This window comes from Arachis ipaensis, chromosome B7, assembly GCF_059453495.1.
Source record: "Arachis ipaensis isolate K30076 ecotype BB chromosome B7, ASM5945349v1, whole genome shotgun sequence".
Taxonomy (NCBI): Eukaryota; Viridiplantae; Streptophyta; class Magnoliopsida; order Fabales; family Fabaceae; genus Arachis; species Arachis ipaensis.
The window spans coordinates 28584925-28657013 of record NC_142442.1 but is presented as its reverse complement, the minus strand read 5'-3'; the positions used below and the strand labels follow the sequence as shown (position 1 = coordinate 28657013).

General features: G+C 34.9%; 5 protein-coding genes and 1 pseudogene across 9 annotated transcripts; 4 read left to right on the top strand and 2 right to left on the bottom strand.

Annotated features, from left to right (window-relative positions):
- The first annotated feature begins 25541 nt into the window (after positions 1 to 25541).
- On the top strand, positions 25542 to 29210 carry LOC107608760 (UDP-glycosyltransferase 71K1). Of its 5 annotated transcripts, none has more exons than XR_015892158.1 (3): positions 25542 to 27052; positions 27659 to 27756; positions 27831 to 29210. XR_015892158.1 is itself a non-coding variant. In XM_016310486.3 (2 exons), exon 1 carries the CDS (start codon positions 25621 to 25623, stop codon positions 27061 to 27063), a length of 1443 nt encoding a protein of 480 aa, XP_016165972.1. In that variant the 5' UTR covers positions 25542 to 25620; the 3' UTR covers positions 27064 to 27085; positions 27659 to 29210. The 5 variants fall into 5 exon arrangements, 1 of the variants encoding a protein (XP_016165972.1); XR_015892161.1 differs by having other exon boundaries at positions 25542 to 27085; positions 28248 to 29210; XR_015892160.1 differs by having other exon boundaries at positions 25542 to 27085.
- Positions 27702 to 29210, top strand: LOC148550681 (UDP-glycosyltransferase 71K1 pseudogene; annotated as a pseudogene).
- Positions 29211 to 30066: 856 nt separating this feature from the next.
- LOC107608761 (UDP-glycosyltransferase 71K2) lies at positions 30067 to 31726 on the top strand. The gene has a single exon (XM_016310488.3). It carries the CDS (start codon positions 30234 to 30236, stop codon positions 31635 to 31637), a length of 1404 nt encoding a protein of 467 aa, XP_016165974.1. The 5' UTR covers positions 30067 to 30233; the 3' UTR covers positions 31638 to 31726.
- Positions 31727 to 38786: 7060 nt separating this feature from the next.
- LOC107608927 (UDP-glycosyltransferase 71K1) lies at positions 38787 to 40603 on the top strand. The gene has a single exon (XM_016310714.3). It carries the CDS (start codon positions 38961 to 38963, stop codon positions 40422 to 40424), a length of 1464 nt encoding a protein of 487 aa, XP_016166200.1. The 5' UTR covers positions 38787 to 38960; the 3' UTR covers positions 40425 to 40603.
- Positions 40604 to 40886: 283 nt separating this feature from the next.
- On the bottom strand, positions 40887 to 44323 carry LOC107608928 (RNA recognition motif (RRM)-containing protein). The gene is made up of 4 exons (XM_088493627.1): positions 43829 to 44323; positions 43630 to 43739; positions 43253 to 43440; positions 40887 to 41957 (listed from the first exon to the last, which is right to left on the bottom strand). The coding sequence occupies exons 1-4, from the start codon at positions 43999 to 44001 to the stop codon at positions 41154 to 41156; spliced, it is 1275 nt and encodes a 424-aa protein (XP_088349753.1). The 5' UTR covers positions 44002 to 44323; the 3' UTR covers positions 40887 to 41153.
- Positions 44324 to 49063: 4740 nt separating this feature from the next.
- Positions 49064 to 56240, bottom strand: LOC107608512 (uncharacterized). The gene is made up of 7 exons (XM_088494582.1): positions 55855 to 56240; positions 55177 to 55303; positions 54752 to 55036; positions 54557 to 54664; positions 49625 to 49639; positions 49262 to 49289; positions 49064 to 49158 (listed from the first exon to the last, which is right to left on the bottom strand). The coding sequence occupies exons 1-7, from the start codon at positions 56238 to 56240 to the stop codon at positions 49064 to 49066; spliced, it is 1044 nt and encodes a 347-aa protein (XP_088350708.1).
- Between the last annotated feature and the right edge of the window lie 15849 nt (positions 56241 to 72089).

Here is a 72089-nt window from a genome sequence, read left to right as displayed (position 1 = left end):
TGTCAAGCAGAGAATAGCCCTTGATCCTACTGTCCCATGGGTCATGGGAAAGAACAGAGTGATGCCTAAGGGAATCAAGCTGATATATTTGAATGATGAGGCTCGGCTCTGGCACCAGATTCTGAGCAACTATGTGATGCCGAGCACTCATGAGACAGAGCTACCCGCTGCTATGGTCACCCTCATTTGGTGTGTGATGGAGGGTAAGGACCTGTATCTTCCACGTTTCATCCGGTATTATATGGCCAGGGTCTATGTCAGAGGCACTCTCCCTTTTCCTTATCTGATCACCCAGCTAGTCCGCCGAGCTGACGTGCGTTGGGAGCTGACCGACGCAAAGCCGACTGCTGCAGATTGCAAGAAGATCATTCCGCACAGCAGGAAGTTTCTGGCATTTGGGTACAGACCTCCTTTTCTCACTGCCTCAGGTGAGGCATCCACATCTTCATCTGCCCCTTCTGCATCCACTGCTGCACCAGCCTCATCCATTGCACATCCACCTGCTCCTGAGCCCATTTATCATCTGGTACACCGCCTCTTCGCCCGCCTAGATCGTATGGAGCGTCGAGACAAGCGGGGCTATGAGCACCTCAAGTTGATGATCCGATCCGGCAGCGACATCCCCTCCGAGCCCGACACCCCTTCTGATACATCTGAGGTGGAGGCGGATGATCACGAGGAGGAGACACATGCCCAGGCTGAGCAGCCAGGACCAGAGCAGGCTGCGCCATAGTATGAGGAGCCACACCAGATCCAGGCCGCAGATCCGGCGATTCCTCTACAGTTAGAGCCTCTGCTGCAGCAGACAGATCCTCCTACACTTATCCAGTCTACAGACCTTCAGGCCACCACCGTGACTCCAGCAGCCCATCCTTCCAGAGATGACACTTCTTCACACCCAGCTTGAGTGAGCATCGAGGACGATGCTATATTTTAAGTGTGGGGAGGTCGCCATCTCTGGCTTATCTTTTTGGTGAACCACTACAGACTCTTTTTATCCTATCTTGTTTATTTTTCTGTATTTTTATTTTTATTTTTATCTTTCAGTACTTGCACATTGTTCTTTTGCTGTATTTTCACTTTATTTCTGCATTTTGCACTTTGGTTTATATCTTAGATATTTAGTTTAGTTGGAAATTCTAAACTTATTAGCTATAGAATATGTGGATTACTTAGTATAGTTTACCCTTCTAGCATATAATAGTTTGATTTAATTGAAAATAAAAGAAGTAAACTAGAGACTTTAACATAATCAAACATCCACACACCTTGTATATACATAGCATTACATGTTAGTTAGTTAACAACATTTCTTCAAGGAGGAACAATAAGATTTACATTGAAAATAATGGGAACTCTTGATTTCTACTTGCATGACATACATAACTGATATATGGTTTTTGAGTCAAAAGAACACACAGCCTGTGAGTTTTGAGCTTAATTGTATGGTTACATTCAAACCATAAATTTCATTCCTGTGTTTTGCCCTTCTTTTTCATTCTGGTGTTCTTCACTTTGTTTTAATCTATATGTCCAATATAGAATATAGATACATACAAGGAAATGATTGAGGCCGTTATTTAAATCACTCACTTATCCCAAATAAGCTTACCTTTTTCATCACCCTTGCTAGCCCCCTTGAGCCTTTTTAATCCCCTCTTGTTCTATAACCACATTACTAGCCTTAAGCAGAAAAATAAATTAAAATTAACCCAAGTGAATCCTTGGTTAGCTTAAGATAGATAGTGTGTACAATTTAAATGTGGGAAATTTTATGGGAACATAGAATGATAGAAAAAGTGGGAAATTGGAATTAAATAGGTTATTTGAATATTTGGAAAGTATGCTCATGTGAAACCAAAGTAATTAAAATACCATGTGCATTTCAAAAAAAAAAACTTTTAATTAATTAAATAAGGGGATACAAAAAAATCACCCCCAATGCAAAATAAAAGAATCAATGCACATGGGACAAAATTCAAAAGCAAATTTGATACATGAGCATGTAACACAAAAGTGGGAAGAAGTTTGGGTAGCGAGGTAAAGCACTTTAAAATTATATAAAGTATGTATATGTTAGGTGAAATCTTAGACTAATCAAGGATTCATTTTGTTAGCTCACTTAGCCTTATACGTATACCCTTACCTTTACCTTGGCCCCATTACAACCTTGAAAAAGACCTCATGATTTTTGTATGTCTGTACTCAATATTTGTTGATTGGTTAGATGAAGAACAAAGTTTTAGAAGGCAGGAATAAAAAAGAATAGAGTGATTAACCCAATAAACACTGAGTGACTAGAGAGTGAACACAAAATCCAGTGAGGGTTCAATAAGCTCATTCCCATATATCCATGTTTAAATTGTTAATTGTCTTGCAAGTTTGTGAAATATTTTAACCCAACTCAATTGTGAACATGTTTTAATTTGGTTTGGCCTTACTTGTACATATATGATTCCTTGAAAATATGAAATAAACTAACTGCATGTAAGCTTTATATATACATAGGTGGATAATAATTAGAATTGCATGACTCATTTAGGTAGTTGCATTTAGAATAGATTGCATTACATGAAATTCCACCACTTTACCTTACTCTTTCTCTTGGATTTAGCATGAGGACATGCTAATGTTTAAGTGTGGGGAGGTTGATAAACCACTACTTCAAGGTTTATCTTGTACTCAATTGAGTGGTTTTTATCAACTCTTCACCTACTTATTCATATAAACTGCATGGTTTTACCATTCCTTCCTCATTTTATGAGATTTATAAAAATATGTTTCCTATGCTTTATTAATATTAAAATTTATTTATCCTTTATTACCATCCGATGCCTTGATTTGTGTATTAAGTACTTTCAGGTTTCACAGGGCAGGAATGGCTTAGAGGACAGAAAGAAAACATACAAAAATGGAAGGAAAGTATAAAAATGGAGTTTTGAAGAGAAGGCAGCGACGCAAACGCATGGACGACGCGACCGCATGCCTGGCGCAAAACGCAAGCGATGCGGACGCATGGACGACACAGACGTGTAACTGACGCGTACGCATGACCAGGAAAAAACTCCAGATAACGCGAATGCGTGACCCACACGCACGCGTGACAGACGCCACGTGCAGAAACTGCAAAAAACGCCCCCAGCGATTTCTGAAACCCCTTTTGGCCCAGATCCAAGTCCAAAACACACAGATTAGAGGCTATAAAGTGGGGGAATGCATGCATTCAAAAAGAAGTCTTCCATTATTCACCTTTCATAATTTAGATGTAGTTTTTAGAGAGAGAGGTTCTCTCCTCTCTCTTAGGTTTTAGGATTAGGATTCCTCTTAAAGGATTTAGGATTTCAACTTCTTCTCAGGTTCAATGCTCCTTTTATTTATTTTATAAATTTAGTTTATGAACTCTTTATGTTTAGATTGATTTTCTATTATTAATGCAATTGAGGTATTTCAGATTTATGATTTTTATTTAGCCTTTTATATTCTTGGCTTTAATTGATTAATTGGAGACTCTTGAGTTATCAAACTCATCGTGATTGATAATTGTTATTTTTGCTAATTGAATTGAATTCCAACAACTCTAGACCCTTCTTAAAAATTGGCTAGGACCTGAAGATCAAACTAATTAGTCCACTTGACTTTCCTCTGCTTTAGTAAAGGTTAACTAAGTGGGATTAAAACTCAATTCTCATCACCATTGACAAACCCCATTTGTAGGGTTTATCTTGTATTGATTTTTGAGGATTTTATCACCTTTTACCCATATTTATTCAAGAAATAGCATGGTTTTGTATATTCTCCTTTAATTGTGCTTGAATGTGAAAACATGCTTTTTAGGACTCAAAATAGCTAAATTTAATTCACCTTGATTCTATTAGATGCCTTGATATGTTTGTTAAGTGATTTAAGGTTTAGGAGGCAAAGATTGGATCAAGGGGATGAAGAAAGAAAGCATGAAAAGTTGGAGAACTCATGAAGAAATGAAAGAACCGGAAAGCTGTCAAGCCGACCTCTTTGCACTTAAACGACCATAACTTGAGCTACAGAGGTCCAATTGATGCGGTTCCAGTTGGGTTGGAAAGCTAACATCCGGGGCTTCGAAATGATATAAGATTTGCCATAGTTGCATCGCGCATAGGGGCGCGCACGCGCACGGTACGCGGACGCGCCGATGGTGGCACATGACCCACTTAATGCAAACGTGGCCAGCGATTTTAGAAGCCTTGTGGGCCCAATCCAACTCATTTCTGATGCTATTTAAGCCAAGGATTGAAAGGGAATCAACATACTTTTACATACTTTTCATACTTTAGAAGTTAGTTACCATTAGTTTAGTTTTAGCTTAGTTTAGTAGTGAGAGTTAGTTTCTAGAGAGAGAAGCTCTCTCTTCTCTCTAGAATTAGGATTAGAATTAGGTTTAGTTTTTAGATCTAGGTTTTAATCTTTGCTTTCTTCCACTTCTATCTCTCAATTCTTTGTTGCTACATTCAATCTTCTTCCATTCTTTTATTACAATTTCCTTTATGTTGTTCTTGTATTTTGTTATAGATCTAGTATTGTTCCTTTTACTCTCTCTCAATTCAATAAAGGTAATTCATAATAAATGTGTTTTCTTTGCTTTTCTATTGTTGATCTCTTGTTTTTGTAGTTGTAGATTCCTTTAATTCTTGCATTTAATAATGTTTACTCCTCTTGCACTTTATGTGTTTGTTGAAATGTCTCTTTTAGTTTTAGTGTAGATTTTGTTCCTCTTGGCCTAGGTAGAGTAATTAGTGACACTTGAGTTATCTAATTCCTTTGTTGATTGATAATTGGAGAGATTGCTAATTGGTTTGGGGTGCACTAAAGCTAGTCTTTCCTTGGGAGTTGGCTAGGACTTGTGGCTCAAGTCAATTCATCCACTTGACTTTCCTTTAATTAGTAAGGGTTAACTAAGTGGTAGCAATGAATAATTCTCATCACAATTGAGGAGGATAACTAGGATAGGACTTCTAGTTCTCACACCTTACCAAGAGCCTTTTATAGTTGTTAGTTTATTTTCATTGCCATTTACTTTTCATGCTTCTTATCCAAAACCCCAAAATAACTCATAACCAATGCTTCCTAATTTAAAAATATTTTGAAAAACAGAGCACCATCCACGCGTACGCGCACTACGTGCGTACGCGTGCATCAAGCGTTTTGGACCATCCACGCGAGCGCGCCATGCATGCGTACGCATGGAATGAAAAGTTCCACCATCCATGCATTTTTCCAGAGAGTTGTGCCTGCGCCGCGCCAACATTGTGCCTTTGGCACAAACCTATTTGCGCGCTCGCGCACATGACGCGTACGCGTCACTCTCGAAATAAGCCATCCGCGCGCGCGTAAGCGCGGATTTCCTTCCTTCACCACATTTCTTTTCTTCTCCTCTTTCTATTTCTTTCCTTCTCCTTTCTCCTACCCCTCATCCAACACTTCCAAACACCATTGATAACCATTTATTTTAGTTAGTTAATTAGTTAGTGGGTTAGTTAATTCGTTAGTTTTAGTTTAGTTTTCATTTTATTTTCTCTCTTTTCATCATAAGTGTTGGAGTATTGACTTTGTTTACTATACATTGTTATATCCCTTATTGCCTAAATGCTATTTTAGCATGAATGTTTTTAGATAATCTTTGTTGGATTCTATGATTGAGGTTATATTTTGTTACTTGGTTTTGAGTTCTTCGTGCTTACCTTTTGAAAAATACCAAGTGATGAGAATTTTCTTCGAGCTTATAACTCTTTTGAATTGCATGTTGTAGCTAGCCACCATGTGATTTGGATCCTTTTCCCTCGATTAGGCAACCTCTTGATGGATGATGTTGTGCATTTACCTTAATGCATTGTGTTCATGGTTATATCCATCCATATGTTTGACTTGAATGCTTTCATGCTTCTCTAATGCTTGTCTTACCTTACAAGCTTACTTAAAGCATCTCAAGCACACTAGGATAAGTGAAGTGCATGCTTCTTTTGTGACATAGCTTTTATGCTAATGTGTATTCTAAACCGCGCAATTTAGAATTCACACACCTAATATTTCTTAATGTCACACTAATTCACTCACCTCATTCTAGTGATTTACCTCATTCCAACAATGTATGCTTCCTTGCTTTTATATCTTCTCATCTTATGGTGTTTTATTTTTGTTTTTCATAACGAATGCACCACAAGCAACCATGGAGGCGGAAGAAAGAACACATAGCAATCCGGAGAGTCGTCGTACCCCCTTGCTCATCTTTGAGTGCACCGAGGACGGTGCAAACTTTTAAGTGTGGGGAGGTCGTCCGACCGATCGGCAATCTTGGGTGACAAATTTCTAACTCCAATACTTTTGCATTTCATTCTAGGATTTTAGGATTTTTTACTTGCATTTTCTTATTTTTGCATATGTATACACAATAAGCTTAGTCAAAATAATGAAATTTTTCAAGGATTTCTATCTATAGGGCACCTCAATTGATTTGAGTGAAAACTCTTCATAGAACTTGCTTGAATTATATATATTATGGATCATGTTTTGAGCTAAGAACACAAGCTTGTGAGACTTGAGCCTAATGATGTGGTTACATCTTATAACCACTTATTTTTCCTTCTTGTGTGCATTATTCTCTTTCTATGATTGTAATCTTTGATTTGTTTGATTCTTTATGTCCATTATTTTGTGTATTCATGCATTTATGTGATTGAGGCCATCATTTCATTTAGCTCACTTACCCAAATAGCCTACCTTTTATCTTCCATTGTTAGCCAAATTTGAGCCTACGATTAACCCACTTGTTCTTAATTTAGCACATTACAAGCCTTAAAGCGGAAAACAATAAAAGTCCTTATTTGGATCTTTGATTAGCTTAGGCTAGAGTGTGTGTATCATTCAAGTGTGGGAACCTTGGGACATTGGGTGAATAAAAGGGTAGTTTTGTATTATTATTGTAAATATTGGGAATTGGGTACATGCTCATGTATTGATTAAATGTATAGACCTTATGCATTGGTACTCTTGTATATAGTTTGAAAGAAAGAAAAAATGAGAAAAACAAAAAAAAATATATAAAAAGTATAGAAAAAAATGGAAAAAGAAAGAAAACGAAAAAAAGAAAGAAATAAAAAGGGGACAAAATGCCCCAAGGTGAAGCTCAATAAGATCAATGCATATGAGTTGTGAAATGAAAAGAAAATGCATGAGTATGTGAAAAGGTGAAAAATGGGTAGCTAGATTAGAACTTAATTGTATAGGATGTCATAGGTTAGGTGGGAAGTTTAAACTTATCAAAGATTCAAATTTCAAGCTCACTTGACCAAATATGCATCCTACCTTGACCTTAGCCCCATTACAACCAATGAAAAGACCTCATGATACTTGTATGCATGCATGAAATAAATGTTGATTGTTAGAAGAAAAACAAATCTTGGAAAGCATGAAATAGAGGAGAATTGAGTGAATCAACCCTAAACACTTGAGCGAATAGAGTGCAAACACATCCGGTGAGGGTTTGATGCTCAATTACATGTTTTCACCTATGATCATCATTCTTCATGCAAGTTTGTAAAAATATTCAATAACTCAATTCAATTGTGGATTAGACTTGCTAGTCCTTAGCCCTTGTGCATATATGTTTCTTGGGAATTGATTTATTTTGACCAAGCACTTGCATTCATTTAGATAGTTGCATATAGGTAGATTGCATTTAGTTAGTTTCCATTGAATAAATGCCATACCCTTACTTCATTCTTGGTTTAAGCATGAGGACATGCTTGGTTTAAGTGTGGGGAGGTTGACAAACCCCATTTGTAGGGTTTATCTTGTATTGATTTTTGGGGATTTTATCACCTTTTACCCATATTTATTCAAGAAATAGCATGGTTTTGTATATTCTCCTTTAATTGTGCTTGAATGTGAAAACATGCTTTTTAGGACTCAAAATAGCTAAATTTAATTCACCTTGATTCTATTAGATGCCTTGATATGTTTGTTAAGTGATTTAAGGTTTAGGAGGCAAAGATTGGATCAAGGGGATGAAGAAAGAAAGCATGAAAAGTTGGAGAACTCATGAAGAAATGAAAGAACCGGAAAGCTGTCAAGCCGACCTCTTTGCACTTAAACGACCATAACTTGAGCTACAGAGGTCCAATTGATGCGGTTCCAGTTGGGTTGGAAAGCTAACATCTGGAGCTTCGAAACAATATAAGATTTGCCATAGTTGCATCGCGCATAGGGGCGCGCACGCGCACGGTACGCGGACGCGCCGATGGTGGCACATGACCCACTTAATGCAAACGTGGCCAGCGATTTTAGAAGCCTTGTGGGCCCAATCCAACTCATTTCTGATGCTATTTAAGCCAAGGATTGAAAGGGAATCAACATACTTTTACATACTTTTCATACTTTAGAAGTTAGTTACCATTAGTTTAGTTTTAGCTTAGTTTAGTAGTGAGAGTTAGTTTCTAGAGAGAGAAGCTCTCTCTTCTCTCTAGAATTAGGATTAGAATTAGGTTTAGTTTTTAGATTTAGGTTTTAATCTTTGCTTTCTTCCACTTCTATCTCTCAATTCTTTGTTGCTACATTCAATCTTCTTCCATTCTTTTATTACAATTTCCTTTATGTTGTTCTTGTATTTTGTTATAGATCTAGTATTGTTCCTTTTACTCTCTCTCAATTCAATAAAGGTAATTCATAATAAATGTGTTTTCTTTGCTTTTCTATTGTTGATCTCTTGTTTTTGTAGTTGTAGATTCCTTTAATTCTTGCATTTAATAATGTTTACTCCTCTTGCACTTTATGTGTTTGTTGAAATGTCTCTTTTAGTTTTAGTGTAGATTTTGTTCCTCTTGGCCTAGGTAGAGTAATTAGTGACACTTGAGTTATCTAATTCCTTTGTTGATTGATAATTGGAGAGATTGCTAATTGGTTTGGGGTGCACTAAAGCTAGTCTTTCCTTGGGAGTTGGCTAGGACTTGTGGCTCAAGTCAATTCATCCACTTGACTTTCCTTTAATTAGTAAGGGTTAACTAAGTGGTAGCAATGAATAATTCTCATCACAATTGAGGAGGATAACTAGGATAGGACTTCTAGTTCTCACACCTTACCAAGAGCCTTTTATAGTTGTTAGTTTATTTTCATTGCCATTTACTTTTCATGCTTCTTATCCAAAACCCCAAAATAACTCATAACCAATAACAAGACACTTTATTGTAATTCCTAGGGAGAACGACCCGAGGTCCAATACTTCGGTTTATAAATTTTAGGGGTTTGTACTAGTGACAAACAACTTTTTGTATGAAAGGATTGTTGCTTGGTTTAGAAACTATACTTTACAACGAGATTTTATTAGTGAATTTCTAAACCGTCAAAAATCCATTCATCAACCATCAATAAGGATAACTAGGATAGGACTTCCAAATTCTCATACCTTGTCTAGAGTTTTCTTAGTTATTGATTTACTAATTCCTGCAATTTATTTCTCTTGTTCAAACCTTTTCAAAACCCAAAAAAAAAATACTGTTTTCCATAACCAATAATAAATCATACTTTCCTGCAATTCCTTAAGAAGACGACCCGAGGTTTAAATACTTCGGTTTATAAAATTTATTGGGTTTGTTACTTGTGACAACCAAACATTTGTACGAAAGGATTTTCTGTTGGTTTAGAAGCTATACTTACAACGCGATCATATAAATGTGAATTTCTTTACCGACTGGAAATCCAGTTCGTCATTAATTGAAAAAGATTTGAAAATCAATTTTGAAAAGATAAGAAGTTAGAAAAAGATTTTAAAATTAAGTTTTGAAAAAGATTTGAAAAGGAAATTAAAAAGATTTGATTTTTGAAATTAAAGTTGATTACTTGACTAACAAGAAACTAAAAGATATGATTCTAGAATTTAAAGATTGATCCTTTCTTAATAGGCAAGTAACAACTTGAAATTTTTGAATCAAAACATTAATTGTTAGTGATAAATTCGAAAATATGAAGTAGAAATAAGAAAAAGATTTTGAAAATCAATTTTAAAATTTTCGAAAAACATGAAAGAAAATTTAAAAAGATAGGATTTTTAAATTAAAATTTTGACTTGACTAATAAGAAACAACCAAATTTTGAAAATTTTTGACTAAGTCAATCCCAAAATTTCGAAATTTATTAGAAGAATAAGGGAAAGATTTTTTTTATTTTTGAATTTTTAATGAGGGGAGAGAAAAACAACAAAATGTAACAAGACATAAGAAATTAAGATAAAAACAAATAATGCATGCAAGAACACTTTGAATGTCAAGATGAACACCAAGAACATATTTTTGAAAATTTTTAAGAAAAGAAAAACATGCAAGACACCAAACTTAAAAAATTTTAATATTTAGACACTATGAATTCGAAAATGCATATGAAAAATAAGAAAAGATACAAAACAAGAAAGTCACAAGATTAAACAAGGAAAATCATCAAGAACAACTTGAAGATCAAAGAAGAACACAATGCATGAATTTTTCGAAAACTAAATAATTTTTTTTTGTATTTTTTCGAAAATAAAAATAAAAAGTTTAAACATAAAATAAAATTACCTAATCTAAGCAACAAGATGAACCGTCAGTTGTCCAAACTCGAACAATCCCCGGCAACGGTGCCAAAAACTTGGTGTGGAAAATCGTGATTCACACTTTTCACATCTCCGCACAACTAACCAGCAAGTGCACTGGGTCGTCCAAGTAATAAACCTTACGTGAGTAAGGGTCGATCCCACAGAGATTGTCGGCCTAAAGTAAGCTATAGTCATCTTGTAAATCTCAGTCAGGCGGATTCAAATGGTTATGAGGTTTTGATAATTAAAATATAAATAAAACATAAAATAAAATAAAGTACTTATGTAATTTATTGGTGGGAATTTCAGATAAGCGTTTGGAGATGCTTTTTTGCTTCTGAACCTCCGCTTTCCTACTGCCTTCTTCCAATCATGCGTGCTCCCTTCCATGGCAAGCTGTAAGATCCTCTCAGTGAAAATGGTCCTCTACGGTTTCTGTACGGCTAATCAACTGTCGGATTTCTCATTTCGAATGAAAAATACCAGGCACAGCTACCGCATGGCTAATCATCTGTCGGTTCCCGCTAGCATCGGAATTGAATCCATTGATCCTTTTGCACACTGTCACTGCGCCCAACATTCACAGGTTTGAAGCTCGTCATAGTCATCCTTTCCCGGATCCTACTCAAAATACCACAGACAAGGTTTAGACTTTCCGGATTTTAGGAATGCTGCCAATGATTCTAGCCTATACCACGAAGATACTAATCTCACGGACTCGGTCTGTGTATTAGATATCCAAGAGATATGCACTCAAGCTGTCGCCCAATGACTACGTTGAGCTCAGATAGAACGAAAGTGGTTGTCAGACACGCGTTCATAGAATTGAGAATAATGAGAGTGTCACGGATCATATCATTCTCCAGATTGAAGTACGAGTGAGTATCTTAGAAAAGAATCAAGCGTGATTGAATAGAAACACAGTAGTAATTGCATTAATTCATGAAGAACAGCAGAGATCCACACCTTAATCTATGGGGTGTAGAAACTCCACCGTAGAAAATACATAAGTGAAAATAGTCTAGGCATGGCCGTGAATCCAACCTTTCAAAACGTGAACAATGGTCAAGAGATGTTCCAAAGATGAAAATTGGATCCGAATACAATAGTAAAAAGTGCTATTTATACTAAACTAGTAACTTAGGTTTACAAAAAATGAGTAACTAAGTGCAGATAGTGCAGAAATCCACTTCCGGGGCCCACTTGGTATGTGCTTGGGCTAAGCAATGAAGCTTTTTCGTGCATAGGCTGTTCTTGGAGTTAAACTCTAGCTTGGGTGCCAGTTTATGCATTTAACTCCAATTCTGGTGCCAGTTTGGGCGTTTTACGCCAGAAAGTTTTAGGCTGGCTTTGGACGCCAGTTTGGGCGATCAAATCTCGGGCAAAGTATGAACTATTATATATTGATGGAAAGCCCAGGGTGTCTACTTTCCAATGCAATTGAGAGCGCGCCAATTGGGCTTCTATAGATCCAGAAAATCCATTTCGAGTGCAGGAGGGTCAGAATCCAACAGCATCTGCAGTCCTTTTTCAGCCTCTAAATCAGATTTTTGCTCAGGTCCCTCAATTTCAACCAGAAAATACCTGAAATCACAGAAAAATACACAAACTCATAGTAAAGTCCAGAAATATGATTTTTGCATAAAAACTAATAAAAATATAATAAAAAGTAACTAAAACATACTAAAAACTATGTAAAAATAATGCCAAAAATGGTATAAATTATCCGCTCATCAATCCTCCACATTCGTTGATGGGAGTACTTGGGATGCATGAGCTTAGGTGGGAGGCCATGTGGTTAATGGCTTCCGCCATGGTAGCAACCATGACTTCTAGCTTCTTTAGCTCCTTTTGCTTCTCTTCTTGCCTTTGGATATAAGAGCTAATATATTTTTGTTGTTCTTGCAAGAAGGTTTGGAGAGTTTCATCCATTGGAGGAGGTAGTGGAAGAGAGAGTTCATTATATGGGGAAATGGGTTCATAATTGGAAGGTGGTTCATCTTGGTAAGGGTATGGAGGTGATGTATATGGAATTGATGGTTCTTAAGAATATTGATGTTGGAATGGTGGTGGCTCTAAGTATGGCTCATATGGTTGTTGGTATGGTGGATATAGGTTAGGATCATGTGGAGGTGAATGGTGGTATGGGGCTTGTGAGTAAGGTTGTTGAGGACTATGTTGAGGGAAGGGGTCATATACATGTGGTGGTTGTGGTTGACAACTACAATGAGGGTCACCACATCCATTAGGTTGGTATGCATTAGGAATTGGATTATACCCATAAGAAACTGAAGGAGGTTGTTGCCAAGAAGAGTATCCATATGCTTGAGACTCCTCTCATCTTTGATTCCCAGATCCTTGATGCATACCTCCATTAAAGCTTTCATTTCCTACAACATAGTTTGAACCAAACTAATAGTCAAAGGGATGAGAATTCATAGTGAGAAAAGGGAAAACAAAAACAAAAACTAAGAAGAAATAAAGAAAACAAACTCATAAACCAAAACTAGCAAACAAACAAAAAGTAAACTATTTACAATATTCACATATGAACAATAACCAATAACAAGCACACATTGCAACTCCCCGGCAACGGCGCCAAAAACTTGAAAGAGCAGAACCGTTGGCTTAGAATTTTCTTCTCGGTTAGAGGAAATAACTTGGTTGCAGGTATAGTTCTAAACCGACAAGTAATGCTCAATCAAAGTTTAATTTTTGGTTGTCACAAGTCTAACCCAACAAAGATAACCGAGAGTATTAGTCCTGGGTCATTCTCCCTAGGAATCACAATCGAGTGCTCAATTATTGGTTATGAGTTTTACGAGTTGGGTTGATAAAAGAGCAAGAAGATAAATGACAAGAAATTAAAGAAAATAACTAAAGATAACAAATACTAAAGAGAGACATTCAAGGCAAGGATTGAGAATCAATGCTTTCTATCCTAGTCATTAATTATCATACAATAGTTAACAAGAGCTAATCCTATTTAGTCATCTTCAACATAGGAAGAAGGTATAATGTTATCTTCACATTGAGAGAAAATCAAATAAGACTAGTTAATCTCAATCCAAAAGTCCTAATCAACTCACTAATTGAATTAGCAAGAGATTAAAGTTAATGGAAATAATATTAACTAACAACTCTAAATCACCAATCTAAATTGGGTATTGATGACTCAAGATTGCATAATTTCTCTTTCCAAGTCAAGAATACTCAAAAAGCTACTCTAACATCCAACCAAGCATTTTATCAAACACTTGGAAGGCATAAAAGGAAAGCATCATAAATTGCAAGAAATAATAAAATCTACTACTACCCAATACAAGAAATTAACAATAGCAACTCAATTGAACATCAAAGAAACATAAAATATAAATTGCATTAAAAGGAAATCCAAATTCAACTAGAGTTCATCAATATAAAAAGAGGCATAAAGGGGAAATTAACAATATAAACTAAGAGAACAAAGATGTAGGAACAAGAAATTGTAAAGAAAATAACATGAAAACAAGAATTAAAACCTAAATCTAAGAAGAAATTAAACTAAAAACCCTAATTTCTAGAGAGAAGATGGAGCTTCTCTCTCTAGAACTAACCTAAGGCATGCTTCCTACACTAACTAATTGCTCCCCCATTGCACAATCTTGAATTATGCATCAAATAGCTTCAGAAATGAGTTGGATTTGGGCCTGGCTGGCTCAGAAATCGCCATCAGCGTCTTCACTTTAATGAGATCACGTGACTAACGTCATGCGTGCGCGTGGGTGACGCGTGCGCGTGGCCTTCAATCCTCCAAATGCTCATTTCTTCATGAATTCTCCACTTTGCATATTTTTCTCTTCACTTCTTCCATCCAATACTTGCCTTATGAACCGGAAATCACTCAACAAACATATCAAGGCATCGAATGGAATTAAAGTGAATTAAAATTTAGCTATTTTAGGGGCTAAAAAGCATGTTTTCACTCTTAAGCACAAATTAGGGAGAATTATAACAACCATGCTATTTCATTGAATAAATGTGAGATAAGTTTATAAAATTCCCTCAATTCAACACAAGATAAATCACAAAATTAGGGTTTATCAAACTCAATCAAAGGGCCAACAGAATAGATTGGAGGAACTCCTATTTTGCCGTCCGATAATGCATCAAAAGCATACCTCTCCAACTCCGAGAAGGTATTAACAATGATTCCTTTGGTGTCTGTAAACCTCTGAACAAGCCTGTAATAAGCCAAATATCCGCCATCTCTATCCAATGCAGCATTAGGTAGAACGTTTGAAGGGACTAGATTGGAGATACCCTGAACAAAGAAATCAGGATCAGAATCCGTGAACACATCATCGGTTCGACGGTTCTTGAGAGAAAGCATAAAAAATAACATTAAAAATAACATTATATATTTTATAAATTTATTTTTAACAAAGTACAAATATTTCTCTATGTTGTGCAAAAAATTTGAAACACATGATCTGAGTTGAAAAGAATTTTTTAAAATGATTTCAACATTCAAAATTAAAAAAATTTAACAATCGAAGTCAGAAATAACTCAGCAATTGATATAAAAAAAGTTCAATAGTCAAAGTCAAAGATAATGTGCATGTAAATTATCGAGATAAAGTATGTTTGGTATCCAAATCTATTAAAGTTTAAGATTATTCAAAAACTCAAGTGTATTTGAGATCCAAAACTATTTAAAGTCTAAGGCTTCAAGTTTAAATTTTCTTAAGATTCAAGGTTATACCAAATAACTTAAAATTTCTTTTTTATAAACAAAATTAGTTTCAATAAGTTATAAAAAAAAAAACTTTTGATGATTCACATACTTACACACCCTCAAAATTTCAGTTATTAATGCACAAAAGCACAAATCATAAGTCTATATAAATATTGAGAGACTATTATTTTTCTTTCAATTATTTCAAACCTCTTTAATTTTATTATTAAGATGAATTAGAAAATGGCCACACAAGCAATTGTAAGGTAAGAAGGGGAGTCGAACAAAACGTAAAATAATAAATGTCAATTCTATAGTGTCTATGAGTTGATATTTAATTTTTTATTAATTTATTTTTTATAGTAAATTTTACTCCGCTTATGTTATACTTGCGGTACATAACTGGTCACAAGTCCAGATAAAGGAAGAGGGTTGTGTTAGGTTTTCGACAATCAACATAAAAACTTAGTCGAATCTTCATGACATGGATCAAAGACGTTATTGCGCTAAAACTATATCGTTGTCCGGAAACAATGCGCTGTATGGCTCGCGTATAGTGTCAAATGAGAAAGAGCCGCTGCATCGGTGCCCGAATGTAGTGTTAAATGAGCAAGGGTTCCTGCGTTTTCGTGAACGGACGAGGGTAAATAAGCTAGCTTCACAAAGAAAAATGTAAAGGTCAGGGCGACAGAAGGTTGAGATTTGGGACATGGAACATAGGCACTCTAACAGAAAAATCCATGGAGGTGGTGGATACCATAACAAAGAGGAAGATTAGTATCATGTGCCTACAAGAAACAAAATGGGTTGGTGCGAAGGCTAGGGAGTTGGATACTTTCGGATTCAAACTTTGGTATAAGGAAAATATGAAGAATAAGAATGGGGTAGGTATTATCGTGGATAAGCAGTGGAAGAAGGACGTAGTGGATGTCAAGAAGGTGGGAGATCGGATCATCTCTAATTCTCTATCAAATTTGTGGAGGAAGGAGGTACTTTTCATGTGATTAGCGTCTATGCACCGCAAGTGGGTTCGGAAGAGTAACACAAGATAAGGTTTTGGGAGGATCTAGAGAGTTTGGTTCAAGACATACCTTTGAGAGATAAGATTTTCTTAGGATGAGATTTAAACGACCATGTTGGAAGAGAAGTGACTGGGTATGGAAGTATCCACGGAGACCATGGTTTTGGGGTAGTCAATACCGATGGTAAAACTATTTTGGACTTTTCCTCAACCATTGATCTCCTCATCGCAAATACATATTTTAAAAAGAGAGACGAACATCTTATAACCTATAAGAGCGACATGACAAGCTCTCAAATCGACTTCTTCTTATTAAAGAGAGTCGAGCATAAAATTTTGCATTAATTATAAAATTATTCCGAGAAAGAGTCTAACAACACAACATAGGATGCTCGTCATGGATTTTTGTATTGAGCAAAAGTTGAAGAAAAGGCATCATACGAAGAACCCAAGGACGAGGTGGTGGTAGATGAAAGGTGAAGAACAAATAAGCTTCCTAAGACAAGTAGAAGAAGAGGCAAAGTGGGATGGGAATAGAAGCACGGAGGAGATGTGGAGGGAGATGATAGAAGTTATTAGAAGAATAGCAAAAGAAAGTTTTGTTGAATCCAGAGGGATACGATCAAGAGACAAGGAGTCCTGGTGGTGGAATGCAAGTGTACAAGAAAAGATAAAGGAAAAAAGGGTGTGATTTAAATAGTGGTCTTTCTGCCGCAATGCAGATAATTGAAAAAAATATAAGGCGGCTAAGAAAGAAACAAAAGTAGCTGTAAGTGAAGTAAGAACAAGAGCATATGAGGGTCTTTACCACTCCTTAAGCACGAAAAAAGGGGAAAAAGGTATTTATAGAATCATAAAGAACTGTGAAAGAAGAACAAGAGATTTGGATCAAGTTAAGTGCATAAAACATAAAGTAGGTGTTAGTTCAAGAGGAGAAGATCAATGAAAGGTGGAAGAGCTACTTCTACGAGTTATTTAATGAAAGATAGAAGACTCTTCTGAACCCTGGTCGATTATGCACGAGGGAAAAAGATCAAAACTTTTACTACTATGAAGGATTCGAGACTTCGAGGTAAAAGAGGCTTTAAAGCGGATGAAAAATGGTAGGGCAGTAGGACCCGATAATATCCCGATTGAAGTTTGGAAGGGCCTTGGAGAGAAAGGCATCAGTTGGTTAACCGAACTTTTTAATGATTGTTAAGTTAAGAAATTAACTAACTTAAATAATGATGACAAATATTGATTTAATGGGTTAAACACCCAATTAGTTTTGATTGCCTTGGTTAATGTTGTAGGCCAAAATTATAATAGCAGCAGCCCAAAGAGATAGAGCAATGAAACAAAGATTTTCGGTGGGCTCTCTAACTCTCAAAACCCAAAGAAATAATGCAAAGAAATCAGCTGGGCTGAATGGAAAATAAATCCAATCCAAGTCCAAGAAGATTCCACCAAGTTGAAACCTTCCAAAGCCATCGTTCACAAGTTTGCTTCGATCAGAATCAGAAAGAAAGAGAGAGAGAGCTTCGTCCTTCTTGTTCATTCACCAGAGAAGAAAGAAAGAGAAAGGTAAATTACAAAAACAAATGTCTAATCACCCTAATCAAAGCAAGCTAAGCTAAGTCAGAGGATAAAGGTGATTTATTTCCATTTGCATGCAGTTTATTTTCTTCACTCCTTCTTTAAATCTCTGCAATGCCAATTTGGGATAAATAGAAAACGTGATTTCTGATAATCACTGTTGTGAATCAAAGGCTTAAATTATTTTTTGGGGACAAAGCCCAAACTCAAGGGTTCAGATTTGGATTTACCATTGAAACATTTCTCTTTGCTGATCTGAGGTCTTTGGTTAAGCAAAAGAACCTACTTTGAAACCCATAATTTGGGGGTTAAATAAAGAAAGTGAGATGACAAGCAAAAAGGGCTCAACGTTCAACAAGTTGACTTAGGAGAAATCCAAAACAGTAATTTGGGAAGAGGTACAAAAAAGAAAAATTTTGTTTTTTGAGGACAAGGAGAGAGAACCAGAATCTAAGTTTGTTATAAGAGCTTCCCTGAGAAGAGTTCAATATTTTGGACAGTGTTTTCTAAGTTAAAGAAGCATTCTGCCAAGATGAAGAACTTAATCAGAGTTAGCTGAATCTGGTTCAACTTATAGCAACAGAGGCTATTAATGCATTAATCTCCTTCATGTTTTATTGTTTTGTATTTCAGTTTCAATGTATATCTTTTTGTATTTTCTTTGAGAGGGAAAAGGCTGAAAGAGAGAAATTGAGAAAAAGCCTAAGAGGGAAAAAGGCTGAGTGAAACACTTGAGAGAAAAGCCAAGAGTGATTTCAGATTTCTTTTGGTTATATTTTCGGTCTTGTGTCAAGTACCTATGTGGTGCCCCTTGCTAAGTTGGGTAAGCACTTAGTGTAAAGAGTTAGGTATTAGCATAACCAAGTCAAGTTTAGGAAGAAACTTGTGTGTCCTGATGGGATTGTGTGAATCCTAGGAAATTGGTGTATGTAATACTTTGAATATAGTGAAAATTCCACCAGTTGTGGCAGAGACTGGATGTATGTATGTTTCATTGCACAAGACAACTGAACCAGGATACATGTATATGTCAACTTTCTTCTCTCTCTTTAAGTTCTATTTTCTGATATTTATGAGACAAAATGGAATTGACTCATAAAATTTTTGTTGCACAGTTCAAACAGATTTTAAGTGAAAGTTTGATATTAAAGGCTTAATCCATTAAAGCAAAAGAAAGCCATAGATTCAACCCCCTTTCTCTAAGCCTTCTGTAATCTTCAGTGATATTTTAAGGTCTAAGAAGATACCAGATGAGTGGAAAAAGAGCATCTTGGTACCTATCTACAAGAATAAGGGGGATATACAAAATTACCAAAACTATAGAGGGATCAAGCTCATGAGTCATACCATGAAGTTTTGGGAAAGGGTGATAAAACGGAGGCTGAGATAAAAGACACAAGTAACAGAGAACCAATTTGATTTTATGCCAGACAGATCCACCACTGAAGTGATATACCTGTTAAGAAGGATGATGAAGAGGTGTCGTAGTAATTAAGGGGATCTACATATGGTGTTTATTGATTTGGAAAAAGCATACGATATGATGCCAAGGGAGGTCTCATGGAAGGTTTTAGAAAAGAAGAGAGTCAGGATCGTATATATTCCTGCAATTAAAGACATGTATGATGGGGCTACCACTAGTGTGAAGACTCAAGGTGGTGTGACAGAGAAATTTTCTATTGACATAGGATTACACCAGGGATCATCCTTAAGTCCATACCTTTTAACATTAGTCTTGGAAGTACCCACAGAGCAAATCCAAGAGCCTCTGCCATGGTGCATGCTTTTTTCCGATGATATCATCCTTACGGAAGAATCAAGGGAAGACCTAAATAAGAAGTTGAATTTATAGAGAGAAGCTCTAGAAGTGTATGGTCTGCGCATAAGCCATAGCAAGATGGAATATATGGAATGTAAGTTCGGCCTGCGAAGGGAAAATCCTAATATAGAGGTGAAGATTGGAAAAAATATCCTACGAAAAATTAAGAATTCTAAGTATCTTGGGGGCATCATACAAGATATGGAGAGATTGAACAGAATGTAAATCATAGGATCCAAACAGGTTGGTCAAAATGGCGTAGTGCGTCTAATTTTATATATGAACAAAAAGTGCCTTTAAAACTTAAAGGTAAATTCTATCGTATTGCTAGCAGACCGGCTATGCTTTATGGTACAGAGTGTTGGATGGCCAAAGGGGAGCATGAACATAAGCTAAGTGTGGCAGAGATGAAGATGTTGAGATGGATGAGTGATTATACGCAATCGGATAGAATAAGAAATGAAGATATAAGAGAGAGTTAGAGTAGCACCTATTGTGGAAAAGATGGATGAATCGGGTCTCGGGTGGTTTAGACATATAAAAAGAAGACCGACGAACACCCTGTCATGAGGGTGGATGAAATGGAAGATGGATAAGGGGTGAAAGGCAAAGGAAGACCTAAGAAAACCATTCATGAGGTGGTCAAACGAGATCTACATGTAAACGACCTCTCTATAGACATAATACATGATAGAGCTCAATGGCGTCGTTTGATTTATGTAGCCAACTCCATCTAGTAGGACAAGGCTTTGTTGTTGTTGTAGTAAATTTTAAATTTTTAAAAATTATTTATATTTATACTTTTAAATTAAATATTAATTTTTTAACTTTTTTGGCAATTTAAACACAATATATTAAGCACCATAGCAATCATCAATAATAAATATACAAGAGTAGGTAGTAAATGACTAGTTCCGTTTGAAAAACATCAAAAGTTTTTTTATTTTTAAATTATAAAAAATTACAATAATATTATTTATTAAAATTTTTAAAATTAATTTATGAATTTTAGAAAAATTATTTAAAGTATTTATAAAAAAATTAAAATATATATTTTTTCTTCTAAAAGTTATTATATTATAGAAACTTTAAAATAAATATTTTTATAATAAAATAATTATATAAATATATACATTTTTATATTTTAATTTTTAAAAAAAATTAATTAATTATCCAAATTGAACTTTAATTATGTGAACATGGCTACTACCTTGATGACCTTTTGTCCATAAATGAATGATATGGAGTGAATACATTAGATTAGGTCACTTCTTCAAGCTGAATGAAAAACTCAAAATTACAAAAAATACAAATAAAATAATATTTATATTTTTTTATTTTCTTACATTTTTTAATACTATAAAAGACGATATTTGTTTTATTTTTTTTAATTTTTTATATAAAAATATATAAAAAAATATACACAAAATTATATATAATATTAGTATTAAAAACTTCTTGAAATTGATTGTATTTTTTTTTCAGATTCACTTATTTAAAAGAAAAACAATTACTACAAATATTTAAAAACTCATAGTAAAGAACAACAAATTTTGTAAATAGACAAAGAGTAGTTATAACGAAGAAGAAAAATAATAAAAAAATAAAAATTCATTTTTATAGATAATTAGAGATATTTTTGAAGAATATCTCATTTATTTATATTATTTTTTAAAATAAATTATACACACTACATTACGGATTTTTTAAATAAATAAAAAATATTTTATTTATCAAAATATACAATTTATAGCATTTTTATGAAAAAATATTTTATGTCTTATCTCGTTTACAATGTAGCCGTAATAAGAATATACGTATCTCGTTTATACTGTAAACGAAATAAAATACGAAACGATGTGGCCATATCATGTTTATACACATGTTATGTAATATCCTTATCTCATTTACAGTGTAAATAAGATACGTATATTCTTATTTCGTTTATGTTGTAAACGAGATAAGAGAGAAAACGACCTATATATAGATGTCGTTTACAATATCTTTGGATAGACATTTCATCTATTTCTTCAACTTTTCTCCAACTTCTACCATTTTCTAATCATATTATTGAATTACTCAACGATTATGGCCCGCGCAGATGCACATGATGCGGACATCAATTGACTGAACGCGACATAACACTTTGTTGGGACAGCCGACTTCGAGGTTAGTGTTATTTTCTTTATTTTTATGTTAGAGCATGTATGTATAGCTATACTTAGAGTACTTTTATGGAACTAGTATACAATATATGTTAAGTGGATGAATATATTTATAGCAGGTGTTAACTGATATGGTATGATTTTAGGTATTAGTGAAAATAATTTAAGTAAATGTTAATTTAATTTAATTTTTATTTAAATTAAGTTGTTAAGTAGATGTTTATTAATTTTGTTATTAATAAATGTCTTTATTTAAATTAATTTATTAACTAGTTGTTCATTAATTTAGTTATTAATTATTTAATACAATGCTTTTATTTAAATTAGTTTATTAAGTAAAATGTTTTTAGTTATCTGTTAAATTAATTTGTTATGTAAAAAAATGTTTATTGGAAGTTTTTTTTTGTTAACTTTGATAGCTTTATAACTTTATAAATTTTTTATTAAGGTTTTTATTTTTTATCAGAGGCCTCGCCTGCATCTCCCTAGGCGAGTGAGTCACATACTTGCACCACTGGACGTCATTGTCTCCTACTTCAGGGAGGCAGGCTTCGGCGACACGGTACCACTCAAAGATTTCGTGTTTGAAAACTCCCTAATCACGACATTCGTGGAGCGTTAGCGTCCTGAGACCCACACTTTTCACCTGCCATGGGATGAGCGCATCATCACCCTGCAGGACGTTGCGTACCACCTCGGGCTACGCACAGCCAGTAGGTGGGTGCTTCCACGATTTTCACACATGGTATGAGACTGAGACCTAGGAGTTGGTAGAGCAGTTACTTGGAGCATTTGGACGTGGAGTCTGAGGAGGAGGCTGAGTATCACCGACAAGAGGAGCATAGTGATATGCCAGTAAACCAAGATGACCCACTGCCTTCACCACCACCACCACCCTCCTCTACCTCCACCACCACCACCACTATTAGGGTCACATTCACAGGCAGGTTGGGGCGATTGAGATACTATTCCGCCTGGATGGCATGACCTCGGGACATCCAGTTCGAGGAGGCATTCCAAATTCATACTGCCGACCAGCATATGATGCAGCGCATCGCGGAGCAATTTTGCACGGGCAAAAAGCAGAGCATAGGGCATGTACATCAGCATTTGTCTACTCCTATGCCTACCTCAGTGTGGGTACTGTATATTTCACCGAGGTTTGGCTCTTCATACAGCACACATCTTCAACTCGGTACTCAATATGCAACACCACCATCGGTGGACTACGGTCTCTTGATGACGGCATCCTAGCCGATGCCGACACCATCGTGCCATCCACCTGGTTAGCTTCAGTATCAGCCCATCCGTATGCCCATGTGCCTTACTCAGACAGTTACGTTATCCCTCATCATCCACTGCCATCGCAATCACTACCTTAGTTATAGGATTCCTCTTGTCACCTACAGCCTCCTTCGGACCCACGTCCTAGCAGATCTCACCGACAAGCACAGCCTCTGCCATGTGGCACCGGACATCGCCTGTATTACCCAAGTAATCATCACCGATGATGTTGTTATTAGTGTTGTATTTTGTTATTTCATATGTTATTAGTGTTGCATTTTGGTACACTATTTGAGTTTGCATGCATCGTTGATGTAACTTGTGCTATCTCTAGTATTTAGTTTGTGACACACTATTTATATTTTATGTAAATGTGTTATCGTATTGATTTTTAAATTTTAGAATTCAAGTACAATATCAATGACGTAAACAAAGAAAACAGTATTCATGTACAAAATAACCAAACTAAATACACATCACGTAACATTCAAGTAAAAAATAGGCTAAGTAAAAATAAAACAAAGTGAACAATCAAAGGAACTACACAAACAACAACCGCAAATAATGACGAACAAAGTGGTGACACTAAGCTAAGCCTTGTTTGTAGGTTGGTTTGGATAGCCTCTCTGGATATGCCCGGTTTGCCTGCATAGACCACACCTCTTTTCTTGGCGCTCAACCTCATCTATCTCATTATGAAACCTGGTGGAAACAGGTCTGTCAGTAAACTTTCTACGCATGGCTGGATTAGGACGCAGCCGTGTTTCATACCACTCCGGCCAAAGCTTCTCGTCTAATATCAGTGGGAATTCCGCCTCATATACTTTGAACACAGCCTCCTACCTGTACACCGGATGCACGTAAGGACACCATTCGACACTTGCGGCAGCACAGGCAGCAAGCACATGACGACATGGGAAATTGAGTAACTGGAAAAGGCCACAGTCACATGTGTCCGCCATCAGCCGAACACGAAACGAACCTTTCAACCAACTGTCGAAAGGCTCTAACTCCTCAACCGCAAACATTAAAGCCCGTCTGTCACAGTGAATAACGCGCATCTTCGAGATTCCCTCTTTGTTCTTCTCAATAGCAACTATTAGCCATTGGGATTGCACATGATACTTTAATCGATCTGACTCCACAACTCGGTACTCAACACTTCTGTGAATGCTGTAATTCTTCACACCCTGCATTACTACATCTCTGTTTTTGAATTTGTGGCCAATCCGAAACTCCACACCACCGTCTAAGTTGTAATCGTCTTCACCCGTGTTGGAAAATAGAGGTTTCTCGTGCATCGCGTCCAAATCCAATGTATGAAAGTGACTGGGTACAACTGATAAGGCCAAAATTTGGTGAAGGGCTGGCAGAAGATACCAAACTGATGCATCGATCGCCATCTTTGGTACAAACTCCTCCTCACCATCATCTTTAGAAGAACCACTGTCATTGCTATCTGCAACATACTCCTTGTTGGAGTCCTCACCATCAATGTCTATGTCTTCCACTAGACTAGCAACGTGTAGCGGTGGTGGTGCGAAAGGTGGGTCAACCTGCACAAAATCCAAGTGGCCAGATCCACCGCCACCAACATCACCTACCTCTACAGAAAGCTCGTTCTGCCATGATTCTCTCATGGATGTCAAATATGAGGCGCACATGCTTGTCGCCATGGAGACAAAACAGACGAAACCGGAAAACTCCATTTTTCATCAGTACTAGCAACATATACCCCACCCTTCCGATCTCTTTTTTCGCTACCACAAATGCTACTCAATATCAGACTCTTCAGCTCAGACAAAGAACTTACTTGCTGGGTGCGCAACAGAATGAGATTTTCATACTCAAATATCACCCTAGTATAACTGTTTCTCATATGACAATTGGGATACAGACTTACAACCACATATCCACTACTAGTAGACATTTCGGCTTATTTTTTGGAAGAAAAACAGAAGAGAATAAGTGAAATATTTGTGGAGAATACAAAAGATTGCATATCCTTTTATAACTGCTGAAAATTTATCAGAACGTATCTCGTTTACACTATAAACGTCATAAATCTTCATGTATCTCGTTTACAGTGTAAACGAGATAAGAATATACATACCTTATTTATACTGTAAATGAAATATGCACGTCTCCCATTTCGTGCCTTATCTCATGTACAGTATAGATAAAATACATATATTCTTATTTGTGTAAACGAAATGAGAGATATGATAAATTTTCATAAAAATACTATCAATTATATATTTTAATAAATAACATATTTATTTATTTATTTATTTTAAAAAAATCCCTATCCTACTCTTCTTTCTTTTCACACAAACACTTGTATTGTAGATCATAGAGAATGATCCAATAGAACCCCTGCCCCTCTTTTTCTCTTTAAGAAAGAATTGGTTAAAAAAAACAGAAGAAAAAGAAAAGAAAGAAATGGCAGAGGACAGCAAGATGAAGAAGAGGAAGATGGCACATCTTATGTTCATTCCTATTCCTGGTGCTGGCCACTTACCTTCTATCCTCGAATTCGCCAACCTCCTTGTCAACCGTTTCAACAACATTTCCATAACCGTTTTCACTAGTAAATTCCCATTTTCTCCCTCGCCACCTTCACTCACCTCTTCACACCCTCAAATCCAACTCATTCCTCTCCCTGAAACTCCAGAACCTCCATCATCACAGCAACTCCTACTCAAGGCGCGTGAACTCTACGTCTTGACCTTCATCGCCTCCCTCATACCCCACGTCAAGTCAGCAATCCAAACTATTCTCTCTTCATATTCTTCCCACTCTGATGAATCAAAGCCACTCTTTGCTTTGGTTCTTGATTTCTTCTGTGTTTCAATGGTTGATGTGGGAATTGAACTTGGCATACCTTCTTATATCTACATGACTTCAAATGCTGGGTTCTTAGGGTATATGTTTTCCATTCTTGAACGTCAAATTGATGATTTTTTCAGTTATTCTGATCCTGATTTGTTGATTCAAGGTATTTCAATTCCAGCTCCTTCTAGGGTTTTACCTGATGCCTCTTTTAATAGTGATGGTGGATTTGTTGGGTATTATAAGTGTGCTCAGAGGTTCAGAGACACCAAAGGAATTATTGTTAATACTTTTTCAGAGTTGGAGAATTATGCTATTGATGCATTATTATCAGATGGAGGAAGAAAAAGAAATCCTCCTATTTTTGCTGTTGGTCCTTTGATTAATCTCAAAGGACAGCAAAACCCGAATTTAGATCAAAATCTCCATGAAAAGATTATGAAATGGCTTGATCTGCAGCCAGATTGTTCTGTTGTGTTTTTGTGTTTTGGGAGTAGAGGAAGCTTTGGTCCATCCCAAACAAGGGAAATAGGGATGGCGCTTCGTCATACCGGAGTTAGGTTCTTGTGGGCTATGCGTTCGCCACCGGACAAAGTTATCGACGAGGAGAGCGCCTTGCCAGAAGGGTTCTTGGAATGGATGGAAGGGAAGGGAATGATTTGCGAGTGGGCGCCACAGGTGGAGGTTCTTGCTCACAAAGCAATTGGTGGGTTTGTTTCACATTGTGGTTGGAACTCTATTTTGGAGAGCTTGTGGTTTGGGGTGCCAATATTGACATGGCCTATTTATGCAGAACAACATCTTAATGCTTTTAGGATGGTTAATGAATTTGGATTAGCAATTCAGCTAACATTGGATTATAGATTTGGTAGTAATGATGTTGTAACGGCAAATGAGATAGAGAATGGGTTGAAACAATTGATGGACAGAGATAATGTTGTGCACAAGAAGGTGAAAGAGATGAAAGAGATGGCTAGGAAGGCTCTCCTCAATGGTGGATCTTCTTTTAATTCTGCTGGAGAACTAATTGATAATATGTTAGGTAGCTACTGAAAACAATTGTTGCATTTCATAGGTAAAATATTGCGCTTCCTTAGAATCGTGAATAGAGAGATGTTGACAAGTTTTATATTGAAATGTGAAATTCTATCAGTTTCTTTTTCAATGTTTGCTTAAAGAACTCTGACTTTTCTTTCCAAATTTTTCTTTTTCTTGTAATATCGAATTCATTTATTCACATTATCAACCTCAATTAATGGAAAAATTGAGATTGGCATAAGTCATACAAAATACTGATCAACATTTTTTAATTGAAATGTACTCACTTAGATTTCAAGCAAAAACCACAAATTCCCTGAATTCGTGGGTGCCTATTTCTTCGTGTCTCTCATTCTTGTTCTTTTTCATGTGATTGATAACTATTCTAAACGATATGCCTTCAAATAAATCATATTTTAAAAATAAAATTTGGTTCTTAGCAAGCTGCCAGTTGATTTTATATTATCAATGCTTCAATTATAACTTGAGATCACATGCAAAGCATCAAGAAATGTTCTTAAAAAATGATCACCATAATAATACTGGTTTAATTATGTTCTCAGTATTGAAAATAACTTCATTTTTTTTTTTATTACTTATGTCCTTGCAGCTTACAGAAGTCCTAGTTGACCCCCATCAAACGAACAAAGAAAATGGTGGAAACTGAGATGAACAACCAAGCTAAGCCGATCTTCATTCCCTCACCGGGTATTCACCAATTATCTTTGGCTCTTGAATTTGCAAAACTCCTAATCAACCATTGTAATCACCTTCCATAACAGTCCTCTCCATGAAGCTCTCATCAACTCCCTCTTCTGATTCATACATCAAATCAGTTTTTTCATCACAACCACATATCAAACACATTGATGTCCCCGAAGTAGAACTTCCTCCACATGAGCTACTTCTGAAATTTCCATTATATTATGTCTGGACATTCATGTAAAGCCTTGTGCCACAAGTCAAAGACACAGTGCAGAGCATTCTATCTTCCTACCCAAACTCTGATTCGAAACCAGTGATTGCTTTAATGGTAGATTTTGTATGCACTTCCATGATTGATGTAGGAAAAGAGCTTAGCATCCCTTCTTATTTGTACATGCCAACAAACGCAGGATTTCTCAGTCTCATGATTTCCCTCCAAACCCGTTGAATCGAGGATGTGTTCAACGATTCTGATCCTGATTTGTTGATTCCAGGTATCTCCAAACTAGTTCCTTCATCAGTTTTAACTGATGCTCTTTTAAACAAAGATGGTGGATATGTTGCATGTTATAAGCTTGCTCAAAGTTTCAAAGGCTCCAAAGGGATCATTAACACTTTTTCCGAGATCGAGCAGCATTCTATTGATGCATTATCTAAAGGTCAAACCCCTCCTATCTATGCCATTGGTCCTTTGATTGATCTCAAAGGTCATCCTAACTCGAATGTAGACCAAGCACAATGTGGTAGTATCCTGAAATGGCTTGATGAGCAGCCACCATGTTCTGTTATTTTTCTGTGTTTTGGGAGTAGAGGAAGCTTTGGTCCATATCAAACAAGAGAAATAGCACTGGCACTTCAGCATTGTGGACTATGCGTTCTGCGCCAATGTGGGCTATGCGTTCTCCACAACCGACCAAGGTCAACGACAAGAGTAATTTTCCAGAAGGGTTCTTAGAATCATGGAAGGTAGGGGAATGATCTGTGAGTGGGCTCCCCAAGTGGAGATTCTTGCTCACAAAGGAAGTGCCGTGTTTGTGTCGCATTGTGGTTGGAACTCTATTTCGGAGAGCTTGTGGTTTGGGATGCCAATATTGACATGGCCTATCTATGCAGAACAGCAACTGAATGCTTTTTGGATGGTTAAGGAATTTGGAATGCCTCATTGGAATTAAAACTGGATTATAGAACTGATAGTGATGTTGTAATGGCAAACGAAATTGAAAAAGGGCTGAAACAGTTGATGGACAAAGATAGTGTGGTGCACAAGAAGGTGAAATAGATGAAGGATATGGCTGGAAAAGATGTCCTTAGTGGTGCTCTTCTTTGAATTCTGTTGAAGAACTAATTGAGGGTATTGTAGGTAGCAATTTATAACTATTCTGTAGTGTTTCATGAATATAGTTTTCCTTTCTTAGAATCAATGAATAAATTAGTGTGATAGAGAATTTTCTGACTAATATAATATAAGTTAGAAAATTAAATTATTGTAGTTGGTCTATCAATTTTTCTTAAACTGTTGCCAGATCTTTCTATTCCCATATGCTCTATTTTAATGTTGATTAAACCTCTATGATAATGATGCTATTAGCATTAGCACTAAGTCATACTTATTATCATTAGTGGAAAATTACAAATTACAATGTTTTCATCTTCGTGACCTACTTCCTTATATATACGCCTGCTGAATGGTGTTATCAAGTTTAAAAGCATTCAAACTACATTAAACAGTTGAAAGAAAGATCAAAGAAACAATGATATAAAATGCAACATAGTTAATTAGTTATTAGATCTCTGCTTATCTGAGACATAAGATCCTACTAAACAAAACAAATGATGAATCATAATTTTGGCTGTTCACATCTAACCTAGTGAATAAAATGGATTACCTCAATAACAAATTTATGATTAGCAAAGTCGTTAAAGTACCAACCAGATTTTTTGAATTAAGAAACCATGCCTGAATATTTGTGTGCCCTTTTGTATTGTGCTACTAATTATTGAGCTGTTGAGAGCCAATCGCATCTATATTATTATTGGTTTGACTTGGTATATATTAGGATTTAATATATTATAAATAAATAAACAAACAGATAGTAGAATGTTATCAAGTATGCAAATTGCTAGCAGGGTCAGACTTTTGATATGCACTATTTTCTTAAGGAAAAAAATCTTGGTAGGTTATCGTGTGATTGATATCTATCTATCTTAAACAATAAACAACTACCTATAAATAAATCATTTTTGAAAGTGTAATGTTTGGGTCCCTGCAGCCTGCAATTTAATTTTATATTTCCATTATGAATTAGACCCTACATTGATACACTCAGCATCTAGAAGATTGTTGAAAAACAAGGCCACCGCATCATCCATAGCCTCATCTAGTTCCGTGTTCTTGTTGAAAACTTTGTAATTATTGTTTTTAAATTCCTCATGCCCTTTAATGGTTGCAGAAGCCTAAAAGACTAAGAAGAACAAAGAACATGGATGACACTGAGCTGAAGAACAAAGCAAAATTGATCTTCATTCCTTCACCAGGAATTGGTCACTTGTCTTCAGCTCTTGAATTTGCAAAACTTCTAATCAACCGTTATAACCACCTTTCCATCACAATCCTCTGCATCAAGCTCACTACCACCTCCGTTTCTGATTCATATATAAAATCAGATTTATCTTCACAATCACAAATCGAACTTGTCAACGTCCCTGAAATAGAACCACTTCCACCAGAGCTGCTACTGAAAGCTCCACTATACTATGTCTTGACCTTTTTGCAGAACCTTGCGCCGCACGTCAAAGAAACTGTGCAAAGCATTTTATCATCCTATCCGAATTCTGGGTCGGAACCAGCTGTTGCGTTGGTTGTCGATTTCGTGTTTGCTTCCCTGATTGATGTGGGAAGAGAACTGAGCATCCCTTCTTATTTATACATGCCATCAAATGCAGGATTTCTAAGTCTCATGCTTTCCCTCCGCAATCGTCGAATGGAGGATGTTTTCAATGATTCTGATCCTGATATACTGATTCCAGGTATCTCAAATCTTGTTCCTTTAAAGGTTTTACCTGATGCTCTTTTAAGCAAAGATGGATACGTTCCATGTCACATGCTAGCGCAGAAGTTCATAGACACCAAAGGTATCATTGTTAACACTTTTATGGAGATAGAGAAGTATGCTATTGATGCATTATCTGATGGGAAAAATCCTCCTATATATGCTATTGGTCCTTTGATTAATCCAAAATCTCATCCAAATTCAAAGTTAGAACAAACCCAACATGATATGATATTGAGATTTCTTGATTACCAAGAAACTTCTTCTGTTGTTTTTCTGTGTTTTGGGAGTAGGGGAAGCTTTAGTCCATCCCAAACAAGGGAAATAGCTACGGCGCTTCAGCGTAGTGGAGTTAGGTTCTTGTGGGCTATGCGTTCGCCACCAAACAAAGCCAGTGATGATGAGAGTGCCTTGCCAGAAGGGTTCTTAGAATGGATGGAAGGCATGGGAATCATTTGCGAATGGGCGCCACAAATTGAGATTCTTGCACACAAAGCCATTTGTGGCTTCGTGTCGCATTGTGGTTGGAACTCTATTTTGGAGAGCTTGTGGTTTGGGGTACCAATGTTGACATGGCCTATCTATGCAGAACAGCAACTGAATGCTTTTAGGATGGTGAAAGAGTTTGGATTAGCATTGGAGTTAAAACTGGAATATAGAACTGGAAGTGATGTTGTAATGGCAGATGAGATAGAGGAAGGACTGAAAAAATTGATGGAGAAAGATAGTATTGTGCACAAGAAGGTGCAAGAGATGAAAGATATGGCTAGGAATGCTGTCCTTGATGGTGGATCATCTTTCAAATCTATTGGAGAGTTTGTTGATAGTATATGAGCTTGTGTTACATGCACTCAAAAGTCAAAATTTCTTGTCATCAAAATTAATTTTATAAAATTAACTTTATACAAACTTCTGTTTACAAACTGTAATCCAAACACTCTCACAGTTGATTCACTTTTCTTTGATATATTGTGTAGCAGATAAAAGTATGCTGGCTCAATGTACGGGAAAAAAACAAGTATAAAAACAATTTCTAATGTGATATCATAAGCAGGCAGCAACTGACGATAACTATGGTATTTCATTGATATACGTGTTCCTTGCTTAGAATCAGTGAATAAAGAACCTCAAAATGTTTATTTTCAGTATCTATAGACTATCAAATACTATCAGCCTGTATGAATCATAAGACCCTTACTAGTTACTAGTTAAAGAAGAGGGGGGGAAAACTCCAAATTAAACAATAGTTTCTTAGTTGTTGAGAAATGTTATTATTGGAACCCTCCATAATTTAAGCAATAAAATTACTATTACATAAATGTACGTTTTCTCTTTCTCTATGTTTAATATAGGAGTAATAAAAGTTATTAAATTTTCCTAGCTAGCGTCCTATCCTTGCAGCATAGGTTAAGAAGGTTGAAATGGAGATACTTCAACCATTCAATGATTCAATGCATTCGGTGTCTTTCTTTTAAAATAATTTTTTAATTTAATTTTGATCAACACAATTATCTAAAGCCACATCAGTACCTTTATATTGATCATATAAATAGGTCATCTAAAATAACAATTATAATTATACAACTGTGTAAGACATCAAAATAAAACTCATAATTTTTATATAAAAATTTTGAATCTTAGATAAAAGTTAGCAAAATATAAATTTATGAGTTTTATTCTTAATTTAATAAGAAAAGTTATGTGTATGTCAAAATTAATCACAAAATCAATTATTATGTATTTATGTATAAATATATGTATTATTTAACTCATTTTCAATGTGTATTTTATATGTGAACATATGTTTTATATTATAGTGCCCTATAATACACAAATACTAATACTAATATGAATACGGAACACGATACACCATGAGACTGCAGACACAAATTTTAAATTTTTATAAGACATAGGGATACGACATATATATATATATATATAATATTTTTTAGATAAATTATAATGATATTTTTATTAATATTAAAATAGAAATTAAATTTTTAACTATTTTATTTTTTTAAAAATTATATAAAATATTTAAAATATTTTTTATTTAATAAATAATAATATATATTAATTCTAAATTCATTTTAAGAATATATATATTAAGACTATGATTAGATACGCTAATATGTGATGGTATTAAGATGTGTTTAAACGTGTCTAATAAAAAACTTTTATTTTTTATCAAGATACGATTGAATATAAAAAATAAATATTAATGATATTAAGATGAATCTAAGCGTGTTTAATAAAAAAATTTTTTTTATCAAGATACTATTAAATATAAAAGAATGAATATTAATAGACGTTGTATTCAAAATATGTTTGATATATAAATACAACAATCTAATAAAATATTTTTATTTTATAATCGATAATTATTTTAGTGACTAATTTTAATATGATTATAATTTAATAACTTATTATTAAGCCAAGATATAAAAAGAAAAGGGAAAGAAAATTGTCGGGACAAAATGTAAGAAGAATATTTTCCAACAATAAGTAAACATGGACAACAACCGGTAGCCAGGTAGGATTATACTTTTGCTTTCATCTACCCAAATAAATAAATAAACAAGATTTCAACTCCATGTGGAATCCAGGATTTTTTTTTTTTTTTTTTTTTTGAAAGTAAGAGCTCAACACTTAAGTAGAACAAAGTTATATTAAGACAATAATAATAATATAGCTATCACAATTTTTATGTCATTTCTGATATAGCTATTAATAATATGAGTTATTTATAACTCCACTCTGTAGCACAAGAGAATGATTGCTCCACACAGTCGTCAATTCCTGTTATTTTGCTATGAAATATGACATCATTTCGGCGTAACCAAATAATCCATATAACCGAGAAGAATCCAAGTAGCCAACACTTGCGCCTCTCTTTTTTCATTGGCACGGATCTCCAACTCTCGAAAAGCTCTTTCAAAATACCAAGGACAACACACATCTGTCCGAACGCTGAGATCCAAGCACACCACACCTGCCAAGAGTACTCACAAGTAATAAATAAATGTTGTATATTTTCAACATTTTGCTTACACAGTACGCACAAAACATCATTCTGTTGTAGGATCCCCAACCTACTCAACTGGTCCTTTGTATTAACCTGCCATACCAATACAAACCAAGCAAATAACTCCTCGAGGCGGAACTAGGCTTTTCCAGATCTCCTTTGTGAACTTGTATCTTAGAAGCTCCTCCTCCAAAGTCTCTTCCTGCAAAACATTCACAAATGAATTAGTAGAATAAATGCATTCCTTATCAAATTTTCACACCACTCTATCTTGCACATTTGTTATTAGTCTAACAGATTGCAAGACATGAAGCAGTTGGTTCAGTGTATCTCTCCAGAATTTTTTTTATTTAAATTAATAAAAAATAGACAAAAATATACATAAATTTTTACACAATCATAATAAATATACATTCTAATATTTTAATAAGTCATTTGTATACAGTAATAGTAAGTTTTATTGTCATTTTTATTTTTTTATTGGCTGAGTAACTTTTTCAGTCGTAGTAGCTATCAGATGACTTTGTGCATTGTGTGATGTGACTTTTTTAATGACACCGTGAAAACTAAATGATAAATTATTGAATTTGTTAAATTTAAATTAAAAAAGGGAAAAGGATAGATATGTCTTTGACTTTTTAAATTTTTGACAAATACCTGATAAAATTTAAATACAAAAAAGTTTCTGACTTTAACAAACGGAGGACAATTTAATCCTTTCGTCTGTTTGCCTCTCATACACCAAACGGAACTGGCTGACGTGGCTGAAATGGTGTCCAGGTGTCCGTTACGGTGCCGCGCTGGAAGGGGAATAAAGTTCAAAGGACAAATAAGTCCTTGACGTCATTTTGCAAATAAAATTCGAAAGACAAATAAGTCCTTGAGAATTTAGTTCATTATGCTTCTATCATGCTTCTATTATGAGAATTTAGTTTATAAAATTATGCTTGTATTTTAAAATCTAGTTAACTTGTTGTATTCTGCAATTTAGATTATTTGTATTAAAATTGCAAAAATTGGACTTGTTCTATTTCTACTTTTTTTTTCTTAAATTGCATTAATTCAATTTTCTCACATTAGTTAGCATTAGTTAGAATTAGTACATTTGTGTATTATATTAGAATTTGTTAAATTGCAGTAGTTCAATTTTCATTATACCAGTGGCGTTAGTTAGCATCAGTTCATTTATGCATCAACATAGCATTAGTTCACTTGTGCATCATTCATGTATTAAGTTAGTATTAGTGCATATGTGTATTATTTTAGAACTAGTATTTTTATCTGTAATAACATTACGGGAATAAAATTTTCTTAAAATTATAGTTCACTTTGTTCTGACAGTATAAATTATGCATGACACAAAAGATTTATAAAATCAAACTACTTTTACAAAAAAGTCGTAAGTTGACAAAAGTCTCTGATTAAGAAGACCAAGATATCTGTAGATAAAAAATTAAATAATAAGATTTTTAGTTATTATTTTTATATGAAAAAGTCTAATTTTTTATTAATAATTAATTTTAACATTTGTTATCTAAAATTTAAAATAATTTAACGTGTATACTTTTACATTTTAAATATTTTAATTGTAAAAAAATATCGGATGACATATTTTGATTTGTCAAATTACTAATATAAAATATAAATTATATATAGAGTAAAAATAGTAGAGAGAAATAGAAAAATGAAAAGAGGTAGATGAGAGAATTTAGGAAGGGGGTTTATTAATTTTGAAAAAAAATATTTTCTCTCCATTTTAATAAGAGTGTCATGTGACACATTTGATTATTAAATTAGATAGTAATATATGATACATAATATAGGTATATTTCAATTAGATAGTAATATATGATACATATAGAAGCATAATAAACTAAATTCTCAATGACCTATTTGTCTTTCGAACTTTATTTGCAAAATAACGTCAAGGACTTATTTGTCCTTCGAACTTTATTCCCCTTCCAGCATGGCACCGTAACGGACACCTGGACACCGTTTCATCCACGTCAGCCAGTTCCGTTAGGTGTATGAGAGACAAACAGACGGAAGGATTAAATTGTCCTCTGTTTGTTAAAGTCAGGGACTTTTTTGTATTTAAATTTTGTCAGAGATGTATTTGTCAAAAATTTAAAAAGTAAGGGACCTATCTGTCTTTTTCTCTTAAAAAAATTTACAAGTGACTTAGAATCTTCATTCTCTTCCTTCCTTTTCCAAAATTTTATTCAAATAAAGTCCTTGATTCATATTCACTTTTTGAAAAAGAAAGAAAGAAAATGAAGATTTGAAGTCACTTGTAAATTTTTTTTTAAATTTAATAAATTCAATAATTTATCATTTAGTTTCTATTATTATGTCATCAAAAGGTTCACTCATACAATGCACAAAGTCATCTGATAATCACTATCTAAGCGGTGGAAAGATAGAAATGACAACAAAATTTAATATTGATATGTACATATGATTCATTAAAAAAATTAAAGTATATATCTATCTTAAGTATTCAGTCAACGAGATATGACATAAGTTTTATGTTACAGATTTTAGGTGCATTTGAGATATAAAATAAATGTCGAAAATAGGATTGTGCATCTGGAATACATTTTTAATGGTTTTCGAATCTCAATACTCGAGATACATATATTTTAAGTTAGCGGTTTATAATTTGGTTTGGTTCAAAGGTTTAGCTCGAATTTGAATAATTTTAGAAACTAATTTAGTGTGATTTCATCGAATTTAGGATCGGATAAGGGTTTCAAAAGTAGATTCGGTTATTATTTAAGATTGGGTTCGGATTAAAGCGAACCCTACTTTACTCAACTCATATGCACCCTAAGGAGACTAAAAAAGGTATATATATTTTAAATTAATTCTAATATTATGTTATATTAATATAAAGTTATTGTTTTATTTTTAATCACACTTAGTTGAATTAGAAAATACATCAAAGAAGTACGAAATTAGAATTTTTGAACAAATTCAAGTTCAAATATGGATATCAACTTCTCGATAAAAGTATGTTCTTTTCTTCTTTATAAATAAGTATATCATACTTTTTTGACATAAAGTTTATTAAGGCCCAAACTTCACCGATTTAGATCCAGTTATAGTGTGACCCAAAAGTAGTATAATTTCACCAGGTTTAACTGTGTAAGGGTCTCAAAAATAGACCCAATCATTATTTAGAATTGGGTCCAGATCAAGATGAATCCAGTTTTACTCGATCCATTACACCCTTATCTTAAGCTATATAGTCAAGATGTTTGTTCATTTAAGAGGTTTTGTAAATTTTGAAAAGTTTGGGTACACTTTTAGTTTAATACTAAAAGTATATATGAATCGCCAGAATTATATTTATTCAGGGGATATTAACAGAATAAATGTGACATGGCACGTAGCGGAAGCATTAAATTTTAAGGTTGGTTTGTCTAATTCTTATTTTAATTAGTTAATTAGTTGATATATTAAAATATTTTGATTTATTTAGTTTTTATTGATATGTTAAGATAATTTAATTTAATTAGTTAAAAAATATGTTAGAATAATAATATGTTAGATTAATTTATTTAAATTAATCAGTTGTCATGTTAGGGTAATTCAATTTAAGTAGTTAACGTAATTAATATTTATTTGTTAATTTTATAAACTGTAAAATATTATATTTCTTAGTAGTTTAAATTTTGTTGAAGTACTATACAAAAATTCTATAGATAGCATATAATTACTTATATCGAAAATGGTATTTTATTTTATTCAATTCCAAAATTTTGTATTTAGCGTTCTTTCAAATGTTGTAGTTCTTTACTGCCATGAGAATAGCATCTTACTCTTAAACTTATGACCCATTCGAAATTCTACGATATTATTTGTGTTGTAATATTTTTCTTTGCCAAAATTAAAAAGATCATCTAGTTGCATTGCATTCAAGTTAAAAGTATGATAATAGCTTGGAATATTCTATAATTGTAAAATGGTCAAAAGAGGAGGAAGAAGAAGCCAAGCACCCCACCAGCTGGAGTCTCCGACACATACTCCTCAAAAAAATCATTCTTGTTAGACGACTTGATTTCAATAACATAATCCGAATAAGACTCACTATTTTATTTTTCGACACTATTGGGAGATTCGGCAAAGTGAATCGGTGTTGTTGCTATCGGACTTTCTGCGAGATCGAAGAGGACGACTTACAATCACTACCTACGTTGTCTAGTATGTACGTCACACATTACCCTCGTATGCTGGTCAATTTCGATAAAAAATGTGCTATTAAAAAATTTTTAAAATGCTAATTAGTTTCGATCTAAAATGTTCTATATGTAACTCTCTCAATCTTCTTTAAATTTATTGTTCTCATATTGTTTAAGATGGTATTTGTTAATAGATGTAAAAGATCAAGACGGTAAATATATAGTATCACATTGAATTGTACTAAAATATTACTTTCTTCTCACCGTTTCTTAAGATTCTTTTGAGATAAATTATGAAAAAAATTCATTACTAGTCATATGTACGAAGAAGAAAGAGAAAAATAGAGAACAGTCAAATAGATATAGAAAATAGAGACTCTTACATAAATATACACATATGTCAAATATATTGGCTAAAATTTTTTCTTACCTTACTTCGGTACTCAGCATCTAATTTATGTACAACTAAGCAGTTGTATCATATTTTGGGTGTAAGTGTTTTCTTTTTTTATATAATGTATCATATTCCTGATACACAGCATTCGATTTGTGTTAGTATTGGTGTTTTAGGCTGTGTATCCTAAATGTGTATTTAAAATTGTGATTTATCTACGCATTACACATTTTAGTAAAAATTATATTCTATTAAATAAAAAAAAAAACCGTGGAATGCATGGAGCCTCTTCTTAAGATAAGGTTATGTGGAGACAGATTGCATATTGAGCAGGGCCCGCTAACCAAAAATTCCAAGTTAGTTGACAACGCAATGACCCTCCATACTTGCTTTACATAAAAAATAATGAAACCTAATCGGGAAAGTGAAAGGTCTCATCATCATTTCCCACTTGTCTTGTGTGATGGAGAAAATTTCTTCAGTAGTGTTTGTTAAATGAATATTTTCCGACAATAAGACAAAGGGATCTATAACGTTGTTTCACCTTTTTATGTATGATTATAAAAGCTAAGGTGAAACATAAGCAGAAGAAATCATCTCCCACCACACAGAGAATTGAGATCATGGAGACCAATAGAGCAGAGTTGATCTTCATTCCCACTCCAGGATTTGGCCATTTAGTTTCAGCTCTTGAACTTGCAAAGATCTTAATCAACTATGACAATGACCTCTCTATCACAATCCTCTACATCAAGTTCCCATTCGCTCCCTCTGCAGATTCACACATCAAATCCGTTGTATCCTCATGGCCTCAGATCAAACTCATTGATGTCCCCGAAGTAGAGCTGCCACCGCAGGAGGTTCTAATGAAATCCGTAGAACACTACATCTTAGTCTTCATGGAGAGCCTCAAACCCCATGTGAAGAACACTATACAAAAGATGTCATCTTATGATGACTCTGATTCAAACCCTGTTATTGGGTTGGTCTTGGATTACTTCTGTTTGCCCATGGTTGATGTGGCAAAAGAACTTGGTGTCCCTTCTTACATGTTCATGACATCAAATGTTGGGTTTACTGCTCTCAATGTTGCTCTCCTCGAACGCAAAATCGATGATCCGTTCACCGATTCTGATACTGATTTGTTGATTCCAGGTATATCTAGTCCAGTTCCTTCAAATGTTTTACCTAGTGCTGCATTTAATAGAGATGGATATGCTGCATATTATAAGCTTGCTCAGAAGTTCAAAGACACCAAAGGGATCATTGTTAATTCTTTTTATGAGGTAGAGAAGCATGCTATTGACGCGCTGTCTGATGTAAAAACAACTCCTATCTATGCTGTTGGTCCTTTGATTGATATCAAAGGTCATCCGAATCCGAAGTTAGACCAAATGCAGCATGACAAGATATTGAAATGGCTTGATGAGCAGCCAGATTCTTCTGTTGTGTTTCTATGTTTTGGGAGCATGGGAAGCTTTGGTCCCTCTCAAACAAGAGAAATAGCAACGGCGCTTCAGCACAGTGGAATTAGGTTCTTGTGGGCTATGCGCTTGCCACCAAACTCGGACAATACAGATAGAACCTTACCAGAAGGGTTTCTGGAATGGATGGAAGGCAGAGGAATGATATGTGGTTGGGCACCACAGGTGGAGGTTCTTGCTCATAAGGCCATTGGTGGCTTTGTGTCGCATTGCGGGTGGAACTCTATTTTGGAGAGCTTGTGGTTTGGGGTGCCGACATTGACATGGCCTATCTATGCGGAACAACAGTTGAATGCTTTTCGGATGGTTAAAGAATTTGGGTTAGCAGTGGAGCTGAGACTGGATTATAGGACTGGTAGTGTTGTAATGGCAGATGAGATAGAAAATGGGTTGAAAAAATTGATGGACAGAGATAATGTGGTGCATAAGAAGGTGCAAGAGATGAAAAATATGGCTAGAAAAGCTGTCCTGAAAGGTGGGTCTTCTTTCACATCTCTGGGAGAACTTATTAATAATATGAAAGGCAGCATGTAATGGGTAATAGCTATTGTTGTATTTGATGTTGCTGCTTCCTTATAATCAATATACGTAGCTAAATTATTTAAATGGCTATGGCCTGTCTAAGCCATTCCTTAGTGAAATGAGTTGAAAATTGTTGTAGTAGTTTGTTGATCAAGATTTTATTTGAGTAACTACTACTATTATTCTATCAATTCTATATTGCTTTCCAATTTTTGCCCTTTATGGTAAAAGATATAAGCCCCAAGTTACCTGAAAATGTCTTAAGTATGATTGTTAATATTGCAGATATTTTGCTAACCAAATGAGTGAGTTTTTGGCTCCATTGATGAAGACTCAGCAATAAATGAACTCAGTACCAATTACCAAAGTCAAAGATACCGAACTTGATCAAAATAACAGCTTTGCCTTCACTATTTTCAAGCCTGTACAGAAATTTAAAATATGATAGCATGACTAACAGATGTAAACCATATATGTAAAAATTCATGATGCATTAGCATTGATAAATGGAGCTGATTGGGCCAAACATAATATTTATCAAAACTCACCACATCCAAAGGAAATTCATCACGGCGCTAATAGCATAGAGGGAGTAATCATGTGACAAACAAAGTAAGCATGGAAATATTATAAGCACTGAAACAAATTTCGGTTTATCAGATGATGTTTAACACACCAATATACTCATTTCTCCCCATAACAATGGACTGTGGTGCCCATATCCCATGCCTCAAATCGCCTTTACCTTCTTGACCTCTTCTCATCTCTCCTATCAAAATCATTTCTTCCTTTTGGGTCCGATCGATCAGAATCGTTTCTATACGATCTGTTTTCTCGCTTCCTGTCATAGTCTTCTCTTGACTGTGGTGCATAATCTTCTTCATTGTGCTTTCTTGATCTCCTTTCTTCCCTGTTACCAGCAAAATCATCATCATTGTACTTTCTTGATTCTCTTGGCTGACCTGGAAACTCATTGTCATCTTGCTTCCTGGATCTGTTATCCTCCCTTGCATTAGAATCCCTAGACTTGTGATCAAACTCAACATCATCTGGTCTTGTCGACCTCTGGTCTTCCCTTCTACAATGATCTCTAGGTTCAGATTCCATATCATCAAAACCACTCCTTCTAGATCTTTTCCCCTCTCTCCTAAATCGATCTTCTCTTGACCTATGTTCAGACTCATCATCTTCATGCCTTCTTGATCTTTTTTCATCTCTTCTACTGTTATAATCTCTTCCTTCAAGTTTATCCTCATCTTCATGCCTTTTAGATCTCTTTTCATCCCTTCTACTGTTATTTTCTCTCCCCTGATCATCATCATGCCGCCTCCACATCTCCTCTCTTCTTTCACTTCTCTTGGGTTGGGTGTCTGACCCTTTCTCATTGTCATGGGCTCTCGGGCGTGAATCTCTATCTCTACTTTCAGGAATACGATTTAATTGGTTGTTGCCAGATTGTCTCTCCTTTTTGGGACCCTGGAATTTGTCATGACCCCATTTTGGGGTGTCATCCTCACGTTGACCCCAACCAGTGTTTGCAGCTCTCTGGATAAACCAATAACGACAACAAAGACAACCAATCACTCAAACATATCAAATTGTAACAGGACAGCTTCAAAAGCATCATTTATACCATAAACAACTTCAAAAGCCCAATTGTATGCAAAGCAAAAGTGAAGAGCAAGTAAATAATGAAAGTGGAGAAAACAAGGTAAGAAAATGAGTTAAGACTTCTAGTTAGAGCTGAGAAGACCTGTCTACCATTATACTTTATGATAAGTGAACTAAGTGTAATCACTATATCAATTTCTCAGACTCACTGGCTGCACTATAATTCAACAGTCAACAAACTAAAACTTATCCACAATCGAATATTCAAATAGCAGTTGACCATGCAGCTTAATTTTATACGAATATTTTTAGAATGTAAGAGCTTATGCACATAAGGAGTTCCACTCATGCTGAGAAAAAATATTGGTTTGGGAATCAAAAGTAAAACTGACAGGTACATCTTATTTCCAATTCTTCTATAAATGGAATTAGTTTTATTATTGTAAGGTCAAGATTGAAACAAATAAGATTGACAATGTGGAATTAAAATTCCTATTTATTCCAAGTCCACCATATAAACAAAGAAAAAGTTACCCAATTAACTTATTCATTCTTTAAGATCCCATTGCTGGTAATTTTACATCAACAACACAAGAACTATTTGGAAAAATTGATGTTCAGATAAACCAAGTTGAACCAACCCCCAAAAAATTGCAAAATAGAACTTAATTACAACGAAAACAAATTTCTCATTTAAGGTATATATCAATAATCAAAATATAGGCTATAACTAAATTTTGTTCAAGGCTTCAGTCACAGTTTTTAAATTATCTGTGCAACTTCTTTGACCAACATTGTGCACTGGTCTGCTTAGAACTTAGAAAATTTGCTTAACATGGCCATTGATGTTCCTGTTACTGAAGCATATTCCTAGTAATTATCAGGTTAAGTTTTTGGTAATAGAAGGTACAATAAGACTCTTCGGTGTTGTGCTCTCTTCACTGGGGTATGATTCCAGAATATTTAATTATAAGTTTCATTTTTCACAAATTAATCCCAATACATAAACTAAATAACAATTACTATGTCTTGTCCCACTAGGTGGGGTTGGTTATGGATTATATAACATCCTAGTATGCTATCATAAATCATATTTCTAATTAAAACCATTAACCCCTAAATCAAATTACATTCGTGGTCCTTATAGATTCCTCTTTACTTATAACTATCGGATTAATATGCATAATAAAACCGGGTGCATTGTAGCATAATATAATGGTTGAACTTACTTGCTCATCATGAGAAAATTTGCACGAAGCGCCGCGAGTACATTCCCCTCTTTGGAAAGCTCTACAGACACCTCGGGCCTCCCTCTTCTGGCGCTCGGTCTCTTCATCTTCCTCTTCCTTTTTCTTATACTTATCAACATGATCCACCCTAATAATTCTACCCAAAATCTGCGCTCCATTCAGATTATCTGAGACAGAGAACACAAAAAACTGTAAACAGACACACCATCAAAAACAACAATAACAACATCTAAGCCTTTCTTTTCTTTTCTTTTCATTATGTAACAGCATGAGCTACCTTGATAGATAAAACTCATATAATAGAATCTAAGTGATTTTAGTGCAAAAATATAAAAATCGAAAATGTAAAGTCTCACCAACAGCAAGATTAGTGCTCCTTTGATCTTCATAAGCAAGGAAGGCAAAACCCTTGGATTTTCCGGTACCTTTATTCCTAACGAGATTAACATCCACAACTTCCCCATACCTGAGTTTAACCAAATACAAATGAACATTAAAATTGAAATTAACAAGGGGAAAAAGGTAAAAAATGAAAGCGAAAAGGGAATAATTAACTGAGCAAAAACGGCGAGTAGGTCGCCCTCGGTGAGGTCGAAGGGGATGCCGCCGACGAAGACGTAAGCGGATTCTTTGTATTTGGCGTGCCAGGAAGCATCTTCGCCGATTCCGAGAGAGGCTTCTTTGGAGTTGATGCTCTGAATGCGCTTCACTAGGGTTAGCGGATTCATTGGGTTGCACTCTCTATCTGTCTCTGGAGAGAGAGAGAGAGAGAGAGAGAGAGAGAGAGAGAGAGAGAGTGTGTGTGTGTGTGTTTCTGTGTGTGTGAGTTAGGGCAGGGCAGGAAGCTGCTACCAGTAGGAGGAAGGAGTTTGGGGGGAGTCGGGGAGACAGTTGAGTTGAGAACTGAGATCACAATTGACAACCAGTGTTCTTCTTCTTACAATAATTTTCTCAAGAATTAGAATTAATTTCTTCAATTTGTTATCAAATTATAGCTCTTAGTTTAGGCCAAATATAAATCATACCTAATTTGATATGATTTTCAATTTCGTTGTCTTCCAATACTTTATAAAAAAATTCAGTTATATGCTATTTTATAAAAAAAATTCACTTATATACTATTATAAACATTTTAAAGTTTAAACATTTTTATCGTACACATTAATATTTTTATAACATCATGAATATTTTTTTTAATTTTAAATTTAATTAATATGTACATAGAGATAAATGCAGATCAAATCGAATATGGCCGAAATTTCGATCTAATCTGTATTAAAATCATCCGACTGAATCAAATTCAATATCCGCTATTTTTAAATTTAGATCTGATCTACACATTTGTAGATCGAATCAGATCAAATCTCAGATATATTTGTAAAACATAAAAATATTTTAATTTATTAAAAAATATCAATAGAATTCTTTTTTCTATTCTTTTTAAGAACAATTGAGATAGAATAAAGAATTAAAAGCATGAGAGTGTTCTCATTCACTGACGCAGAAAATAGAATTAGAGAAGAAGACTTAGGAACATGGAAGTGAAAATAAAACTCATACATTATGATTGTAGCACCTGTCCTGAATAATGGAGTAATACAACATATATAGTGAAATTACTTATGGTTTAACAACAATCAAAACCAATAGAAACTAATTCACTTATATTCACTCACAGCCTCCCTCAAATTTAGCAGACCACTCTAAGTTTGTCTCGAAATTTGTGAAATAGAGATGATGAGAATGGTTTAGTAAAAATATCTCCAATTTGATCTATAGAAGGTATATGAAGGACATAGAGTCGTTTTTTATTCGCCATCTCTTTTAGGCAGTGAAGGCCAATTTCCATGTGTTTGCACCTAGTATGAAGGATCGGATTAACACCTAATGAGAAAACACGTTGATTATCACAGTAAATAGTAGGTGTCATTGGTTGTGGAATTCGAAGCTCCTTTAGAAACTGCTGTATAGATACTAGTTCCGACTGAGATGCTGCCATGCTCTTATACTCTGCCTCAGTGCTACTGCGACTAACTTTGACTTGTTTATTGCTTCTCCATGATACCAAATTGGTTCCTAAGTATACACAATAGCCAGTAATTGATTTCCTGTCCTCCAAATCCCCTGCCCATTCTGCATCTACGAATGCAAGTAATCTAAAGTCAGCACATTTTTTAAATTTAATGCCTGCTGATACTGTACCTGCAATATATCTGAGGATGCGTTTGACAACCTTCCAGTGCTCTATTGTTGGAGAGTGCATATATTGAGAGACCTTATTCACAGAGAAAGCAAGATTTGGTCTTGAAATAGTCAAATACTGAAATGATCCAACAATCTCTCTATACAATTTTGGATCCTGAAAATGCTCAGCACCGTTTGATGTAAGCTTCAAGGCTGAGACCATAGGGGTAGGCATTGAATTTGCAGTGTCCATTTTGGCTTTTTGTAACAGATCTCGAACATACTTTTGTTGAGAAACTAGAATGGATCCATCTGTTAAATAAGAGAATTCTAACACAAGAAAATAACTGAATTTTTCAAGATCTTTAAGTGGAAATATTTTATTGAGATAAATTTGTCTATTTCACGAGTATCATTTCCAATGACAACAATGTCATCTACATAGGCTAAGAGAAAGGTGGTAGATGTACTAGTGTGTTTAACAAACAATGAAATATCACTTTTGGTTCTGGTGAAACCAAACTGTAATAACATAGCAGTCAATGTATTGAACCAAGCTCTTGGAGCTTGCTTCAATCCATAGATTGCTTTGTTCAACCTACAAACCTGTGATGCATTCCCAAATTGATAACCTACTGGTGGAGACATGTATACCTCTTCTTCAAGAATACCATTCAAAAAGACATTATCAAAATCAAATTGCCTTAATCTCCATCCACGAGATAGAGCTATAGTAATTATAATTCTCACAGTAGTAGGTCTCACAACTGGACTGTATACTTAGTTGTAATCTATGCCTTCAATTTGCAAAAAAATCCTTCGCAACTAACATGACTTTGTATCTGATGATGTTGCCTAACGGATCTCTTTTTATAGCAAATACCCATTTAGAATCAATAACAGTTTTATGCTCTGGTGGTTTAACTAAATCCCAAGTGTTACATCTTACTAAAGCCTGAATTTTAGCATCTATTGCATTTTTCAGTGTAAACACTGAAAAGCTTGTTTAACATTTTTTGGGGTATTGTTAATCAAATCATAAGGTTCTACTGAAGTTATAGCTAATGTTTGAGGTTTATTGTTTCTGATTTTTTATCTTGTGAGCATATTGTGAGTATTAGAAGATGTAGTAGAATTAGTGTTTGTACTATTTTCAGAAGGTAGACAGATTTTAAGACCTAAAATTGGGATAGAAGGATTCTGATTGAGGTTAATAGTAGAAGAGGTATGCTCAATAATTTGAGTGTCAAGGCCAGTAGTTGATGAGGGAGAATCTGAGATATCTAGAAGAGGTAGAATTTGAAAAACGTTAGAAATCTTGGGTGAAATATTGAATGTAAAAGCTGGTAGATCTTTAACTGTATTCTGGTTCACTACTATATTTTTATTGTGAAATAGAGAATTGTAAGAAAATTCAATTTCATCAGATATCACATGTCTCGAATAGTGAATTTTTCCATCTTTAGTCATGCACTTATAACCCTTGTTGTATCCTGGTTCACTACTATATTTTTATTGTGAAATAGAGAATTGTAAGGAAATTCAGTTTCATCATATATCACATGTCTTGAATAGTGAATTTTCCCATCTTTAGTCATGCACGCATAACCCTTGTAATTACTATCATAGTCTTTGAGGAAAGACTGAACTTCAGGCACATTGTAGGTTGATAATTTTGACATTACAAAAGTAATAAAGATAGTATACTCCTCAGGTAAACCATCAAGAATTGCTGAGATATGATCATCTTGTTAAATTTGATATCCAATGGATTGTAGAGAGTCAGCAAGATCTTGAATTTTTTAGAGATAATCTGGTATCGATCCAGTTTTTCTTACTAATTTCAGTTGAGCTTTTAAGCTTTTAAACTTTCCTTCATTAATTCAAACAGATTCAAACATGCTACACCCATAAACCATTGTAACATCACAAAATACCCTCAAATTCTATCCCTACATCACAACAAATCTCATAACATTCCCTACCTAATCATCTATAACCTAGGTGCATTCCATTTGGGTGCTTTAAGTTATATTGATTCTGCAGCAATAAGAACAAAATCCCCACCCAGCCAGCAATACATAGAGCAGCAACAACCCTAAGCTTCGTTTCCACCTCCTTCAATCTTGTTTTTAATTTCGTTATCTTCCTCATAGTTCTTACAATTTCAACCTCTTGCTGAGCACCTCCAGATTCCGGATCTGCCCATCTGAAGAAATCACAGCCATCCTAAACCTGATAGAAGCCATAGAGACATATCAACAAACCCCAAATTCTCAGACCCACAATCACAAAATAGAAACAACACCGTACCTCATAGTATACGCAACCCCAAAATCTTCGTCCCGGGTTGTCCTTCATGGATGAAGTTCGCAAAATCGGCCTCTCACCATGCCCGCAAAGCAACTCCTTCGCAGGTGAACGAAATCGTGAAGCTCTTGAACTTTGGGAAGCCATGAACACTGTCTACTGAACCCTAGCGCTGCTACTTTCCGTCGACCTTCAGCAGAAGACGCTACCGTTGAACACCCCAGGCACTTTACCTTCATTCACTTTCATTATTTACATATTTATTATTTTCTTTGTTGCTTTTATTATTATTCATATTAATTAATATTATCATTATATGTTAAAACGGTCGTAATGGAAGCTAACGACCACAGGGGTAAAATCGTCTGAGGGACGATTTTAAAACAAACTGAAACCTTTGGGATCATTTTGTTGCGAAAAAAAGGTCGGAGACGAAATTGATTTTTAGCCCCTACGTTAGGGACCAAAATTATACTTAACCCAAACTCATACATTGTAATTATAGCACCTGTACTGAGTAATGGAGTAATACAACATATATAGTGAAATTACTTATAGTTTAACAACAATCAAAACCAATAGAGACTAATTCACTTATGTTCACTCACACTTTTAAACATATTTACTCTTAAAATATTATTAAACATATTTTTCTTAAATAATAAAAATAAAATATATGATAATTATTACACAACTAGAAAATAGATTAATACAGACATATTTACAAACAGATTTAGTCTTTATTACAAACGGATTTTTAGTTACCGACAAAATTACCGACGGATTTTGTCCTTCTGTAAAAGCCCCGTCGGAAATTATTTACCGACGGATTTTTTTCCGTCGGAAAATTACAGACGGATTTTTACTAGTTACCGACGGATTTTTCCTCTGTAAATTCTCCCTCCATTTTCTGAAGGCGACGAACTTACAGACGGATTTTTCGTCTGTAATTACAGACGGATTTTTCGACAGATTTTCCGTCTGTAATTTAAACTTTGGAAAATCATGATTACAGACAGAAAATCCGTCTATAAGGTAAAATAGATTTTTTTTTTTACTTTTTCTAATTACAAAATAAACTTGTTTTCATACAAAATAAATATAAATTTAATACAAATTTTTATCTAATTTATATTCGAATATTTATAATATTTCAAAAAATAAACAAATTCATCGTATTATCAAACTAAAAGAAAAGTACTATAAACAAGCAAGTCAATATAATTCAAAATATAAACAAAATGTATTGATCATCAACTATAATTCCTAGTATATTGTTCAACCATGCTAAAACTATCAGTTATAGTCTTCAGTGTCATCTTCATCCTCATCATCATCATAGTCCTCATCCGAAGACATTGAGGGTGGCGGTGGTGGCAGTGGTAGTGGAACTGCACTAGAACTATTTGACGCTCTAACCTTCTCATAATAGCTAACATAAGCCTCATTCCATTTCTTTTGTTTCAGCTTTTCCTTCTTGGCCTTTCCAATTGCCCGTTCCAACTTTTCTAACTTCTTTTGAGTCTTTTCCAAAGGAGCCAAGCGTGTATCTAACAACTTACTAATACGCTCATCTGTTTGTTGAGTAACACGCTGAAAAAGCTCTTCATTGAGATTATGAATCTGTTCTCACAAATCAGGAATATAATTTTGATTTCTTGGTGCTCTTCCAGATACAGAATTGGCAGAAGTGGTTCCAGACTTGATAGAGTTAGAAAAGAATGACCCTTTTCCGTAAACTCGATTCTTCTTTTACCCACCACACACTTCCTCCCAAATCAAATCTTCATCAATTGGTTGTAGCTCCATTCCTTGTGCTTGAGCCTCGGCATGTTGGGCCTGAACTTCTGCTAACTTTTTTATAAACTTCTCCTATTGCACAATGGTTATATCAATTATATTATTATTATTAAGACAAATAGCCATGCATATCACAGTGCAGATTGGTGAGTTGGTCAACAAATCAAGCCTAACCAACATAACAGATTAGGTCCTAACTGCACTAACCCTTTTCTTTAATACAATTTTGATTATTCAACAAATCAAGCCTAACCAACATAACAGATTGGTGAGTTTCCTGTCAGTTTCACTGTGTAACACCCTAACTATCAAAATGTCACGCTTCCGGCTGTGCCACTCTGATAGCTCGAGTATTACCACGACTTTTATAATATTTAAGACTAAAATATGAGCCTGTTTAAAACTTAAAATCGCATAACACTTCGATAACTCTTTTTCGTGAAAACCTAAACATACATGCACATACAATTCAGATATAACCTTAAGATATATATATATATATATATATATATATATATATATATATATATATATATATATATATATATATATATATATATATATACTAGTTTACAATTATACATATCATAATTTCCTATCCCTCTTACAAGCTTCATAAAGATAAAGGTGAGGGAAAAATAATAGCTATGGTAATACAAAAAGACCGAATAAACAGAAAATAGACATAACTCTCCTGAAGCTTCGTCTTCCATATCCTGAAAAGGAATAACCTGTAGGGGAGTGAGAACGTCGTCCTCGCTTGTTCTCACTATAGGATTACAGAATTTGCTATAACAAGATACGTAAAGATAAGATCATTCTTAGAGTTCAGTTATCATTGCTCGTCTTATGAGTCTTTCCAAAAACCATAGGTTCACATTTGAAATCCAGAAAATTCCTTTTTGAAGACTTGCTAAATTTCTCAAATATTCTAAAACAAAACCTTTTTCTAAAAAAAATGTCTGAAAAGTTTTTCTTAGACCGCAATCATGAAAGCAGTTACCTACGTGGTATAAATGATCATCCCGTTCCAAGCATATGTTCATTAGGTCTATGCTGAACCGATCAGATACTTTATACAGAACTAAGACTCAATATACCAATCACGACCTCAAGCCCATCCAATCCAACACGGCCCCCGGCCCAAACAGCTAGATCAACAACCAACTCTTCACAAACCAATCAATTCAAACACAATCACAATTAATGTGGTTCAAGCACAATCAAGAGCAATTACAATAAGTATAACAGTTAGCAGTTAACATAAGCATTCACATAGGCAAACCAAATACAATATCCACGCCCAAACAATATCACATAGATACAAATGATGAATGCCTGTCCTACTGGCTGTGATATCACATTGTCGGTTCAATTGCCAACTCGACACATTCCCATGGGAATGTTGCCTTTCGATCACGTATAAATGGGAACCCTCTGGGATAACGTGCCCGCCACACGGTCCAGGATGTCAGTGCCTGCACACTCCTGTGATCCGAAAGGATGTGAGCGGGATACTTTGCCTCCGACCTCACATCTACACGTAAGCGGGATTAACCACCGTCCTTACGCAGGCGCCGCAACCTCGACAAGCGGGATTAACCACCGTCCTTGCCAGGCGCAAACGACTTATCAACAATCTCGTCAATTATCAAATCTCTCAGCATAAGCGGGACGAACCCGGCCCTTACGCCTACCAAGTAATAACTCATCAATCTTGATGATATCCACAATCAATCAGGCTCAACAACTTATTTCAAACTCATTCTTGGCCCATTTACTTTTAATTAACAAACATATTCAATTCACATCTTGCCAAGAATCACTTTTCAAAATGGAGCCACTTTCCACATCTTTCCAGAACTTCCAAACAATCTCAAAACCAGGCCAAATTCAAAATCTCTTTTCGAAGACTCAAAATCCTTCATTTCTAAATCAAGGTTTGGTCATAAAAATTCCTCAGCGGAGTCTCAAGACTTCAGGGGAGAATAAACCAACTCATTCCCTTAAGTTCATCAAAAACCTCTAAAACTTTAGCTTCTTAATTTGAGTAAATAAAGTGGAAGTTAAACCCAAAATCAAGTCGTTTGGATCCAAAAACAAATTTCAGTTTCATTCCAAAATCTGAAGTGTTTCCAAAGGGTTCGAAAATTGTTTTCCTTTTTCTAAATCAAGAATTCAAAGAGTACTTCATACTTTTCTCAAAACGTTGTAAAGTGAAATCAGTCAATCGAAATCCAGTTTCTTTTAAATCCACTAAAACTCCTCCAATTTGTTTACTTAAATCAAATTCCAAAACAGGAGAACTTTCATATTTAAATTGACTTTAAAACATAATTCCTTTCTTAAATAAATTGCATCCAAAACATATAATTTTCTTAATAAAGTAAATTCAAATATAATTTATTTACCAAACATTTAATTCAAACATAGTTCATTATTTTCAAAATAACGTTTCATTCCAAATATCAGATTTTATAGAAATTTCAGCAGCATCTCCCCTAAAACTTGGACTTTGCCACCCTTTTCGGGTCCCAACCAAACCAATCAACTTTTTTTTCCAAGGATTCAAGACCAAATCAGTTTTCAGTAAGAAAACTCAGACTTTAATTACTGAAATCCTTTCAATTCAAAACAACCAAAAACCTCTATTTTGGACAAAATCAAACATTATTTCAATCAAACAAGCAATCATATTCATCCAATACAAATCAGACAATTCATAAGACTCACTTAATCACCAGAAATGCAATTCGCACATCATATCTATTTATAACAATTTCCAATTTAAAATAAATTAGTTTGTATGAAAAGTCCCTACCTCGATTCGTCGAACCATAACCCAAAACGCACTAACGAAACCTTTAAGCTCAACCCAAAATCAACAGCAAACATAAACTCAGCCCCTGATCACTTTACCAGCACTCACAACAATTTAGAAATGGTATTCGACATACAGAACTTGAACCTACGTTACCAAACCTCAGAGTTTATAATCAAACATGATAGAATACTAACGTAGGGGTTTTCTGAAACATGAATACTTACCGAACTAAGAAAATGAAACTACAGCGTTCCCTGAACCGGCTTGGCGGCAGCCCCGGCAACCACCTCGAGTGGCGGCGGCAACCAGATCTTCGGCGACGATACTGAAACTAACATACAACTACAATGAAGCTTCCGGAAACCCAAAGGAAACGAAGACCAACTTAAGCCCTTACCGGCAGTGGCGTTCCCGGCGGCAGCAGTGACGGTTCTCAGCGGCAGAAGTTTGGTCACGGCGGTGCAGCTCCCAGCAGTGGCGGCGGCGACAGCAGGGCACTGACGGCGGTGACAGAAACGGCGAGGAACAGGGGATCTAATGGCGGACCTGACGGCAACGCGAACTCCCTCTATTCTTCGCGAACGGAGACTGGCAGCAGGGAGGGTGGATGGCGGCGGCGCAGGCAACGGGACGCAGCGGCGAACCCCTTCCCGCGGTGACACCCTCGCGAGTCTTCTCTCTCTCTGCCCAATCTCTCTCTCTCTTCGTGCTGGCTAGCAGAGGCAAGATGGCGGCGACAGAACCCAGTAGCGGCAGCTCTCCGGCGTGGATCTTGGCTCGCGCTCGCCTCCTCTCTCTCCGCCATGGTTGGCAAAGACGGCGACGACTAATGGTGACGTGATGAGGCATGAACGGCGACCCCAAGGCTGGCGGGGGTGAGGCGCGACGCTCTTCTTCCTCCCTGCCGCAGCTCAGTCTCCCTCTCCCTCTCAGTCTCAGCCTCGACGCGGCGGCGGCAGTAGTGGCTCCTCGCCGGCGCCGTTCCTCCCATCTCCCCTCTCCTTCTTCCCGTTTCCCCTTAATCCCTTTCTTTTGTTTCATTTTGTTTGCAGCTGCTGCTGCCGTTAGTTTGGGGGGGAGGGGTTTTCGACTGAGGCAAAAAGGGAAAATTAGGGTTTCATTTGGAGTAAAGGAAAAATGTGTGTTAATTAGGGTTAGGGACATTTCGGTAATTTTAACAAAATTAGGGTAATAGGTTAGTTTTGTAATTTCAAATAAAAGTAGGGATAGTATAGTAATTAGAAATGACTTTTAACCCAACAATAATAATGTATAAAAATACTATTTGCTCATCGATTTCACAAATTATTTTCAATTAAATGTCCAAGTCAAATAATTAGAATTAATATATTTAATTTCTTCATTTTCCAAAATAGTAGTATTAATATTAAATATTTTACTTATTTAATCCAGATCATATAAAATTTTTATTATTTCACAACTACCAACTTTACAATTTAAATATATAAAATAACTCAATAAATGTAAAATTAGATAAAATCTTTATTTAAATAGCCCAAACTCATTATTTTTGGATTTCTAGAACTTTAAGTTGTAAATCGAAATTAATCTAAAAATGATAGAGTTTGGATGATAACCTTAATTTTATTTCAAATCCAATTAATCAAAACTACCTTTAAGCCTTCAATAAGATAATTTATGAAATTAAAACTGTAAATCGATATATGATTTGAGATTAGTTCAAAATAGAACTTTTCCAAAAGTATTGGGTCTTACACACTGAACCATGCACTACCACTGTCATATTCTTGATTATTCCCCCAAAAGCTGATGGATGAATCACGCATATATTACTTGCTCACATTGAATGATGACAACAAAAACCAAAAACCGCATAGCAGCAATTATTATTACCCAATATTACTAATTAATTAACTAGTACACTGTTAGTACTTACCATATACACATGACTAATAATTCATACTTATTATTAAATAAACAGAAAGAGAAAAATGGAACAAGAAAGGAAAACATGACCAGGTAAGTATAAATCAGGTAATTAGCTTCTCCTTTGTGACCTAATTAAATTAAGCAATTGTGAGAGGGAAGTATAAACCGTGGAAAACATGACCAGAAAAACAAAAGGGCATATAAATATTCAAGTGGCAGCAAGTCATTAATTTAATATTTATGCTATATCTCACATGAGTGTCTTGAGAGCGCTTGTCCACCCATTTAGACTTGTCACTTTTAAGTGTGTGGGTTTCTTTGAAGACCTCCTCGTGGGTTGGTGTACGGCCCAACTGCTTCTTCTGTTCCACATAAAACACAAAATAAGAAAAATTTTACATAAATAGATGTCTATTAAATAAGATCTAAATCTACTTAAATTATATTACCATCCTCTCTATAGTTGAGCTCAATGGGATAGAACCACCGCAATGGACAGAACCACCTAAGAGTGATGCTCGATTCTCCCTTGCTTTTTTCCTTATATTTTTCCATTTCTCATCTGTTTCCCAGTACCTTTCCAACACCTTTTTGTAAGCAGGAATTAGCCATTCGTGGGTTGTATCCACACCCTCACGGATATCAGACATCATTTGGCTAAATCGCTTACTTGTCCTATACTTGAAAGCCCTCCAGAAAAACTCATCATCATCATCATCAATAAGAAAGTGGCTCTGCACATACTCATCAAGTTGCTACTTATAAGATTCAAATCACATGGACAATATTCAATCAAGTTATGATTAAAGACAATTTATGATTAAAAAAGAAAGAACAAGTTATTCAATCATTATAAATAATCCAACACTTTTACCTTCCACTCCTTAAACCAAAGCTTCTTTGTCGGAAGAGGGACATCTCCAAACTTTTTGTACGATTTATCATATCGTTTCTTGATGATCTCTGTAATCTTCTGAGAACCAGGAGGGAAAGGTAACCAACTGATAATTTCATAAAGAATTGACAAGTTAGGAAACTAAAAAAATAGTTTTAAGTCATTAGCACTTTAATTTGAAATTAAAATATAGTAGTAAACACATTTAGATGTAGTCATATTGTACTATTGGCCATTTAGATGATAAGACTATAGTTAGAATACGACGAATTGTAGGTGGTTTAATTACAGGACTAAAGATCTCGGTAAAATCTATTCCCTCAATTTGATGGTTTCCTAAAGGTACAGTTTGAAGAAAGTTAGGATCTGAATGAGTATTAGGAGTAGTAAAAGAAGAAGAATAATAAGAGTGATTCCTTTCGTTTGGGATCTGAAGGTTAGGATCTGAAGGTTTGGAAAATCCACTAGAAGTACCATTGGTATTAGGAGTAGTAAAAGAAGAAGAGTGATTAGTATTGCTTGCTGAAAGAGTAATAAGAGGAATAGGTAATGCAGTATGTAAAAATTGTGTAGAAGAGTAATAAGAGAAATAGGTAATGCAGTATGGGAAATCCACCAGAAGTTGCTATTTTAATTATGGAGAGATCCAAATTTTACCTTGTTTTTCCATCAGAAACCAATCTTTCTTTTGTGACACTATTAGGAACCGATGCAGTCTCTGATGGAGGAGATGTACTAGAGCTTCTAGGTGTCTCTGAATCAACTAATAGATTGAAATTGCGAAGCGGAGGAGGAATCGAAATTGGAGGAGGGGGTAGAGGAGGGGGACCCATACATCCTGGAGTAGGCCAACTTGGTGGAGGAAGACCTGTGTAGCCTGGATTAGGTACCATCAAATACGGTTGCTGGCTAAGTGATCCTGACTGAAAATCTGGTACAACCGAAGTCCCAGAAGAGGTGGAGGTGGTTGAAATAGCGGCTGCGGCAGTGGTGCGAGAACTTCTATGACCCTTGACACCTTTACCCTTGACCCGAGGAGCCATGACCTACATATATATTAAAAGAATGTAAACATAATTGATCAGCAATCTACCAATCTGCTGCTTATCAATTTAGACAGATTTTTTTTTGCAGGCCTATAGTGTGTAAAATATTCTATTTTCCCATTAAAGATATAAACATAATCATTTTGATAAGATATCATAAGTCAGAAATAACTTAATCACATGCTAGTTTAGACCAAAAGTGTAGTTATTTAAATATCAAATAACAAATAACAAATAACTTGGAGCTTGGATTAAAATTCAAACCTGATAACAAATAACAGTTATCTTGGCAGTAAAAATATCAAATACAAGGAAAAGAAGACAGTATCATGAATTATATGCCACAGATTAAGGCATCAAATACATCCATTAAAAATGATTCTGAAATGGGATAGATTCATATTCTGTTCCATTAATGGATTTTAAATTAGCCATAGAAAAATTCAGAACTGAGATTAGAGTAATTAAGATTAGGAAGAGGATTAATAACTGGGGTAGTGAGTAAAGGATGCAGAAGAAATTGTTTTTATAGAAGAAAATCCAGAACAGTTGAGTAATGGTCAGTTTGCATGGAGGAGTAGTACTAGAAAGGATGCAGATTTGGAGTTGAAGCAGCAGAGAACATGCGGGGCACACAGAGAGTGAGAGAGTGAGAGAAGGGGCTCACCTCATTCGTGCACTGCTACCCTTTACCTTCCCAATGAATTTCCTTCACTATTGCCACTGCAACAAAGAGAGAGATTCAATCTTCAAACCAAACTATAAGAAAGAGATTAAAAACAATAAGAAAGAATATGAAGCTTCATAAATTTCAGAAAAGGGACAAGAGTTATGCTTTTACGTATATCTTGATCTTCTTCTCAACAACAATATCTAAGTTAACGATCAAGTTACATGACAACTAAGACATACAAATTAAGAATAATATATGTAAAGAACAATATATATAAGCTAAAACAATACAAGCTAAAAATGATTACCCTATTAAAAATCAATATCATCATCAAAGTCTGCAACATCATCATCTTCATTTTTATTAGCCCCAAAACTAGAGCTAATGGACAATTCGACAATGCGGTCCTCTCCAAATGGAGACTTAAGACTGATAGGAGGCTCGGTGTCAGAAATCCTAGAAGGATTGGTCTCATCCGCTTGATAAGCTACATCATTCTCTTCCTCATCCTCGTCTACATGTACATGATTGATTTCAATTCGACCTCTTGGTTTAGTGTTTACAACAACATGCCACATAGACTTGCAATTTCCAGGATAAGGTAAGAAGTAAACTTGTTTAGCTTTTTGGACGACAATGAAAGGATCATAGTGGCGTAATAACTTTATTATTATTATTATTATTATTATTATTATTGTTATTATTATTATTATTATTTCAATAAATGGTGCCCGTAATAATTTTTATGTAATTTTTATATAGCAGTACAGGCACTAGGACAAGACATATTCCACTAAAAACATTTATGAACTCTCATAAGATGAAGAATATAATATTATGTAAATATTTACACGTTCATAGTAATATTAAGCATGGACTTCATTGAAAATAAAAAGTAGTATGATCATACATACCTTCGGCACCCAACACAAATTTTTCAACAACTCTGGTCCATTTTTCTATCTAAATTCTTCTTTGGCACTGTAAAATTATTCAATGAAGTAGAACAAGTGTAATTAATAAATGAATGTATATATATATATATATATTATATAAGTATGTATTCATGTGTTGCCAACTTTGTACGGTAAGGCACATAAGAGCAATGAAACTTCGGCAAAGTAGAAACAATTAGATTAAAAATATCAAGTCCAGCAGCCTTTTAAAATTCTACCAAGGCAAGATTCAAAATAAAAAAATTTCTACTTAATCTACAAATTGTACACATAATACATAAATAAAATAACCTGCAAATGAAAACCCAATGTTAAGTATAGAATTTAACAAGAGAATGATTCTATTTGGAACAGCACATTGACAATTTATTAGTCAAACACACCTATTTTTCACCTCAAAGCTGCGCATTGGGAGATGCAAATTGGGTATGATAGCTGCCTGTGGAGGCTTCCAGTTTGAGCTCCTGGTTCATACAAATAAACATTAAAATTTAAAATGATCAATGAATCGACATTTAGATCAATGGCATTATGGCAAGAAAACTTGGTATCTGTCTCATTGCAATTGGCACCAACCACCAGTCTAATAATTCTGAAGTGGAAAATATACATACAGGGGTGCTGACCAAGGTTCACAAAATCCTTAGTTCTATTTATGACTTTAGCCCTTTTAAAACTCTATCTACACACCCCATTTTTTTTGTTAGTTGCAAATCACCTTTTGCTAGTAAATAATTGCATAAAGAACACTGACAGAACAATGTTGCAAACAAGAAACAAAAACATCATTTTACATAAATGTGCGCTCATCTTAACAACAAATTAAGGAGTTTCACCTAGAAAAACAGAGGTAGATGGATGAATGCACATGATTCACCAAATAAATCATTTTTACTTATTTTATAGCAAGTAAAAGGCATTCTTGATCATAAAACTAGGAAATGGCAACCAAGTAATGACAAAATTCTAAATCCAAACAATAAGACAAAGTCAAAAAGACTCGGAACATAAGATAATCACAAATCTTCTAAACTCATTTAGCTCCATACACTGTTTAATTTCTCATTTGGCTACAATGTTAGGATTGGCTGTAGCTAAATGCTGAAAAGAAACAAGTATCCAAAAAAAAAAAATATGGTGTTTCTAAAAGTGAATAAGTTGAAGGAGATAAAATGTTCAATACAGAAATTCCCCAAGGAGTTAACTTGGTTTGAAAAACGAAAAATACAAATTAGTAATCATGTAAATAAATACAAATACAACTTCAGCAACCAAAATCATATTATTTGCTTATTTAGCAAACCCCCATTTTTAAAGTAAGTTACAAACTAGGTAGCAATGCAAATATACACCTAAATAGCAAATATTACGGACAGCTTCACCACTTGCCTCCTAAAAGTGCTACATACATGATCACAGATCATATATGCTCAATGCTTAAATCCAACCAAGTTTTAAGTAAATAAAAACCAATTGACAATGCAGTAAACTAATCAACTTTATCCTAATTCAGAGAGTAAATAAAGCATCTTCAAATAGTGAAGTCTTTGACACATCAATAACAATCACAACACTATTTACTCAACTTAGAAGCTACAACTCAATTTGATCATTTTCATTGATTCAGATGTAAGACCCGGTTAATTAATGGCTAATTAACCCATAAATGAGAATTTATTCTAGAAAGCCAAAAATATTATTTTTATGGCTAAATGTGATAGAGGAAATTGAGACGAGAATTTCGGTACCAATTTTATAGAAATCGGACCAAGATTAGACCGAACGGGCCAAACTGGACCAACCGGACCCAAAGTGGGCCCTTGGCCCAACATAACTAAACCAAAACCCTAGTTTTCAGCACTCTCTCTCCTCACACAACACCAAAACACGCTGAAAATTGAGATGGAAGGGGGAAGAACACTCTCTCAACTTCCTTCTCTCACTTGATCTTCAAACTACCATAACTTTTGATCTAGAGCTCCGATTGCCGCTCCGTTTGCGGCCACGCGTTCACCGCGGAGAGCTCTACAAAACCCATACAATCAATCTTGAGGTAAGTCACGTTTTACTGTTCGAAATTCCAGCCCTTGATTTCGAGTTTCATGAGCAAAAATGTTGAGATTTTGGGTTCTTTGATGTTATAGGACCCAACTCTCTTGAAGGAGAAGGTTAATCTTGTCTCCTTGGACCTTGGGTGTGGTAAGATTCTCAACCCTAGTATAATTTGTTGTTCTATGATGTTTGGGTATTGAGATGTTGTGTATGAGTATGATGATTGTGGCTTAGGTTGTGTATATGTGAATATTGGAGCTTGATTGGTGATTTTGGAAAGCTTGGAAGAGGGTTTTGTGTGATAAAATCTGTTCTTGGAGGTTTTGATACCTTGAGAGCTTGTGGACAAGTGGTTTGGAAGTGCTCCGGTTGAGCTTGGGGAATCGGCTAAGGTATGGTTTTAGTTTCCCGTATCTAATATGTAATGTGGTAGGAAATACTTAGGCTAGAGGCCCTAAGATAGGCATTGAATTGTTGGTGTTGTTGAATGGTTGAAATATATGATGTGTTCATATATGTGATTATGAATATTGATGCCTTGATTGTGTGAAATATGAGAAATGCATGTTGTGATATATGCTTGATGGATGATTGAGGTTGAATTGATGGGTGGTACCATGTTGATGGTGAGTATGATGTTGATTATGTATAATGATGGTTAATTGGAAATGGTATTATTGGAAATTGGGATGAGGAAGGATGTATGACATGATATTGTGTTTGTCCTTTAGCCATTTGATTGAGAAGTGTTAAAATGGTTGGATGTGGTTTTGGAAACCTTGGTAAAGTGTCAATGTGTGAGTTGAGGATGGCTTGTTGTTGATTTTGGTACATTTTGAATGATTTCAAAGAGAAGGATTGAAATTGGCATGTTTGATTGATTTTGAAAAGAGTTGAAAGTGGCTTGTTTTGAAAATGGCACCTTGTGGTTTTGTATAAAAACATGGTTTTTGGGCATACTTTGACGGGACATAACTTGGACTACGGATCTTTGATTTGTGCCAAATCTGTTTAGAAATGAAATTGGATCCGGGATGTCCATGCCGTTCGAAGAACGAGTGAAAAACGATTTAAAATGAGGAAGTTATGTCCGTCGGAAGATTGGGGTTTGAATCTGTAAATTCTGCAGCTTTTAACTTAGAAAATTTTTAGCAGAATGACCCCTCGCGCGTAGGCGCACTTGGTGCGTACGCGCCGTTCTTCGAGAAAGCGCCATCCACGCGTGCGCGTGGAGTGCGCGTACGCGTGGACCTGTTTTCATCCCAAAGTTGATTTTTGAGTTTTAAAAGCCAAATTTCATACTTCTAAGCCTCCGATCTCACCACTTATGTCTTAAATCATTATGATATGCCTAGCATGAGAAAAAGGGCTAGTGAATGTGGTAACTTGCGAGTGAAGCAAGGGAAAAATGAATGATCATTGAGGATCAAAGATGATTATGTGAGATGCGGATAATGGCGGTGGAAGTGCTTGTTGTGCCATGGGCCGAAGGGCCGTAATTGTTAATGAATTGGCTGGTTATGGATTTAACCGTGAGCCGGATGGCTAGATTATTGCCGTGTTACGGCGGAGCCATGTTTATGGCCAAGTATAAATGCATATATGATGTTGATTGAATTGTGAAGGTTTGCACTTCCACCATTGGAGATGAGGGTTTCCCTGGATAGTAGCAATGGCTAGCCACCATGTGCTCCAGGTTGAGACTCGAAGCTCTTTTGACCCTATGTCGTAAGTGTGGCCGGGCACTGTGAAAGGCCCGGATGAGCTCGCCCCCATAAATATTCACCAGTGATGGTGATGGATAAATATTCACCAGTGAGGGTGATGGATATGGATCATGATTATGATCAAGTTTATGATGAGTATAACTCGAGTTGGGGATGCACGACAGAGGGACAGTCCAATGGCTAGCTACCAGGACTTGTCGGGTTGGCTCTATAACCGACAGATGATATCATCAGCCACTAGGGACAGGCATGCATCATAAGCATACTACATGAATTGTTTGAGATTGCCTATTTGACTGCATATTACTTGCTAATTGCCTAAATGCCTTATTTGTTCCTATTTGTAAATCTCTTGTCTGATATAACTGTGTTTGCTATATTATACTCCTGCTGGTTGTTGGGAGGTCTGAAGGAAGTAGAAAGGGAAGTATTAGTTAGACTGAAGGATCTTTAGTTAGTTGCCGCTTACGGTTTAGCTTGTTTATAAGCTTTGATATTTCCTGGAGGAAGTTCTAGGATTGCCTTCGGCTTTCCTCTATTATTATGTATTATATATGTGGAAGCTGTTACCGTACTGGGGACCTCTGGTTCTCACCCATGCGGATTTTGTGGTTTTCAGATGCAGGACGCGAGGCTTCTCGTTGAGGCATGCTGGGGACTTTGGGATTAGCAAAGATTCTTGTTCTCGGGACTCTATCTTGATTTATATATCTTGTTTAGATACTTTTATCTCCATTAAATAATACAAACTGTGATGACTCCTTCTAGAGGGGATTTTGGAGATTAGGTTTTCGGTATTTATGTCCCTTTGGGTTTTCCTTGGGGTTTTCATTATTTTATTATATGTATATATTGCTATGCTCGAACCGGTTACCTTCGCACCCGGATTTTGAGTCTTGATATTCCTGTTTTTGATACTCTTTATATATATGATCTTGCGTTAGCTTATCCTTTGCTCATTGTGTTAGTGATCGGAGTGTTGCGCTTTCGAGTTGCGGTTTTTGTTTATCCCTTTTTTCTACAAGGCTCCTAGTTATAATCAATCATTCATACTACTATACGTACTAAATTTTTGTTTTAGAGGTCGTAATACCTTGCCATCTTTGAATTATGACTTAAGCATAAGTCTCTGTATGGTAGGGTGTTACATCAGACACAGGAAATGTGGAAAGAAATCAGGACTAATTATTAGATACCAGCTAAGCTGGTGATAACAACCTCTCTGGGTGTGTTGCCTAATTAAATGCTTTATATCTTTTAGCAGCTATGATTGTCACATGCAAATTAAATATTGAAAGAGAGTCATGTTGCAAATTTGTCCGATTATGCATATAAGAAAAACGAAACAACCGATTTCGTGAGAGAGTAACGAGCAAAAGAAGCGTCAGCTGAAGAAAAATACAAAATACGAACGAATAGAAAAGTTAGGGTTTGCGATCTACCAGCTGCGCAAAGGGAATCTGACAAAGAAAGCGCTGATTTGGAACGAAAAGAAGCTCGGAATCTGACGGCAACAGATCTTCTACGGTGGCGGTGGAGGCTGTGTCTGTGTAGGGGCTGCGGTGGCTGTGCCGTTGAGAGGCTGCGAGGCTGTGGGGGTTGCGGGGAGCTGCGAAGGCTGATGCGGGGGCTGCGTGGCTGCAGTGGCGGCAGAGACTGCGGTGGCTGTGGGCGGCGGGGTGCAGGGCGAAGTGAATGGCAAGTGAATGGAGTTAATCTTCAACTAGGGTTTTCAATATTTCTGACGGATTTCATTTAAATTACAGACGAATTTTTCGTCTGTAATAATGTAATAAAACGCGCGTTTTGTCTACTTAATTGCAGACGGATAACCATTCCACGGAAAAAAAATTAATTTTTCCGACGGAATTATAGACGGATTCTCTTTTCCGTCTGTAATTTATGCTAATCTATTTTTTTTGTTTTTCGACAAAAAAATCCCTCTGAAATTCCGTCTGTATTTCAGTGGGATAAAATTTGTCGGAAATATCCGTCTGTAATAACTAGTTTTCTAGTAGTGTTAGTTGAAATAAAATATAAAAAAATTTATTTATTTATTTATTCTGCGGATATACGGATACCTATATAAAATCTGCAATCCGATCCTATTAGTGTGCGGATCGAATTCGATCTGATAGTCTTGCGAATCAGATCAATATCTACAATTTTCATATTGAATTCAGATAAATACTGCGGATATACGAATCGAATCCGATCCATGAATACCCCTTATATACATTGTCAAAATAAAAATGTTTATACAATAAAAAGATTTGTTTAATATAATTTAAATGAGGAAAAAAATTCAGTAACTTTCAAACAAGAGAAAATGAGATGCAGAAATACTGAAATAGTTGAATGATCTAACGAATTTCAATTGATCTATTTCTGCCCTATAAATTTGTTGCAAGCTATAACGAATTATCTATATATTCAATTTTCTATTAATTAGTTGTAGGCTAAAACAAATTCAAAATTTGTATGTAGTTCATTTTAGAGCGTAACGAATTACATAAAAATAAAAGAGGATATAAATGTAAGTAATTTTTAATGAAAATATTTGTGTAATAAATCTGGTCAAATAATTTATTTACCTAAATTATCCTATTTTGTTATTTCAGAGATATTTTTATAAAAATAATTAATATTTTAAAATATCCTTAATTTAGTAATAGGGGTAAAAATGGGTTAGTCGAATTTTAATTTAGAAGAAAAGTTTATGTTATAAATATATAGCCAGGTCTACATTTATTATTTTCAATTATTCTTTATGTACAAGTTTTTTTTTATACAAGTCTATTCACGCGCGCACGTTCTTCTTCGTGTCGCTACTGCACGTTCTTCTTCTTCTTCTTTGTTATTTTTCTCTTTTTCTTTATTATTTTTCTCTTTTGTTATCGTCATCACTAACACCACCTCCTTCTCTTCCTCCTTTTTTTTCATTGGAATTTCTTCTCATTCTTCCTTTTCCTCCTTCTCCTTCTCCTCCATCATCTTCATCATGATCATCATCGTTATAGTCATCATCAGATCATCATCTTCTTCTTCTTATACGTATCGTCGTTATTGTTATCGTAGAATTTTTGTCATATTGATGACGTTGCCTGATTCAAAATTAAAGAAAATATTTTTGTGTATTTGTAGCAAAATTTCGATGCAGGAGTTCTAAATCTGAATTCCTATTGTGATGAATCTGTTCCATTTTTGTTTCGGTATATTTTGAAAATATTGCAGTGTATTTTGAAAATATTTGGTGTATTTTTATTCTGATAAGTTCTACATAATTTAAAACTCTTTTTCTTACTCCTCCTCATCTTCTGATACTACTTCTTTTTCTTTTTCATTATCATCATCTTTTTTTTCTTATTTTACCTTCTCAAGTTTCTTCTTATTTTACTCTCTTAATAAGAATAAAAATAAAAAAAATAAACAAAGAAGAAGAACAAAATTATTTGGAAGATGATGAACCTACATTCATTCAACTAAAAGAAAGAAAGAAATAAGAAAAAAAATGTATTAAAGAAAATATTTTTGTGTATTTTAGCAAAATTTTGATGTAGGAGTTCTGAAAACTTTCAGTATATGTTGGAAATCTTATGGTGTATTTTGAAACTATTTTGATATATTTTTATTCTGATAAATTCTGCATAATTCAAAACTTTTTCTCTTCTTGTTCTTCATCTTTTGTTGCTGCTGCTTCTTTTTTTCATCATCATCATCATCGTCTTCTTTTTTTTATTCATCTTTTTTTTTTTTGTTTTACCTTCTAAAGTTTCTTCTTGTTTTATTCTCTTAACAAGAATAAAAACAAAAAAAATCAAACAAAGAAGAAGAAATGTATAATGCTGTAAAATTACTTGGAAAAGGATGAACCCACATTCATTCAACTAAAAGAAAGAAAGAAATAAAGAAAAAAAAAAGAAAAAATGCATTAAAGAAAATATTTGTACATTTGTAGCAAAATTTCGATGTAGGATTTCTGAATATGAATTGTTATTGTGATGAATCTATTCCGTTCTTATTTTGGTGTATTGTGGAATACTTGCGGTGTATTTTAAAAATATTTCGATGTATTTTTATTCTGCTAAGTTTTACATCATTCAAAAGTCTTTTCTCTTCATCCTCCTCATCTTTTGGAGCTGCTTCTTCTTCATCTTCTTATTTCATATTCTTATAATTCTTTTTGGGAAGGAAAAATCAAATAAAGAAGAAAAAAAATACATAATGTTACAAAATCAATAGAAAATAGAGGAGAAGGAAAAAATGTAACAACAACAGTAATAAAAAGAACGACAATAAGGATGAAACACGCAAAAAAAAAAAAAAAAAGAGGAGAAACGCAAAGAAGAAGGAGAAGAAGAAAGAAGAGGAGGAGGAGGAGGAACGCGGGATACAAACGTTGGAGGAGAAACGGCGTGATTTCACGCGCGTATTATGTAAGTGAGTTTTGTTGGATTAGGGTTAATAACTTGTATGAATTTGTACATAAAAAATGCTTATATGTGTAGCGAGACTGTATTATTTTCTATATGTGTTTTTTTATACTAAAATTCGACCTATTTAAAAGCTCTACAAGTCTATTTCATAAACTATAATTTAAAATAATAAACTACAAAAACTAAAATTGATATTAAATGAAATAAATAACTATTTTTTATTATAAATAATTTAAGCACGGAGAAAATTAACCACAAAAAAATTAACATTATATTTATAAAAGATAAATTTTGTTTAACAAAAATATTCAATTTTTAAATTTTCACTAATTCTATTAAAAAATTACTTAAGATTCCTAGTTAAGTAGTTAACTCTCTTCTCTTCTTCTTACTTTATCATCTTCTTTCAAAACCTACACGGGCTACACCCACTACCACGCGCATCTTCTTTAACCTCAACCCTTGCCATCCATATCTTTAATCATCACAACCCCTATCTATTCTCTTCACTTTTTCTCAAGCTCTAGGTGGTTCACATGAATGTCTAGTATCGAAGAGATTGACTCAAAACAACCCCTGGTCTTAGATTATCATCATCATCATATCAATCATTATATTAATTAATTCCTTATTACTATCACATTATACTAATAATGTTCACAGAAACAGCATGTTACTAAGCCCTTATTCTTCTTCAATTAAATGGGGGTAAAAGAAATCTAAAGACCATATAAGTATGATAAATACAAATGACATTGAGAAAAATTACGGTGATAATTTCATTAAAACAGATTAACCATGTTCAAAGAATAATGGAATGAAAGACTTGGATCTTGAACTCAAGCCTTCTCTCTACTACCACATCTCAGTTATACATCTTGACAGCGACTCATCTTCGCCAACCGTTGCCGTTCTCCTTGTAATTTCAACTCCAAATCCTTAATTTGGCTCAGCTCTAAGTAGTTTCTCACTATTTTTTTAAATCGCACTACATAGATTCGGTAGTAACCAAGAAGAGAAAGAAAAATAAAGAGAGGGTTAGTGAATTAATCACGTGAAAATTCGGTGACCCCTCCTCCCTCACCCATTTTATTTCTTCTCTCTCCCGGATAACACTCTACCACACAAATCTTTACAATATAGCTATAAGTTAAAAGTGGCAACGACACCTAAAATTTAAAAGTATGTAGATAATATTTGAAAAATAATGATATATCTAAAAACCTGTGAAAAAGAGTATCAAAACAATAATCGCATCGCACTCGAAACATTAAAGATATAAAGCGTTAATATACAGAAAAAAGATATATATATATATATATATATATATATATATGAATAAAAAAGAAACACATAGCAAATACTAGTCTCGACCTGCGAAGACAAGGCTGGCTAGAAAGTATAGTACAACCCAGAAATAAACAAAATGCAACCTGTTTTTCCATAAATCAACCTCTAAGAGGGATATACATATACATATACAAAAATGGAGAAACAGACAACACTAAGTATAGAATATAAAATGTAAAGAGCCTAACACACTCAACGAGGTGCATTACGTCCTGCATCTGAAAACAATAAAATCTGACAACAGATGAGAACCCGAAGGTTCCCAGTAGGGTAATAATTCCAAATAGAGATTATATAAAAAGATACGAACCCGCTAGGCAATTCTAAACTTCAATTAACACAAGGTTAAAGCCTAGGGTTTCACTAATCCCAACAGAGTGATCAGACTAAATCTCAGTTAAATTAGTGATTTTAAGTTCTCAACTCTACTCAATACATGTCATTATCTCTCTCTATATCATAATTGTCTAAATTCTGCAATTCTATATCAAAACTCAGTCCCAATGGTATCGATTTATTCTCAATGTTTAGCCTCAACTTGGAGCAAGTGGGACAAGGCCACAACCCTTGCATCTACCCAAGCAACTCAAATATCAATCAAACTTATTTTCATCATCCAATCATTCAATCATTAACATCGCATCAAGAACAACCCTCAGCATCACCATCGCCAGCATAAGAGATCTCTCAATTGTTCAAACACATACAAAATAATACAAAAAATATACAAATAGAGAGAACAGATAAAACAAGTAGCTCAAATAGCATATAGATACAATTGTTCAACAAGGCAAGCCAAATACAAGATGTACACCCAATCAATACACACAACTGCAAATGATGCATGCCTGTCCTACTGTCCATGAGCTCACGCGTCGGTTATGTTGCGAGACCCGACTCGGATAAGCGGGATTCACCAACCGTCCTTACTCGTAGGTTCCACAAACAAGTGGGATTCACCAACCGTCCTTGTCCGGAACACGCAAGCGGGATTAACTACCGTCCTTGCCTATTACATTAGACCACGAGTAAGCAGAATTAACTACGGTCCATACTGGGTACCTCGAATAAGTGGGATTAACCACCATTCTTGTCTGGAACAAATATCAGTCAATGTGCAAGCGGGATTCACCACTGTCCTTGTGATTGCAATAAATTTTGAGCAAATGGGATTAACCATCGTCCTTACTTGAAAAACTACGAACAAGCGCAGGATTAACCACCATCCTTACTCTGGTATAAATAAGCTCAGTGTTCAAGTGAAATTCACCACCGTCTGTGCTACGAGTAAACATCAGTTCATAGTAAAGTCTTTAATCAGCTTTTGAAATCATTAAGTTCATTAACCACATTCTAATTCAGTTTACCAATTTCTTTGTCTCGTGAGCGGGATAACACCACCGTCCTCACAGCGAGCAGAATAAAACCCTCGTCCCCACAACTACACCACAACCACGGAACAAGCGGGACAAGACCTCCGTCCTTGTCCGGTGCAGGTGCCAAAGCAATAACAAATCAGTACGCAAGTAGAATAATACCCAAACCTTGTCACAAACAGATATCCAATCAATACATAAACGGAATATCACCCAGACCTTGCCGATCTAGCCATTTAGGCCATAATTAATCATTATCAGTGTTTTTAAGTAATTTCATAAGTGATTTAATTCATTAACCCCAATTAGTTATCCATCTCATCAATTTGAATCCATAAACCCTATTCATGTATCAGTTTACCAATTTCTTAATCATGTGAGCGGGATGGCCTCTGTTCTTACCGCGGGCGGGATAAAACCACCATCCCTATAACATGTCACCCGGTTTAACCAGGTATTTATCTAGGAATAATTTAATTTAATGCCTTCACGATACTCTCACTCCTTCCAGAGCCTAAAAACCAGTTCTTGGACCTTAAACAGGGGTTACAGAGGTGAAAAAAGTAGATTGCATAGGCAAAACTAGTTAAAATCAACATTTTCTAAAAAATAGGACAGTCGTGCGTGCAGAAACGTGCACAAAAATTATTCGATTCTGAAATGCAAGTCGTGCATATGTATGGGTCGTGCGTACGCATGATTTGGCTTTTGTGCGTACGCATGGTATGCGCACGAAACTATTTCATTTATGTAACATCCAATGTTTTGAAAACCGGATCAGACCGGTCGGTTCGACTGGGTTAACCAAAAATCGATCATCTAGCCGGTCCGGTTGACCCCTAAAATCGCTCTACAAAAAATTGATAAAAAACCAGTCGAACAGGTAGTTAACCGGTGATTCGTCTGAACGGCTAAACCAGTCGGGTTTTTTTAAGTTTCGATTTTTGAATAATATCCAAAATGGCGTCATTTTGACGCCGAAAAAAAAAAAGAAAACCCACTACCCAGCCCACCCACTAACCTAACCCAGCCCTAACGCAAATGAAGTCACTCACCACCGATCACTATGACTCCCTTCCTCAACCTTAATTTGCTTTTCCTCCAACGAGCAGAACCTTCTCCACCATCCTTACCACAGTCGACACCGGCAGTGACCACCAGCTGTCGCCGCCTACTGGGATAGACCGTGGGTTGGGTCTGCTCCTTACTATAAAATTAATAATCAAATTTGTGATGTTTATTGTCGGTTGTTAATATAATAGTAAATTAGTAACAGTAACAATGGAGTTGAAATGAAACAAAATAGGTTTAAGATGTTTAACAAAATGAAAGTCTTGACTTTTTCTGAGAGATTTTTTTGAGATTTGATACTAATTGAATTTTTTATTATTCTGATTTATTATTTTCTGCCAATATTATTGTTGATGAGTTAATAATGTTGAACTACTAATTTTGTTAATTGTCTGCCAAGGTTATTGCTATTTTCTGCCAATGTTATTGCGGATATTTTTCTGCATTGATTTGCGTATTCTTTCTTTTGTTAATTTTTCTATATGTTGTGTTCTCTCTGATAGCATAGAGTCACTCTTGGTATATGGTGGAAATTTCTAGAATTAGGTAATTGTCGAGAATGTAGTTTAGAATGTCCTTTTTTATTTAGATTGGTACCATTTGCATCTAAATAATGGAAGGACCTTGAGCTAATTACTATGAATGCATTATCCCTATTAGTGTTTTTATTGAGCATCTTAATATATCCAGTGTTAGTACTTCTGGTTTCATTGTAGAAGGAAATTATATTATGCATTAAGAAAAAATTGTATCCACTATGCTTATCTTTCTAAAATTATTTTTATATTAAAAATTTTGATCTAGAAATTATTAAATTTAAATATTTAACATTATATGAAATTTTTAATAATTTTATTTAATATTTGACTAAACCGGTTGAACTCCGGTTGAACCTCGGTCGAATCATTAAACCAGTGAACCAGTCGTTTCACCAGTTCATTAACCGATTCGGTTCTTGCAACCTTGGTAACACCCTTCATGCATACGCATGGGTCATACATACCCCAGTTTTCTACGACATTTGCATAGTTCAGTTTTTAACCTCCAAATTCAAACCTCTATAACTTTTTGTGCAATGATCCATTTCCTTTCATTCTTAAACCATTTTAAAGATCTTTTCACTAACTTTAATTTAAGCTAAATTTTATCCAAATCCGAACTTCAAGCGCCAAGTTATGGCCCGTCAAAGTGGGTCAAAAATATGTTTTTACCAAATTCTCACAATTCTCCAATTTCATCAATTCTCAATTCAATTTAATCCAAAACCATTTCCACACATTCCAAATACTCAATTATCAATCCTTAACTATTCCAAGCCTAATTCAACCCACTTCCAACTTATTTAATACATCTATTCTCAACAATAACATAAAACATTCATATACTCAAATTCTCAATCAAACTTCAACATACATACTCAATCTCATGAATCATCATCATAATCAATAATACCACTCAATTCACAATATCACAACCAAATTATACTCAATCATCTCATTCTCATTCAACAATTCACACCACTTATCTCAACTTACCACATAGGGGATTCCTCACTTTATCACGGTCTCCGACCTAATTTCCACAACAATCAAGCATCATATTCAATCATACCATAACATTCATATCTAATTTCATTCACATGACCATATATTGCTCAACAAGCACACAGTTCTCATAATCACATTAAATCACAATCCATCATCAACATACATCATTCAACGCTATCCTAGGACAATTAACCTAGGTTTTCACATAGTGTTACATAGTGCCTATCCAAAATTAAGATCCGTACCTTAATGACGGCGATTTTCCAACACTTGGATTTCTACTCCGGAAGGATCCAAGCTATAACCAATTCACTAAACTTCTGCCAAGCACTCCACAATCAACCAAACTATCCAAATTTACACCAATAAAAGTGGAATTAATTTGACAATTTAGAGCCTAAAAAAGTATGTTTTTAACAATTTAGCACAATTAAGAGAGAATTCACAAAAGCATGTTATTTCAATGAATAAGTGCAAGTTTATGTGATAAAATCTTCTCATTTCAAGTAAAAATTTATCATCAAATATGAATTCATCAAATAGACAAATAGAGAGAACAGATAAAGCAATTAGATTAAATAGCATATAGATACAATTATTCAACAAGGCAAACCAAATACAAGATGCACACCCAATCAATACACACAAATACAAATGA

Coding starts and splice junctions, on each gene's coding strand:
- LOC107608760 (XM_016310486.3), top strand. CDS start 25,621: ATGGCAGAGGACAGCAAGATGAAGAAGAGGAAGATGGCACATCTTATG.
- LOC107608761 (XM_016310488.3), top strand. CDS start 30,234: ATGGATGACACTGAGCTGAAGAACAAAGCAAAATTGATCTTCATTCCT.
- LOC107608927 (XM_016310714.3), top strand. CDS start 38,961: ATGATTATAAAAGCTAAGGTGAAACATAAGCAGAAGAAATCATCTCCC.
- LOC107608928 (XM_088493627.1), bottom strand. CDS start 44,001: ATGAATCCGCTAACCCTAGTGAAGCGCATTCAGAGCATCAACTCCAAA. Junction 43,740..43,828: donor CTACTCGCCGTTTTTGCTCA/GTTAATTATTCC, acceptor GGTTAAACTCAG/GTATGGGGAAGTTGTGGATG. Junction 43,441..43,629: donor GAGCACTAATCTTGCTGTTG/GTGAGACTTTAC, acceptor TCTCTGTCTCAG/ATAATCTGAATGGAGCGCAG.
- LOC107608512 (XM_088494582.1), bottom strand. CDS start 56,240: ATGGCTCCTCGGGTCAAGGGTAAAGGTGTCAAGGGTCATAGAAGTTCT. Junction 54,665..54,751: donor GCTCAACTATAGAGAGGATG/GTAATATAATTT, acceptor TATGTGGAACAG/AAGAAGCAGTTGGGCCGTAC. Junction 49,159..49,261: donor AGTTAGAAAAGTTGGAACGG/GCAATTGGAAAG, acceptor GTTCTAGTGCAG/TTCCACTACCACTGCCACCA.